This window comes from Xenopus laevis, chromosome 3L (assembly GCF_017654675.1).
Source record: "Xenopus laevis strain J_2021 chromosome 3L, Xenopus_laevis_v10.1, whole genome shotgun sequence".
Lineage (NCBI taxonomy): Eukaryota > Metazoa > Chordata > Amphibia > Anura > Pipidae > Xenopus > Xenopus laevis.
The window spans coordinates 146,128,737-146,200,825 of NC_054375.1; the positions used below are offsets into that span (position 1 = coordinate 146,128,737).

The 72,089-nt window shown below is 40.9% G+C and overlaps 1 long non-coding RNA gene across 1 annotated transcript; it reads right to left on the minus strand.

Moving 5' to 3' along the window:
- Positions 1–8,079: 8,079 nt before the first annotated feature.
- Positions 8,080–45,108, minus strand: LOC121401627. The gene is made up of 4 exons (XR_005966402.1): positions 44,963–45,108; positions 31,745–31,830; positions 10,186–10,288; positions 8,080–8,832 (listed from the first exon to the last, which is right to left on the minus strand). It is a non-coding gene; the product is annotated as an uncharacterized LOC121401627 (long non-coding RNA).
- Positions 45,109–72,089: the final 26,981 nt, after the last annotated feature.

Below are 72,089 nucleotides of genomic sequence, written 5' to 3' on the forward strand. Positions count from 1 at the left end.
CAGCCAAATCCAAATAAAATTTCCAAGAAGCTCACCAGTCCTTTTTCATATGCCAGCCATGTCTGCAGAGCCAACGAGTCCTTGATCTGCTTCTAGCTTAGGAGTCACAATCTGCCACAACCAGTTACTCTCTATTCCTAATCAGTCTCTGTTTTTAATTGGCTGTTTCTGTTCAGAGTTTTTCAGCCACAGTATTGCTTGCCTTTCATATATACTAAATATATTCATTGTTTTAAAGGTGTCTAAGGCTGGAAGTGTATATACCTTTATGAGTGATGGGGAAGCAGATGCCCTTAGGACCCTTAGATTTTTAGAAAAAACTAACATTTCTAAATTCTACTACCAGAATAAAGAACTGCCATATCTGAATATTTGTTGTTTCCCATTGTATTAGTCTCATATGCTTTTCCCTTGCCATGATGATTATTTTAAAGTGTTAGCTTTGCCGAAGCAGCCATTGTTATGCTGGTCACCATTGTCCTATCCTCCCCCCATAGCCCTCCTGATGTGTTTTAAAGCCAGAAGGTAGCAGGGCCATAATGGGGATATATAAATATAATTCTCCAAAACTGGGTTAATTATAACCTCTGTATAAATATGCCAGCATAGGTTTTGCACTGTAAGTACAATTCAGCAGAAACAGCCCCATAAGTTTGTTCCTGTACTGTACCAAGTTTGCCTGTATTGATATTCCTCTGTACTGAGTACAATTCAGCTTGGCAACCTCCCATGTTTGCATTAAACCTACACTATGTGTGTCTCTGTTCTTGGAGTTCACATGTTGGAGTGAACACTGCACCCTTTCTATAGGTTACATATTAAAGTTATTTGAAACCATGACTTGTCTGAACAACCTAGACCTCTGATTCACCAAAGAACCAGCCAACATCTTGAATGCAAAATTAGTAATGGGAGACCAGCAACATGAGAGTTGAGATGAATAACCAACACACATTGGGGCAAATTCACTAAGATCCGTAGTTGCGCCAGGCGTAACTTCGCCGCACTTCGCCACACTTCGCCAGGCGTTGTTTCGCCAGCGCTTCGCAAATTCACTAAAATCGGAAGTTGCGCTCAGGGGTAGCTTAAGGTTGCGAAGTTGCGCTAGCGTTGATTCGCTAAGTAAAGCGAAGTTACGCTAGCGAAGGCTAATTTGCATACGGCGCCAAATTCAAATTTCAATGGAGGAATACGTATCAGCACTACAAATGGCTAGAAAAGCTTCAAAACATCAAATAAAATTTTTATTTTGCCCTACACATGTGCCCACTGTCTAGGTAAGTTGCCATGAGTTAGGAAATGTAGGGGGGAAGGAGGGGAGCCCCAAAAATTTTTTCAATCTTTTTCAGCGTATCACCCATAATGTAGAAAACACGCCAGCGTTTTTTGGAACTTAGAAAAAATGATGACTTTTTTTGAAGCAATCCCTATCTACTCTATTGCGCTTCGCCTGGTCTGAGGTGGCGAAGGAAGTCTAGCGTAAAAGGTAGCGTTCAGTACACTGCGCGCGTTAGTGAATTTGCGTAGTTACGTCGCTAGTGAAACTTCGCCAGGCGTAAGGGTGCGAAGTAACACTAGCGAAACTACGCCAGCGTTCGTTAGTGAATTTGCGCAGTAACGAAAATGCCAAACGCTAGCGAAGTAACGCTAGCGTTCGGCACTTCGGCGCTTAGTGAATTTGCCCTATAGTATATAATAGGACAGTGATCCCCAACCAGTGGCTCTTGATCAACACGTTGTACAGTGAATGGAAATAATAGGGAAGAGCTTTCAGAAGTACAATAAACGAAGACCTGAAGGGTCGAGGACACAATCTAGGAAAATAGGTCACTGCCCCAATCATATAATCCTTGCTTTCCTACTTGCCTCTTTGTTGTATGGTCTCTCTCTTTTTCAGAATTTTACTCACTATCCACAGGGGATAGTAAAGCAACAGGAATAAGGGAGAAGTAAAGGAAGAAAAAAGGAGAGACAATAAGAAATTAATATAATATTGCAGCACAAAAGGGACCCTTATTGTTACATCACTAGGGGAAGAACAGAGGGAAGATACAAAAAATGGTGGAAAAAGAAATGGGTTAGCGGATTCTGCAAAAGAGGAAATTAGTTACAAAAAGAAAAGGATGAATTACTCAGTAGATAAAGCTGGCAGCCAGGACAGGAGATTGAAGTGGAGGAGATGGCAGGGAGTGACAATGGCAGGAGTGAAATGGGAAATGCAGAAGAGAGTAAATATAAGAAAAGGAATTAGAGGCTTGCAAGCAGTTAGACAGCACACCTGCAGACTCGCGGATGCGTAATAGAGTCGGTGGATGGCATTTATCATACGGAATGCATCCCTGGACATTTCACACTGGGAAATGAGAATGTATGGAGAGCTGCAGGCACTGACGTGATTTACATTTACTGGGACTGAGCAACAGCAGGGAGGGAGGGGAGGTCTGAGAGGGAAAACTTGCAGAGGACACCAGGGTAGAAGAGTGATGAAGGGTTTAGAGAAAGAAAGTGGATAAAAGAGAAGTTTGGAGGTTTCGGAGGGGGAGATCAAGGGAGAATAAAAATCAAGAGAAAGATGTTTTTTAAAGGTTCCCCTGAGATGTTTTCATTTAAATCACACTTATATCCTATGTTCTTTTGCTAACAAGAATGAAAATGGCCAATGATAAAAACCAGGGAAAGAATCCTGAGATTTATTTCCAGTTCTTAGACGTGGCACTAGGGTTCCGTGCCTGGGAGGAATGGACATGGAGACACACACATGAATTTCATCTAGTGGGATATTGTCATGGGAAAACGTCTTTTTTTTTAAAAACGCCTTTTTTTTCAAAACGCATCAGTTAATAGTGCTACTCCAGTAGGATTCTGCACTGAAATCTATTTTTTAAAAGAGCAAACAGATTTGTTATATTTAATTTTGAAATGTGGCATGGGGCTAGACATATTGTTGGTTTTCCAGGAGCCTCAGGTCATGTGACTTGTGCTCTAAAAAACATCAGTCACTCTTTACTGCTACACTGCAAGTTGGCGTGACATCACCCCACTCTAGTTATAGGTTAATCTGACCCATTTCGCTTGACTGAAAATTAGCAAAATGGCAAAAATTTGTCAAAATGCATTAGAGTCAATAGGCGACAATTTTTTTGACACGTGACAATTTTTTTCCACCTTTTGGAGTCTATGGACATCAATTTCATGCTCATCACTACGCCCCCTCCCTTCCCTCCCCAATAGCCCACCAGCAGCCTATCAACAGAACAATGGGCAGATAACCAGATAACTGAAATGGCTGCCTCCACGCCAATATTACAGCTAAAAAATATTTTTTTTGGTTCAAGAATAACATTTTAAATAATACAGTAATCAGTGCCATTTAGAAATAAAAAGGCATTCATAAAAATCTGATTCATGACATAATCCCTGGTAGACCTGACAACTAAATCAACATTCATATCACATGGCATTCTATGAAGACCCATCAGGAGTAGATCATATCCACAGCTCTATGTGATCCTCAGTCAATGGGATTTTACAATGCCCCAATAGAAGTCTGTTCAAGCCCAATGATAAAAATCATGGATGACATCCTTTTGACCCATCTTTGGGTCAACAAACTGCTGACTCAAGACTGGCAGTCAATATCAGTCTGTGCATGGCACTTTTAGAGATACCGGTGCCCAAAATCAGAGCCAACTGATTGTTCCATGATCTGCAAAGTTTTTGTGGTGCAGATGTATGTGGGTCGTAGAGCCCCATAGCAAGATATTCTAGGAAAGTAACTGATTTGGATCAGGGATGAAACAGTAGGGAGCAGAATGGCCGCTGCAGTGATAACTAAAGCTGTAGAGTGGACTCTATACAACAGATAACTTAATTGGGCCCTTTGTGTCTTGCTTCTGCCACTGATCCCTGGCTTATGTGCAAGTTAGTGGACAGTAGAGACTAGAATGGAGAACGTATACATGCCACCCCCATCAGACCCTCATAAATACAGAGATGCCAAATGCAGACAGCACTGCATTCATGTGGGTGGCCACAGGTCAAAGTTCTTGGTTTAGCGAATCAACAAGCAGAGAGTTTACAGCAATTCATCTCGGCTTGAAGAAAGGGAGCAGCGAGTAGATTGTGCTAGTCTTTTACACCTGCCTTCCATGTTGTAAAATGACTGCTGCTTAGATTTCCTGGCTGCTGAAACGATCCAATATTTAGTTAGCTCCCCTGCATGAGGCTGTGGGGCACAGAGTTTGTACCTTTAAATGCAATCTAATGGGATGACAGAGCAGAAAGGAACTCTGGGATATGAAGCATTTTCCTCTAAATTCAGGATGATGGAAGAGACAGACAACAGACTAGCGAGTCTCATCTCGCCATTAAAAGTGTTAACAGCTTTGTTATTCCTAACGAACTCCCTCTGGTACCCCTTTCATTTCATATGCAGCCGTGCAATTACCAAAGTTAAATTTAATTATCTTGGGCCACATAAGAATCATTTCTTTGCTCTTGCATAATAAAAGGATTTAACCCTCTCCTGCTGGAAGCAACATGACTGTGCTCCGGAGCCCAGAGGCGCATCGCTCCCCTCCCTCAGCCAAGCAGTCAACGACTGAATCTGAATTGAAAGAGAGGACCTTGAATAATTTAGGAGCTCTCTGATTTTTATTCACAGAGAGACGTACTGGAGGAGCCTGCTCGCGCTCAGCGTGAATGCATTTCACAACGGGAGACATTAAAACTGCTTTATTGTTGTTGTGCAAACTACTGAGTCAACTTAAACAGAAATCCAAGTTGAGCTTAGTTACCCTATTTGCATCAGCAAACTCCATAACACCATTATACCTCCATTCAGCAGATTTAATCAGTAACCACGCCCAGTAGAGTTTGCCCAAGCCTAGGAGAGAGGGCAGAAGCCTTTGGTTTGCAGTGACCTATTTTTTGAATGAAAAACTTTTAGTGGTTCAAGAAATTGAAAAACATGTTCAAGCTTCTAATTGCTTCTGCACTTTTGTTTTAAAGACTTTATTTTGTCTCCGACACTTTTGAATTTTTAAAGGGTAATGTAATAGATTGTGCAAAGTTTGGTCTACTGAACAATAGCAACCGTTTTGCTTCTGCCCAAAAGAGCTGCAAGTTCCATCACAAGTCCTTTAGTGAAGATAATAAGCAATCCATTAAAGGGATCCTGTCATAGGAAAACATGTTTATTTCAAAACACATCAGTTAATAGTGCTACTCCAGCACAATTCTGCACTGAAATCCATTTCTCAAAAGAGCAAACAGATTTTTTTATATTCAATTTTGAATTCTGACATGGGGCTAGACATATTGTCAATTTCCCAGCTGCCCCTGGTCATGTGACTTGTGCCAGCACTTTAGGAGAGAAATGCTTTCTGGCAGGCTGCTGTTTTTCCTTCTCAATGTAACTGAATGTGTCTCAGTGAGACATGGGATTTTACTATTGAGTGTTGTTTTTAGATCTACCAGGCAGCTGTTATCTTGTGTTAGGGAGCTGCTATCTGGTTACCTTCCCATTGTTCTTTTGTTTGGCTGCTGGGGGGGAAAAGGGAGGGGGATGATATCACTCCAACTTGCAGTACAGTAGTAAAGAGTGATTGAAGTTTATCAGAGCACAAGTCACATGACTTGGGGCAGCTGGGAAACTGACAATATGTCTAGCCCCATGTCAGATTTCAAAATTGAATATAAAAAAATCTGTTTGCTCTTTTGAGAAATGGATTTCAGTGCAGAATTCTGCTGGAGCAGCACTATTAACTGATTCATTTTGAAAAAAAAAATTTTCCCATGACAGTATCCCTTTAAGTGGACCTCATCTACCGTATCTGAATCTACAAATGTATCATTGCAAAACCCTGTGCTGATATTCCATGTCCATTCCCTTCCTAACCAGGCAACAACAGTCCACATCCTTGGCATGTCTCTGATAAGTATATAAGAGTAACCATGAGTTTTGTATAAAGAATCCCCACTTTCTTCACATGAACTTCATTAGCTTCACTGTCACTGTAACAAGTCACATGGATACACCACAACAGTGTCTTTATCTTTGTAGGCAAAAAAAATGTGTTTTTTCTCCACCTCTAGCTTTATTTTTCAAAATACGTCACCACTTTTTGGTCATCCAGTAACACCAGTGGCGGAACTACTGGGGGTGCGAGTGGGTGCGAGTGGGCGCATCACGCACTAGGGCCCGCCCCCCTCTAGTTACGGTACTGAGTAACACAGACACACTACAGATCACCACAGCTACAGTCAGCACGGATAATGGTAAATTCCCTGGTCAAATTCTTGTCTGTTTTTAGAATTTATGTGAGGGGTGTCCAAACAGGCATTCAGCAGTTTGCAACCTTCTTCCAAATGCTTTCTGCTAGAGGGCCGCAAATTGAATGAGACAATTTAAAAAAACTTTGAAATAATTGGTCCTACATGGCCCTTTAGAAGTGTTTCTCCTTTTATGACCAGTTATTCCAATCTGACAATTTTATTAGCTACTGGCTGTCCTGAACCGCCTTAAAACAAGAGATCTCTTTGTTGGACCTCTCTTCCACCTAGACAGCCAAACTAAATTCCCAGCTCTTATAACGCTCTTATAACTTCAGCCACTGTAAGAGTTTTACAGCTCAACCTCCTGTCCAATGACAGTATGATGAGCTTCTAAGCCCATTAGCATTCTAGGGTGCTGCACAAGTAAGCTGCAGGGGCTTCTATAAATTACACTATAATATCGCACCAAATGAGCAGATCTTTAATTCATATAAAATGCATGGTCAAATCAGGATATCAAGAATATTGACATGGGGGTTCATGGAGATCTGCCAATGTTGTCCTCACTCAATGGGATGTTCTAACCAGCCCAATAGATATCTGCTTGATTTTCAGCCAGATATTGGTGGAGGGCCTGAGTAAGCAGCTTTTATAAGCCCATGTATGGGAACTTTATTGTATAGATATGAATAGTGCTTTTTGTAGTATTTTACACGTATGCTCCTGAAATCCTCATAGCTGCTGTTTTCCTAAGGTAGTTGCACAATCAAGGCTGGGGGAACCAGAGAAAGGCCAAGTAATATTTGTGCCCAAGGCAACATTCCCCCTCCCAGCATTTGTTCATCACCACAGACTACTCACCTGGGTCCAGTCTTTGCTTCCCTGCTCCCCACCGTTGCACCAGAGGCATGTGCCTCTCCTGCCTATTCTAGTTCTGGTCTTGGGGTGGAACTGTAAAAACAAAGGGATGAGAGACAGAATAATATAGGAGAAGAAAAGATGTTGGAAAGTGACCGGTATTGACGAGATGAAAAATACAGAAGGGAGAGAAAGAAGAAACAACTAGGGGCAAATTCACTAAGCGCCGAAGTGCCTAACGCTAGCGTTACTTCGCTAGCGTTTGGCATTTTCGTTACTGCGCAAATTCACTAACGAACGCTGGCATAGATTCGCTAGTGTTACTTCGCACCCTTACGCCTGGCGAATTTTCGCTACGGACGTAACTACGCAAATTCACTAACGCGAGCAGTGTACTGAACGCTACCTTTTACGCTAGACATCCTTCGCCACCTCAGACCAGGCAAAGCGCAATAGAGTAGATAGGGATTGCTTCAAAAAAAGTCAAAAATTTTTCTAAGTCCCAAAAAACGCTGGCGTGTTTTCTACATTATGGGTGATAGGCTGAAAAAGATCGAAAAAAATTTTTGGGGCTCCCCTCATTCCCCCATACATTTCCTGACTCATGGCAACTTACCTAGACAGTGGGCACATGTGTAGGGCAAAATAAAAATTTTATTTGATGTTTTGAAGGTTTCCCAGGCATTTGTAGTGCTGATACGTATTCCTCCATTGAAATTTGAATTTGGCGCCGTATGCAAATTAACCATCGCTAGCGTAACTTCGCTTCGCTTAGCGAATCAACGCTAGCGCAACTTCGCAACCTTACGCTACCCCTGAGCGCAACTTCGGATTTTAGTGAATTTGCGAAGCGCTGGCGAAACTACGCCTGGCGAAGTGCGGCGAAGTGTGGTGAAGTTGCTCCTGGCGCAACTACGAATCTTAGTGAAAAGCAAAAAGCCACCACCCCAATCCGACACTGCTTTCTGACGTCTTTTACAGTGAGAGAGCCGCAAATACAACCTAGACAAGCAAAGTAGAACAGTTGTTGCCTGGTTGCTTTTAACATGTAGGCCCATCCCAACATGTCCTCCAGTCACCTCTGCATTTAATCCCTCCTGATGATACGTGTGACCTCTTCCTCTCCCTCTTCCCACAGTAACTAACAGCTCCAAGATTGTATCAGTTAAAAAAAGGCTTTTGCAAATAAATAAGGTTTAACCGTGCAGAATGATTAATCACTTTTGCAATCATTTTCAAGGAGTCCGAGCCATAAAATTAATTAAGGCTGCAAACAACGAGCTGTCCAGATGGTTCCCTGTTGCAAGTGTCTATCATGAAATAAATAATGGATTCAAAAATGACTTTTTATTTGGCAAATGTAAGGAGAGAGCAAAATATATAAATATAAATCGGCTTCAAATACGTTTGTTGCCGTGGTTGTAGAGAGATATGTAAACTTTTCATACAATTATTGACAGAACGATTTTAGAGTACATATCGGAATTAAACTCAAAGTGGAACTGAAAGTACAAGACCCAGACAACCCAATATGGCTAAATGCAACTTCATCTTTGCCGACATTGGCCTTTTGATTCTCATTAAAAAGCAATTTATAAAAGCTTTGCCTTCCATTTCTCCATAAGGGGCGTAAAGAACCTCTTATTAAGAGAAAATGAACTTCTGCCAATAATTGGATAATGAGTAACAAAGCTGACGCTGTAATAAAAAAAAATGAAATTAATACAAAAAGTGGAAAAAGCTATTTTGGAGGTTTGCTTTTGTTTAAAGATGTATTTCTTTTTTAATTATTTCGATATTTCTTTCATATTTGTTATTATTTCTTATTTGATACATTTATTATATATTTTTCTTTACTCGTTTCTCATTCATTTCGATTATTTTATCTATTTACGGGCGTGAACTTTTTTTTCACTTTTCTTACATGGCAGGAAAAATAAAATGTATCTCATTGTACTGCTGCTACATGGGGGGGTTATGGAAAGGAAGAGCACAGTTTCATGTTAAAAATTGTGTTTTTCAGTGGCATCCTTTTTCCACAAATCAGATTTTTCAGGTGTAGCTGAACGGCCTTTACTATAGAAAGGATTACTCAAAAAGTTGAGATGAACCAAGGCACATTTTATTAACAGCTTCTTGCAGGGAGTACAGGCCTGGGCACTGGTTACCGAGTCAATGATAGAGTGACGCAATGAAAAATACTCCTGCAGATTTTCTCTATCAGTCTTCCTCACACACTCACATTGCTTCTTTCCTGAAGCCTTCAGGATCAAGGTCATTGTTATGTTTCAGTCATGAAGGGAATGCACAAGTGTTTAGGTGTAGTTTAGAGGAGAACCTACAGGAGATGCTCGAGCACTGTATAATAGGTCACCTCAGAGAATCAGGGGCGGAGTCTTGCAGTGATAGGAGGTCCTATATGGCCAACAGCACCCTGCCTGTGCATTCCCTTCATGACCTCTTATCAGTTATCACTGCAAGCCTCCGGCCCCTGATTCTCTGTGGTGACCTCTTATACAGTGGTCAAGCTTCTCCCATAGGTTCTGCTCTAACTACACCTAAACACTAGATTCCCTACCTGGCGTACAATTGCCTCAAGCATTCTACCCAAATCGAATCACTCCTCCTCACTAGCCTTCCTACCCTCACTCTTGAGGGCAGATTTGCTAAAGGGCAAAGTGGCAAACATTGGCGACAATTCGGTAGCGTTACCACCCGCAGGGACATCGCCGATTTACTAACGGCCGCAGGCCGTTCAACTATTTACACATGAAAAATAAAAGTTATCTCTTATTCCCGTACAAGTATAAGGGTTTTATCCCCAAAATAAGTTGCAACATTGTAGGGACCCATGGGGTTAATGTGCCCCTATGGCTTGAATTCCCTACCCTTCCTCCTTTCCGCCTAGTTGCTGGGCAAAAGTCCATGTATCTAGTTTACTTTCACCTATCCCAGTTATTGGCCAAGAGGTGTAATGACCACTTCCTACCACACTTCAATATAGTGTTTAGAAAGGGGTGGATCTTCCTCTTTGGTTTCTGGTGTTCTTACCTTCTGGAAGTTCCCATTGAGCCTGGGTACACCAAGGCCCAGTAAAGCCCTTTTACTCTAGAGGGACCAGCACCTCTAGTGTCTGAGTTGTGGAGCAGGGACCCTGTGAACGATGTTAGATAGAGACAGGATTAGATCTGTTATAGACTCTCTAGGAGAGTAAGATAGTAAGGAGAGAGAGAAAGAGCAGCTTTGTGCTCCATCAAGGATTAGTAGCAGGGAGTAGCTTCCCAAGGCTCCTATATTGTCTTTAGTGAAGGGACCACAGTGGATAGGACGGCAAACTTCTTCTCCCTGACTCCCTGGTTGGGATCCGGACCACTTCAAGGTACATCTGCCTGGAGGTCTTTCTTACTACTTGATTACATCCTCAGGGGAGTCACATTCCCAGCTGTCTCATCTGCCTGTTCTAGTCTGCTGGTATTTTATACTGCATGTGCCTCCTTATAGTGAGTAAACCTGTGGATCATTTGTCTCTGACAAATAAACTGTTATCATCTGTTTTCACTGCAAGAACCTCCTTGCGTCCATTCTTTCTATTTTTATTGCATAGTAGCCTGTGGGAGTTGTAGTTAAACTACACCACACCTTTATTCTTCCACTTAGCGAAGGCCCTGCCTGAAGAGCCACGTGTAACCCTTGTTCCTATGTTTGTGAAGATTCTCATTCATCCAGGTTATGGTATATCATGATACACCATGATCTGGATGAATGAGAATCTTCACAAACAAAAATAAAAGTTATTTTTACCCTCCTTACATGCGATTTGTTCAGCCAGCAAAAAAATGCAGTCTGTTTAGCCAGAAAAAACAACTTCAAACAAGAACCAATGGGATTGGAAAGCTCTGCCTCTCTGATTTCATTGGTCGATGGAAGGAGCTGTCCAAGCACCTTGGGAAGAAATTGGCAGCATGGAAAGAACAGATGAATCATAATGAAAAGGAGCTTCTACAACAAGATAAGGCAATGTATATGATATTGCAGAGCTAAAAATACCCTAACCGCATTGTAATTACACCTTTCCCTTGATTCCAGTGTTAATTTTGGTGAAATTTCATGGCTTTGTAAAAAATTTTTTGTAAATTTTTACATGCAGGAAAATGCCACAATCTTGCAATTCATACTTCAAGGTTAAAGGAACAGTATATTAATGTAATGAAAATATCATGTAGTGTTGTCCTGCACTGGTAAAACTGACGCGTTTGCTTCAGAAACACTACTATAGTTTATATAAACAAGCTGCTGTGTAGCCATGGGGGCAGCCATTCAAGCACAGGATACACAGTAGATAACAGATAAGTACTACTATAGTTTATATAAACAAGCTGCTGTGTAGCCATGGGGGCAGTCATTGAAGCACAGAATACACAGTAGATAACAGATAAGTACTACTATAGTTTATATAAACAAGCTGCTGTGTAGCCATGGGGGCAGCCATTCAAGCACAGGATACACAGTAGATAACAGATAAGTACTACTATAGTTTATATAAACAAGCTGCTGTGTAGCCATGGGGGCAGCCATTCAAGCACAGGATACACAGTAGATAACAGATAAGTACTACTATAGTTTATATAAACAAGCTGCTGTGTAGCCATGGGGGCAGCCATTCAAGCACAGGATACACAGTAGATAACAGATAAGTACTACTATAGTGTATATAAACAAGCTGCTGTGTAGCCATGGGGGCAGCCATTCAAGCACAGGATACACAGTAGATAACAGATAAGTACTACTATAGTTTATATAAACAAGCTGCTGTGTAGCAATGGTGGAAATTGAAAAACGGCTATATGGCACAGGATAAATAGTGGATAACAGATAACACCATTATGTTCTACAGAGCTTATCTGCTGTGTAACCTGAGCCTTTTCTCCTTTGAATGGCTGCCCCCATTGCTACACAGCAGCTTATTTATATCAACAATAGTAGTGTTTCTGAAGCAAACACATCAGTTTTACCAGTGCAGGGAAACTGCATTATATTTGTATTACTTTAAAACAATTTCATTTTTTGATGTTACTGTTCTTTTAAATAAACTTTGGCCATTCAGCTGTGGTTAAACATAGTAAAGGGGTTAAGCCAAGTGGATTCATATAGATTTCTTTCCCTTGGCCCGGGTTCCTGCATTTCCAGAACCCATTTCTGAAACGTCTGGCCCAAAACCTTATCCTTTATAACGACTCTATTTACACTGTACAAATCATTTCATCTTGGAATTTTTTGATTAGACTTAATTAATGAAACTATTATACCTTCTAATCCTAATTATAGAAACCAATGTATTCATGTTGTGTTCAGTTAAATAATCTAATTACAGTGCTTTACACTGCTTAGAAACCGATTATACACATAGGCTATTACAAGGCATTTATTACTAGCCAGGAGTCACATGGATAATGGCTGGACATGCTGCCCCTATCCAACCGGCAGTTTTTAGCCCACGCCTTCTTGCCAGGCAGTTTGTGCATGCAATGTCAACTATCTGAGAGGAAATTGTTTTCCTGATTCCCTTCTGCCACAGGACTGCCAAATGTCTGTCTGCCTCGTAGCAGTTGCCTAGCAGCTAATCTATGGACTTCAATGGAAGTGCAGCTGAGTCACTCTGCAAATAGAGCCCCAAGGACCCATGGACGTTTCTGTCCAAAAAAAGGAAAGTAAGTGGCCCTCTGGCCAGGAACGGTTGATACAGCTGGCAATGAGAACTGTGCTTTGCCTTAGGAGAGCAAGAAGCGTTGCCAAGGGGTAAAATGAAACGATTTTGAAGCTATTTCTACACTGCCAGACTTATCAGCTAGCTCAGAGGAGCGCCAACAGCAACAGTTACAATAACGCCGATGTTACACTTTGCTTTAAGGACCCCCGCACATATATATGCTCACATATGTACCAGCACTTACACACACACGCATGCTCATTTTCTGCCTCCAAACGGGACCTTTTTAAGGACCTTCTCAAGTTTTAATTTAAAAAAAAAAGTTAGTGATGAGTATGGAGAGGGATTTTGGTCATCTGTTGTGCCATCAGTTGGGTTTGTTGTTTCTATTCTGCTTGAACCATTCCAACACAAATTCAGTTTGTTAAGTCGTGCACAGAGCTAGTTAGTTTGGCTGTTCTCAATCATATGGCTTCACTGCCTGGGCATATATGGCACCCCTCTTCTTTTTTTCTTGGATCCACTTGTCCAAAGGAACAGAAAACAATGAGCCAGATTCAATTCAGTGAGAAAAGTTCAAGTAAAATCTCATCATTTCAGACAATTGTCAGGTTGGATGTCTATGGTCTATGTATGAGGCCATTGTGAATTATTTAATGGCCCACCACAACGAACACTCTTTAATCACCCCTATCCTACAAACACTAAGGGAATATCTCTCTCTTTCTCTCTCTCTCTCTCTCTCTCTACAGGTATGAGGCCTGTTATCCAGACCTGGAATTTTCTGGAAAAGGGATCTTTCCGTGATTTGGATCTCCGTACCGTAAGTCTACTAGAAAAAAATTTAAACATGAATGAAACCCAATAGGCTGGTTTTGCTTCCAATAAGAATTAATTACCATATATCTCAGTTGGGATCAAGTACAAACTACTGTTTTATTATTACAGAGAAAAAGTAAATCATTTTAAAAATGTTTAATTATTTGATTATAAAGGTGTATATGTGTTAATCATTTAGTGCTGACTAGAATAATTGTTTTTGATGGTGAAAAGGGGAAAATTTTTACATTTGCTTTTTTCATTTATTTCTAATTTTTCTAAGAGCTGCAATTTTTCTTCCATGGCAATTACTCTGCCATATAAGTCAAGGCCTGATTATTTTGCACAGAAGGAAATTAACATAAGCAGAACCAGGAACCAGGGTCGGACTGGGGGGCCTGGGGCTGCTGTCGCACAGCCCCCCTCTAGACCCCCTGCCACGGTTTCGCAACTTGCCGCAGGAAGACTATACAGGAAGAAGGGCTGGGCCGGCGGGGCCCACGACAGCCGGGGGCCCACCGGGTTTTTTCCCGGTGCCCCGCCTGCCCAGTCTGACCCTGCCAGGAACATTTTATCAAATATTGTCATATCTATTCCAAAACCATTGGTTGTTGATCCTCTCTGTGCTTCTATAAAAGCCTTTATTCTTCTGGGAAGGGTTTCCACTAGATGTTGGAGCATTGCTGGTGGGATTGTTTCCATTCAGCCACAAGAGCAGGTTGGCACTGATGTTGGGTGATCAGGTCTGACTTGTGGTTAATATTCCAATTCCTTCCTCAGATGCAGTTGGGTTGATTTCAGGGCCATGTGCAGGCCTCTCCCATCTCGTCAAGCCAGTTCTCTAGATGTTTGGCATTGTGCATGGTGCAGTAATGCTTGTGTACAGCTGCTCTCCTATAAACACCCATGCGCTAAACCAACATTATATTTGGCTCTTGAACTTCTTTTAGACTGAGAGATGATGTCGCTTTAGAGCCAGTAAGGAAGATCCAGTGTAAATATATATATATATAGATATATATATATAGAGAGAGAGAGAGAGAGAGAGAGAGAGAGAGAGAGAGAGATATGTAGGTGGTTCTAAGTTACTGGTCTGCATTCATTTACACTGGAGCCTCCTGCCCTATGGTCAGAAAGTCTCCTTCTCTAAACTTTGCCCAATATTTCCCTCTCTCTTCACTTATCTTCTTTATTCTCCTTCTACTATCATTCCTTCCATTTCTCATTAGTTCCCTATCATAAACAAATGAGAATGACCATGGCATAGGCATGCAAGGCCAAATGGCTGGATCAGTAGGAGAAGCAAATATATACTTTTTCCCACCAGCCGTTTTCCTGCTACCCAGGTGAGCCAGTCTGATGCTTCTACATTACATGGGGAATACTGGGTTACACTGGAAGTTCCTCTAATTACATTTAATAAAGGGGTTGTTCACCTTTAAATTAACTGTTAGTATGATATAGAGAGTGATATCCTGAGACAATTTGAAATTGGTTTTCATTTATTATTATTTGTGGTTTTTGCATTATTTAGCTTTTTATTCAATAGCTCTCCAGTTTCAGCAATCTGGTGGCTAGGGTCCAAACGACCCTAGCAACCATGCATTGATTTGAATAAAAGACTGGAAAATCAATAGAAGAGGACTGAATAGAAAGATGAGTTATAAAAAGTAGCAGTAATACAATGGGTTGGATTCGAAGATCAAAATAAAACAGACATCTCCCCTAATTAGTCCTAGTCTCCCACAAACTGAGATTTGTCTGTGATTTATCAGTTTTCTTGAGGTGACTAGAACCTTCGGGGGGGTCACACTTGCAGAAATGAGAGGGAATAAAGAAAAACAGGAATATTGAGGCCAAAACTGACCCCTCTGGCAAGTTTGTTATGATTCCCTTAAATGTCTTTGGTCTGTTACCTTAAAACAAATAAAGAGGTATAATAATAATATTCATTCATTCTCTACCAATAAGTGAGGTTAGGAGTCAGATGTAGGGAAAGGTAATATCATTGACCAGCTTCTATCTTTGATCCTCTCTTGTGGACCATATATATATATATATATATATATATATATATATATATATATATATATATATATATATATATGGACCCATAAGTGTAATGGCCTTTATGGCTTCATTCCCTTGCCAGTGCCTCCTTTCCCTTTTGCTGGGTTAAAACCCATGTAACATTTGGTACCTTATTTGCATTTCATTGGCTGTAGGTTGATGACCATGTCCTGCATCAATGTAACAAAGTGCTTTGCAGTGGGAGGTCATTCCTCTTTGGCCTGTAGCAGTTGATCTGGGTGTAGGTGTCCATTGAGCTTGGAGTCAACAAGGCCCACAAGTGTTAGGCCCTAAAGGGACAACCCCTTTAGTGAAGTTGGGGTACAGGGACCCTGTGAATGAGGTGAAGCCAGTGTGTAGTTTAGCTCCTGTTATAGCACTCTATAGAGACAGTGAGACTTAGCTAGACAGAGCAACTGAAGCTCCAACAAGGAGGATAGAAGGGAGTAGCTCTCCCCCAAGTTCTGCTTTGCCTGTAGTGAAGGGACCACAGTACTGACAAGGGAATCAGGTCATTGTTCTATCCCTGTTCCACGTCTGCTGTAGAGGATCCGGGCCACTTGAGATACTGAAACCCTGGAAAGTGATCCCTACCAACTTCCTATGCTCTTCCAAGTGTGGTGTCTTTATATGCTGTCTCTGCTACACCTGTGAATGTATTTGGAGAATCTACTTTGACTACCTCATGTGTGAGAATGATAACCCTGTGGCACTTTATGCCGGAATAAAACCTGTTCTACTGTTTTGCAAAGAACCCCTGGCGTCCAACTCTGTGTATTTTGTGATCACAGCCTCATTACACTCCCACCTAATGGTTTTAAAAATTAGTGGTGAGCACAACTTTTCCTTGTTTGTTATAGTTTATACAGGAGCATAGACCAGCTCCGCATTGTAGCTCCCACCCATTCCAGGTATAATCAGGTGATCCCAGTGGTGGCCAATAAAAGGGCAACCAAGGTTGGGGGTTTTAACCTTGAAAGCAGCAAATAAGTTGCAGGTAAAACAATAGAATTCTTAATGAATCAGATGCAAGTTGAGTGTAGGACTGGCCATACCAGGGATGACTTTGACGTAGTTGGCCATCTTATATATATTGCAATATATGGACAAGGGTAAGGCATTTTTTAGTAGGCACAAAATGTCTCAAATATGTCTTAAATATATTGATAATGGGTTGAGTGCAGAGGACCTCTTATATTTGTCTATATATATATCTCAACAAAGAGGAGCACTCTCCTCCCTCCAAAAGGAAATGGCTGCAAAAAGTCATCTCAGTCACCATAGCAACCACAGTGTCTACTAGAGAAACCGTGAAATGTATTAAAATCAAGAATAGAGCAGAGTAACTGCCTAGTCTGCTAAAATGTAATGTGTCCAGATCGAAGGCAGATAAAATATATTCACAGATATTGTAAGCAAGATTAAGAACCAAAACCACAAACTGATAGAGATAACGAAGCGCAGCGATTGGGTCATGTGGGGTATTATTACAAAACAGAGCAATGAGGGTGTGGCAATGAACAGTGCAAAGATGATGGAAGAAACAGAGGACTAAGGGGAGATGCCCAAGCACAAATAAATAACACTTTCCTAATTGATTTATGTGCCCCGTATCTCATTTTATCTTTTAATTTTTGAATGAAGAAGGACTCTGCTGCAGCAGCTGATAAAAAAGAATTTGTTAAAGAAAAAAAGACCCCTGACTCACTTTGGGCAATTCTTTTCAAGGGAAGCATAAGAGGGGAGTGATGGGCGAATCTGACCTCTGTCACTGAAAATTTGCCAAACGGCAAAAAAAAGTCGTTTTAAGTGCGACATTTTTCAATCTGCACAAAATTTTTTTTTAACTGTACATTAGAATGTAAGGGGCGTTTTTCCCGCAGCGAGACCAATCAAAATATTTCACTCATCCCTAGAGGAGAGATGTCATACAGGTGGGTGCCTTAAAGAAGAAGTAAAGCTTAACTAAAGAAGTAGCTAGAAATGTTGTACATTATGTTTTGTGCTTCTGTACCAGCCCAAGGCAACCACAACCCTTTAGCAGTAAAGATCTGTGTTTCTAAAGATGCCCCAGTAGCTCCCCATCTTCTTTTCTGCTGATTCACTGCACATGCTCTGTGCTGCTGTCACTTACTGAGCTTAGGGACCCACTCACAATATACAGTACACATAGAATAGAAATGTCACAATAAAAGGCTGAGAACAGAACCGCAGAATCTTCTTTTATCTTCCTTAGCTCTAGACACTTCGCATTTAAACTCTGCTCTGTTATTGTTTTTATTACATACAGTATTACTCTAGAATACACAGTGGTTAATGAGCTCACTTTTTCCCAAAAATGCCATTTAGAGGGAGGGTAATTATTCTGTTGCACCAAACAGTTTGTTTTCCATAAAGAAGGTCACAATGGAGTGATATCTATATATATTAAGCATAGGACTGGCCAGATATGGGATGAGTGTGACGTAGTTGTTCAGCTTAAATATATTGCAATATATGGACAAACAATCCCTGTTTTGTTTAAAGGGTAAGGCATTTTTCAGTAGCAGTATGCACAAAATGTCTCTGTCTTAAATATATTGATAATGGGTTGAGTGCAGAGGACTCTTGTATTTGTCTATATGTATTTTGTGGTCACACCCTCATTGCACCCCCGCCTAATGGTTTTAAAAACTAGTGGTGAGCACAACTTTCCCTTGTTTGTTATATATATATATATATATAAAAGACAAGTATTTAGCAGCACTCACTGTATCCTCAGCTTAACAGGTGTGGTTGGTGCAGCGCCTTTAGGGAAACTTCCGTGGGCTTCCCATACATATACAAAGTAGACAAGGAAAAAGGCAGCACTCGTTGTATAAAAAAGTGAAAAAAGTGTATTAAAGATCAGAGTTCATTACATAACCTGTTGGTGGCAGAACATCTCTCCGCCTCACTATTCAGTGATATTGAAGTCATTAAAAAATCATGAAAATCGGATGAAAATTTGAATTGGGCCCCAGTCTACTGCAAAACAAACCTAACTGAAGAAAAGGAACAGTGTGTTTATGGTTGGCATCACTTTGGTCTCATACACTGGCGAATACAATAATGATTACGTTGGGAAAGCCACACCTACACTTTACTGTGCCATACTAGATTTTGGCCAAATGGGATTCTTTGTCTACCCATTATAAGAGGACCACATCCATGTCCCAATCTGACTAGTGAATTCCTGCGATTCACCCCCGGCAAATAAATTTGCGAAATTGCCACGAATTCACCCATCACTAAATCTGACCAATTTCCATTGGGATTTTCCAACTGTCATAATGGATATCTGGAGGAAACCTTGCCTATATATCAGAAAAGTTCATTGTTATTTATTTATGGAGCACCAGAGCTATAATAATAATTTATAACAAAAAAGGGAGTCTTATAATAATGTAACAAACAAGCGCTACAGGATTAAAACAGGCCCCACTGCTCACAAGAGCTTCTGCTGCCATTTTGGCCCTATCCATTTGCCCAATAAATCTCCAGCTTGGAGTGGCAGAGAGAGACAATCTGACAGGCAAAGCATTACTATAATGTATAATATATACCTATATACTGTAAGAAATAAAAATGCCAATGAAGGTATTTATGTTTTACAGGCAGTAGGTTAATTGCAACTGCAAAATGGAACGTTTAGATTTATGTGCATACCTTTTAATTTTCAAAACCTCAAGATAAGTAATTGCATATGATGGCATCCACAATACTAGACACTTTAGAACACTAATTGACTGATCTAAAATAAATTATACCCTGGGCCAAGACGAGTCTATCAGCTTTTGCTGTCCCTTTATGCCATTTATGATGTAGAAAACTGTATAGGAGCAAAGGATCCGTTTCCGGAGTTTTTTTAGCAAGCGATAAGGTGCTTGATGGTTATTTCTGTTGGCTGGTGGCTGCTATAGCAATTAGGGTTTCGAATGTTTGCAGTTAGGGGGAAAAAAGACAAGTCTCCCAAGTGACAGCTTCCCATGTGCCCGGGCTGAACGGCATCAAAAATGGGAAACTAAAGAAAGAGATGGTGAATAGATATTTAGGAATTAGAGAATCCCTAGGGCAACCGTTTATAGACTTGGATCGTGACTGTGCATGTTAAAAAATGCTGAAGGAGGGGCCGCGGCAGAGCTGAGTTGCTGGGAATCAAGTCTGGCACCTATAAGGCAGGTTGGATGACTTTAGCAGAGGAGAGGAATGCAGCAAGGAGGATTAAGCAATATTCAAAACTTGCAGGGGTGTTTCATTAAAGAGATTCTGTTGTGATTTTTATGGTATAATTTTTATTAATAAATTAAAGTTTGTGCATTACACATAATTAATTCTACCATTTAAAATGTTATTCTTGAACCATTAAATTTATTTTTTTAGTTGTAGGTGTGTAGGCAGCCATTTTGCCTGACCCTTAGCTTTCAGGAACAGCCAGAACTTCACAATGGAACTGCTTTTAGATGAGCTATTATTTCTCCTACTCAGTGTAAGATGAAGGAGTGGCAACTTGGGTTAGCAGGACTTGGACTTTTACTATTGAGTGCTGTTCTCATATCTACCACTAGGTGTGGTATGGGTGTATATTTAGGAATGCAGGTGTCAGGGAGCTGTTATCTGGTTACTTTCACATTGTTTTGTTGTTAAGCTGCTGGGGGGAAATGGAGGGAGGTGATATCACTCCAACTTGCAGTACAGCAGTAAAGAGTGACCTAGTGGCAGATATGAGAACAGCACTCAATAGTAAAAATCCAAGGGGCAAATTCACTAAGCCGGGAAAATGCGTTAGCAACTGCTTCACCGCACTTTGCCACACTTCGCAAGGCGTAGTTTCGACAGGGCTGCGCAAATTCAAGAAGATCCAAAGTTGCGCACAGGTTACCGAACGCTTGCCGAGTTGCGCTTGCGATAATACAATAAGCAGTCCGAAGTTACGCTAGCGATGCCTAATTAGCATACAGCCTGCAGTTAAAGTACAATGGACGTATATGTTGCAGCAACTAAATTACACTACACAAGGCCAGGGAACCTTAATAAAATAAAATAGAGGTCTTATATTGCCCTACACATGTGCCCACTGTAAAGTTTAGGTGCCAAATGTAAGGGGGAAGGAGAGTACTCCAAAAAACATTCAGCCATGGGCTTCTGTATCAGACTTCCTGTTTTCAGCTTAAACCACCAAGGCAGGGCTTGAGCATGCTCAGTTTGCTCCTCTCCCCCTCCCTCTTCCCATCCCTGCTGTAATCTGAGCTCAGAGCTGTAAGTGAGCAGGGAGAGACTCAGGCAGGAAGTGATGTCACACAAAGGTTATATGGCAGCTTCTATCCTAAACAAACAGAGACAGTGTCTAGAGCTGTTTACTCAGGTATAGTAAAACATTCTGCAGAATAAATATAGTATTCTAGCTTGCACTATTGTGGCTAGTCTCTTGGCAGCTTTCCTTCTCCTTTAAAAGACAAAACTAGGGATGTAGCGAACTGCCGATTTGGTGTTCGCGAACGCCGTTCGCGAACACCGGCAAAAAATGCGAACGTTCGCGAACAGTTCGCTAACTTCGAACACCCGCTAAAATCGTTCTATTCGAACGATCGAAGGATTTTAATCGTTCGATCGAACGATTTTCATTCGAATCGAACGATCGAAGCATTCGATCAAATGCTTTTCATTCGATCGAATGCTTACAATCGTTCGAACGAATGGAAATCGTTCGATTTTTAGCGGTCGAAGGAATTCGAATGGTCGAATGGTCGAACGATTTGTATTCGAATCGAACGCGAATGCAAAATGCGAACATCGCGCGACGTTCGCGAACATTTGGCGGACGCGAACGGTCGAAGTTCGCGCGAACAGTTCGCTACATCCCTAGACAAAACATCAAAGGGAATCTAATAATAAAAAAACGGTGGTAACTGTTTCCATATCTCAGTTGACAAGAAAGTGCAAAGAACTGAGGAGCAAAATTGTAGCTGAATGAAGAACGTTAAGTATTTGTATATGTGCACTTCTGTATGAGATCTTTTCAAGCACAACCAATATACCCACCCAGCTCCTGCAAGGTTAGCCATTCACAAGCGCCTACCAATGTAGTGCCCCTTTCACAAGAAAAGGATTCTGGGTAATGCTTCTCCTTTACAGGTTCAGTTGTCCCGGTACACCTGGGGGCACATTTACTAAGCTCGAGTGAAGGATTAGAATGAAAAAAACTTCGAATTTCAACAGGTTTTGGCTACTTCGACCATCGAATTGGCTACTTCGACCTGCGACTTCGACTTCAAATCGAACGATTCAAACTAAAAATCGTTCGACTATTTGACCATTCGATAGTCGAAGTACTGTCTCTTTAAAAAAAACTTTGACTACCTACTTCGCCACCTAAAACCTACCGAGCACCAATTTTAGCCTATGGGGACCTTCCCCATAGGCTTTCTACGTAATTTCTGATCAAAGGAAAATCGTTCGATCGATGGATTAAAATCCTTTCGATTCGAAGGATTTAATCGCTTTCGAAGTCGAAGGATTTTACTTCAATGGTCGAATATCGAGGGTTAATTAACCCTCGATATTCCCTTAGTAAATGTGCCCCCAACTGTGGTGCCTATTAGTGTATACAGCTCCGCTAGTGATATAACATATTATGTGAGTTAATGTTAATATGATGGTACCGAGGATCTTTTCCTCGCCAGTAATGAATATTTCACTGCACCCTCTCTTTTTAATTCTGGGACTGAAGAGGTTGTAATTATTTTGTTGTTCCAAAGGTAATTAGATGCACTGGAGGGGAAAGAGAACAGTGTGTGATATCTTCCTGCTATGGTGGATGTATTTTCTGCTCTCTGCTTTTGTCTCTGGCCTTGGAGGAATGTGATGTCTTGTATTTTTATCTACTGCTCATGAATAATCATATGTGTCCTTAGGTGATGAAACTGCATTAAACGTGTTGTTCACCTTTGCGTTAACTCTTAGGTGGCAGATTTATCAAGGGTCGAAGTGAATTCGAGGGAATTTTCGAAGTAAAAAGATTCGAAACTCAAAGTAATTTTTTGGATACTTTGACCATGGAATAGGATACTACGACTTCGAATTTACTTCGACTGCGATTCAAAGTAAAAATAGTTCGAATATTCCATAATCGAAGTACTATCTCTTTAAAAAAACTTCGACTTCAATATTTCGCCAAATTAAACCTGCCGAAGTGCTATGTTAGCCTATGGGGACCTTCTACAGCATTATACGAAGTAAAATCGATTTAATCGTACGATCGAACGATTTTACTTCGATCATTCGGTGAAAAATACTTTGATTTCGATATTTCTTCGATCATTCGGTGAAAAATACTTTGATTTCGATATTCAACCCTTGACAAATCTGCCCCCTAGTATGATGTAGAGAGAGATATTCTGAGACAATTTGCAATTGGTTTTCATTTTTTATTATTTGTTTTATTTAGTTTTTTATTCAGCAGCTCTCCAGTTTGCAGTTTCAGCAGTCTAGTTGCTAGGGTAATTTGGACCCTGAAGCCTGAATAGAAAGTTGAGTAATAAAAAGTAGCAATGACAATACATTTGTAGTTTTAGAGAGCATTGGGTTTTTTTAGATGGGGTCAGTGACCCCCATTTGAAAGTTGGAAAGAGTTAGAAGAAGAGGGCAAATAATTAAACTATAAAAAAAATAATGAAGACCGATTGGAAACATAAAACATACTAATAGTTAATTTAAAGGTGAACCGTCCCTTTCTATTGGCTAATTTAATCCCTATATTAATAGGCGTTCACCTTTAAAGGAGACATATTGTGGAAAAAATAAGAATGTACCAGTGCGTTATACACATTTAGATATAGAAGAATTGTGCTTATAAAGTAGTGTTTCAAGCTGATTTATTGAATATTTCTGCAAAACCCCTAATAATCCCTCCCTTCTAGTGATGGGCGAATTTATTTGCCAAGCGCAAATTTTCGACGAATTTGCGTGAAAGTTTGCCAGCGTCAAAAAAATTGTCGCCGGCGTCAAAAACGGGCAGCGGCGTCAAAAAACGGACGCCAGCGTCAAAAAATGGACGCCAGCGTCAAAAACAAGACGCCGATGCAGTTTTGCGAATTTTTCGCCGTTTCACGAATTTCTCTGGAAATTCGCACATTTTTCGGCGAAATGCCGCAAATTCGCCCATCACTACTCCCTTCTCTTCCACCTCCTGCTCCCTGAATTCCCAGGCTGTGCAGGGGAGTCGGTGGCTCTCAGCTCACTGCACTGTAGGACAGGAACCAATCAGCAGCTAGCAGGACCTGATTGGGAACTGTCTGTGCTTGTGTGACTGCAGGGCTGTGATTGGCTGTCCCCCTCCTACTTTGCTTCTGGCAGGGCAAGCCCACCCCTCATTTGAAACACGGAGACAGAGACCAGTGAACATCTATAGGGAGCTCCAATAAAGGGTGATTTGTAAAGATAATATTAATTTTTAGCACCATGTAAAAGCAACACCATATATTACTTCTAATTGCCTACAAAACGAGGGTGTTTTCATTTATCCTATATGTGTCCTTTAAGTTAACTTTTAGTATGGCGTAGAGAGTGATATTTTGAGACAATTTGCAATTGGTTTTAATTTTTTATTATTTGTGGTTTTTGAGTAATTAAGCTTTTTTCAGCAGCTCTCCAGCTTGTAATTTCAGCAATCTGGTTGCTAGGATTCAAATTATCCTAGCAACCATACATTGATTTGAATAAGAGACTGGAAAATGAATAGGAGAGGCCCTGAATAGAAAGATCAGTAATAAAAAGTAGCAATAATAATAAATGTGTAGCCTTACAGAGCATTTGTTTTTTAGATGTGGTCAGTGACCCCTATTTGAAAGGTGGGTCAGAAGATGAACGTAAATAATTTTAAAACTAGGGATGCACCGAATCCACTATTTTAGATTCACTTTTTATTCATCATAAATATTAAAAAAAGTAGGCATATAGACCAATTCGCCTTACGCGTTTCGCACCCACAGGCACTTATTCATAGGCAGTAACCTTATCAATGTCATCCTTATGAACAATGAAAAGACAATGGTAATATTTCATACTACATGTATTTGTAATAGTAAAACTGCATTGAGTCTAACGAACTTGTATCCAAATCAGGGGTAATTCTATAGGAATGGCAGAATGGTATTTAGGAGCTAGAGATCACATTTCAAAGCAATTGTTCCCCCAGTTACAAGAGTTATACAGTGTGTGTGTGTCTGGGCCTAGTGGCTTTAGAAGGTTGGAGTTGGGATTAAGGAGAAAGCTGTGTACAGGCAAAGATCAGGGCAGGCAGCGATTAGCAGAGTCAAAATCCAAGTAGGAGGTCAGGGACTGGAACATGAAGGCAAAACAGCAATTTAGAAGCACCCAGGAAATTTAACAAGAAAGACCTATATTTGAGCATTGAACCCGGGTCTCCGGTGCTGAAAAATACGCGATATGGAGAAAAATTCACAAAACTTTTTTGCCGCACACTATTTTTGTAGCAAATTACATTAGAGTATGACCGTTTTTTTTTTCATGGCACCTTGTTCCTGCTTTGTTAGAGCAAAATCCCATGCATTTGTTGTTCAGTACACTGCTACACACAAGCCCTGCATTGTTACTGGACTCCTTTCAGCAAATTCATTCAGTCGCCTTCACCTGGGTATTGTGCTCACCAGTGTCGTACTGGGACACCAGGGGCCCACACAAAAACCTTACACCACCAGGGGCCCACCAAGAAATTTTAGACCAGGGGCCCACTCCCAATACTATTATTATTCCTCTCCTCACTCAACCTCTATTCTCCTAGTCTCTTTAGTTATACATACTATAACCTATTATTCCATCTATTTAGCCTCTTTGTTCTCATAGAAACAGGGAATGGGCATGAAATACGTCAAATGTTTAGGAGTAGTGATGGGCGAATTTGCGCCGTTTTGCCGAAAAATGCGCAAATTTTGAGCGAAATTTGCGAAACGGCTCCGACGTCTCGTTTTTGACGCCGGCGTCCGTTTTTCCGAAAAAAATATATTGGACGCCTGTGAATTTTTCCGCGAATTTTCAGGGCCTTTCGCGAATTTATTCGCTGGCGGCTAATTGCGCAAATTTGCCGCGAATTCGCCCATCACTATTTAGGAGCACTAGGGCCCACTGACACCTGGGTCCACCGGGAGTTTTCCTGGTCACCCAGTGGGCCAGTCCGACACTGGTGCTCACTCTCCAGTCAGGCCACACCAGAAGACCCACAGACAATTTCAGCAAATGTAGGTATGGATGGAGCACATAACTCGCAGACTCTGCCGCAAATAAATATTTATTGAATCACAACATGTTTCGGATCACAAGGATCCTTTTTCAAGTGAAGGTACGAAATTACAAACTCTGTAAATTATGTAGTATATATTTAATAAATAATTAATTAATTATTGGAGTACAATAACTTCAATTCATTGAGGTTTTTTTGTTTCATCATAGAAAAAGTAATAAATGTTAAATATTAGACGATAATAATTCATCATTTCAACAAAATTCATGTGTAAAAATCAATGTCATGTTAGCACCAACAGTTTAAATTAATTATAGCAGCGGTGTTCTGCAATCAGCTCTTAAAGGGCATGTAAAGGCAAAAAACTAAAATCCAATTTTTACTTTCTTTAATGAAAAAGAAACCTATCTCCAATATACTTTAATTAAAAAATGTGTACTGTTCTTATAAGAAACCAGACTGTATGCAGTGAAATTCTCCCTTCATTTACTGCTGTGGATAGGAATTGTCAGATGGTCCCTAACTGCTGAGCAGGGAAACAATCATACTTATGAACAGCAGGGGGAGCCCCCGCCTTACTTCCCAGCCATGCAGAACTCAAGCAGCTTTGTTTATGACGATCCCTAAGCAGCCCAGACCACACTGAGCATGTGCACAGTCTTAGTCTTGCAAAGATGTATAACAAAGTCACAAGATGGTGACCCCCTGTAGCCAACTTTGAAAGCAAAAATCATTTGTTTGATTAGACTTGTGGTGCAGTAAGTTCATGTTTATATTTAGTATACAAAATACAGCATTTCTAGCCTTATTCTATTTTAGACTTTACATGCCTTTTAAGCTGTCAGCCTGGATGGAGTCGCCAGCGATGAAACCGCTACATGAACTGCATTGAAATGATGCCGTGGTGGTAAAGTATACCTGACTCGTGGATGAATGTATGGCGATTGACAATATATTTAAATTGCATCTATCTGAGCCGGTTGCGCTACAAATATTCCGGAACATTAGCGCTCATTTAACAGGAATGTTAAGCGCTTCATAGAATAAATTTGAAGCGGCCACATTATCTACCTGCATATTGAAACAATGTATCGCATTAGTGGCAACTAAGTAGAAACGAATTTTTTACTTCGATACAGTGTCATCTCCTTGCAACAAATAATTGGTTTATTGTGACTCTGATAAGAACTGTTGAGTACTGGACTAATAACTGCTTAAAAATAAGGAATGCTGGACCAGGAATATGAGAATATTCACCTCCCTAATGCCTCATTTTTAATTTAATCAATCATTTAAGAACGCTGCTATAATTAATTTAAACTGTTGGTGCTAACATGAAATTGATTTTTACGCATGAATTTTGTTGAATTGATTATAAATTGATGAATTATTATTGTATAATATTTAATATGTATTACTTTGTGTTTGATGAAATAAAAAAAAACCTCAATTAATTGAATTTATTGTACTCCCATAATTAATTAATTGTTTATTAAAGATATACCGCACAAAGTAATTTACAGAGTGCGAAAAATAAGATCTTTAAATTGTTAACTCTATTGACCCGTATCCATCTTACGCACCGCCATACAAGGCTTAGTAAACTTCAACAATAAAAAATAGTAGTGTGCGCTGCCAATGCACCATGTAACAAAATTACAAACACACCCTATAAAACCAACCCCACCTTACAGCTCCACCCCTGTAAATTAGTGTAATAAATTCGTAAGTGCTTCCAAGTAATTCCTTCTTCCGCTCGTTAAGTACTCCAAAGTTAATGTCCAAACAATAGAGTGTCCAAAAAACTGTGAATAATCATAGCTGCCCAAATAAAAACATTATCCACTTTTTAATTTAAATGAGTGATACACAACTTGACACACTGTAACATAAAATGTTGCACATTAAAATAGCCAATTTTATGAGCCTCAAGAAAGGCGAAACCGGTCTGTAGTTGGGAATCTGATCAGCTATTATCCTGGCTTCTGCTTTAAAAACCCAGTGGGTGAGATTTAGCCTATAGGATAAACCCATGTAAATGGGATTTTCTTGGAGCTTGTTTGGAATTCATTCCCAGGATTCCTTTTGTGTATCTAAATCTGTATGAGGCAGTCTCCTTAAAGGGGAAGGAAACCTAGTTGGCGCAAAAACCCTCCCCCCCTCCCTCCTCCCCCTGGCCTACCCGTCCCGCTGGGCAAATGCCCCTAACTTGTTACTTACCCTTCTGCGCAGTTCCAGTCCAGGGAGTTCACAGACGACATCTTCTTCCACGCGATCTTTTTCCTGCTTTGATCGGCGTTTTGGCGCATGCGCAGTAGGAGCATTTCGCCGGTACGGATCTACTGCGCATGCGCCAGAAATCACAATGGACTTTTGGCACATGCGCAGTAGATCGTACCGGCGGAATGCTCCTAGGAAGATCGCTTGGAAGAAGATGTCGTCGGTGAACTCCGTAGACTGGACCTGCGCAGAAGGGTAAGTAACAAGTTAGGGGAATTCGCCCAGCGGGACAGGTAGGCCAGGGGGGAGGAGGGAGGGTGGGCAACACACGGGAGGGGGGGGGAGGGTTTTTGTGCCAACTAGGTTTCCTTCCCCTTTAACCCTGGTAACTTGTATGACATTTAGCAACAAATGTTGCAATACTAAAACAAACTGCATAAAACAGCTGCAAAGATAAACTTAGGTACTACTCACATTAAAGTCTACCTACCATTGTAATCCATAAACATGGCATTTAAAATTAGGAATTATACCTAATCAAATGGGAATTATACCCAAATTCAGTGTAAAGACACTGTAAATTACAACCAAAAAAAATTTTTGTCGGAAAAATTCAACCTAACAAATTATATACACTGTAATTTAGGGTCAGTAGAAAAAACACACCTTACCGTGCCCCAACTTTTAGATCAATAAGGTATGTGGGCCGGTATCAAAGGACTCAACGTTTTTAATATCAGACACTATTTACAAAAAACATTTTATGCTCCAGGTTTCATTTAAACCTTTCGGAGCTAACGAATTTAGTTTTAAGATCCAATTCACCTCTCTTTGTAACATCTTTTATTTAAAGTTGCCTCCTCTACTCAGTGGTTGGACTACCTCCAATATAGCCCATTTTAATTGCCCATGTGAATGCTTTGCTGTATTGAAATACCTTTGTGTTCCTTAATCCTAGTTTTGATGCTCCTTGCTGTCTGTCCCACATATATTAGCCCACATGGGCATTTGAGCATATAAATGACACCTTTGGAGTCACAGGCAGCATAGTCATGTCATTTAACCTTTGTACCTTGTGTTGGATGGTCAATACTATCACCTTTTATAATGGAGACACAGCATACACAATTTAAGCACGGGAATGTGCCTTTTTTTGGAATCCCAAAAAAACCTTTGTTTATTTCCTTTTTGATGCACTGCTGGACACAAAACATCCCTGATACTTTTCCCCTTCTTATAGCTGAAAAGGATAGGTTCCATAAATAGCTTTCCAAACTTATTATCATCTTGCAGAATAGGCCAATGACAGATGATAATAAGTTTGGAAAGCTATTTATGGAACCTATCCTTTTCAGCTACAGGGGTGGAGCTGTAAGGTGGGGTTGGTTTTATAAGGTGTGTTTGTAATTTTGTACCTTCACTTGAAAAAGGATCCTTGTGATCTGAACATGTTGTGATTCAATGAATATTTATTTGCAAGTTATATGCTCCATCCATACCTAAGTTTGCTGAAATTGTTACAGGACTCCTATCCCCTAGGCTACAACTGCTTTTTCAATAGAAAATAAGGCTCCTGTGTTGCCAATTTCTTGTAAACTTTTCTGTGATTTTTGACATTATCTCTGGTCGACTGGTAATGGTAACTACTACTACACTATAACTAGCAACTAATAATAAATCTTACCACCAACAGATAATATCTGGGTGCTTTGTATCCCACATTAAAATGAATAAACTACATATTTATGTGTATGTCACAGACAGTGGGACGGCTCAGATCCCTTTGGTTGATGTGGAAGGAGAGGGGAAAGATAAGTCGCTCATCATTTTTGTTTTGTCGTAACAAGCCGGTTTCACACTTCCACTGCTGGCGAAATGTGGACAGTTACGGTGAATCTGTACATGGCAAAATTTTTCACTCATCATTTTGGGGGGAATATAACTGTACATGTTTGGGATTCGTTATCCGGAAACCCATTATCCAGAATGCACCAAATTACGGAAAGGCTGTCTTACATAGACTCTATTTTATCCAAATAATCCAAATTTTTTTAAATGATTTCCTTTTTCTCTGTAATAATAAAACTAAGATATAATTAATCCTTATTGGAGGCAAAACCCGCCTATTGGGTTTATTTAATATTTACATGATTTTCTAGTACAGGTATTGGACCTATTATCCAGAATCATCGGGACCTGGGGCTTTCTGGATAACGGGTCTTTCCGTAATTTGGATCTTCACACCTTAAGACTACTAGAAAATCATGTAAACATTAAATAAACCAAATTCTTCCAATAAGGATTAATTATATCTTAGTTGGGATCAAGTACAAGCAACTGTTTTCTTACTACAGAGAAAAAGGAAATCATTTTTAAAATTTTGGATTATTTGATTATAATGGAGTCTATGGGAGACGGCCTTTCCGTAATTCGGAACTTTCTGGATAATGGGTTTCCGGATAATGGATCCCATACCTGTAGTAGTATGAAGATCCAAATTATGGAAAGATCCATTATCCAGAAAACCCCTGGCCCCGAGCGTTCTGGATAACAGGTCCCATACCTATATATATATGCAAATAACACCTTGGCACCGTTGTGCTTTAGAAAGACCAATCCATTCAAGTTTTGAGTTTTAAGGCATACGCCCAAAATAGAACACTATTCTTCATAAAGGAAACCTCCAAAATGAATGCTTAGTCCATAAAAATGTAAAATTATTCTTTTCCATGCCAGATAGCAGGTACTTTTATAATGGCGCGAATAATACGGCTGGTGGTTAAACTCCCCATGGCCCTGACACGAGGCATCCCTCGAGAGTAGAAGAAGTTTCATCCAAAGATCTGGAGAATGATCAATCTGATTTTTTTCTGTGCCTAAATCACTTGTACACAAGTTATGGCTTGGGTAGAAATGCATAAAAGTTGCTCTACATAAAAATAAAATAATAGTGCAATTAATAAAAGTGATTGTGAGCCTTAAATGCAGGAATCTAAGAAATGTGGATCAAACCACCAACTGAATGTAACAATATTAGGGATATTTCTGATAAGTAGGGATGTACTGAATCCAGGATTCGGTTCGGGACTCGGCCAGGTTTTGGCCTTTTTCAGCAGGAGACGGCCGAATCCTTCTGCCTGGCTGAACCAATATGAAAATTAGGGGAGGGACTTTTTGTCACAAAGCAAGGAAGTTAAAAAGTTTTCCCCTTCCCACCCCTAATTTGCATATGCAAATTAGGATTTGGATTCGGTTTGGTATTCGGGTGAATCTTTCTCAAGGATTCGGTGGTTTCGACCAAATCCAAAGTAGTTGATTCAGTGCATCCCTACTGATAAGCTGGTGTGATCCAAGGATGCTTTAGAAATATCTATTCCTGACTTAAAATCCGTTTGGTCTATCAATAAGGTGTAGGTAATTGTAACTTAGCAGGACCCATTGTCACCATGAATTCTTCCTTAAAGGAGAAGGAAAGTCATTTTACACTTGTGTGTAACCAAGTGATTGTATTTACTTACCTGACACTCCAGGCTGGTGCTCCTATCAGCAGAAAACTGCACCAGCAAGTACCACGGAGCGGTCCTCTTCCTGCTTCTTCCTTCTCCTTTAAATTATTTAAATGAATTAACTGTTAGTATGATGTAGAGAGTGATATTCTGAGACATTTTGCAATTGGTTTTCATTTTTTATTATTTGTGTTTTTTGAGTTATTTAGCTTTTTATTCATCAGTTCTCCGGTTTGCAATTTCAGCAATCAGGTTGCTAGGGTCTAAATTCCCCTAGCAACCATGCATTGATTTGAATAAGAGACTGGTGAATGAATAGGAGAGGCCTGAATAGAAAGATGGGTAACAAAAAGTAAAAATAACATATAGGGAGTTATTTATGAAAATCCGAATTTTTAAATAAAAAAAGTTCAGTGCCAAAGTGGATTATCGTATAAAACCCAGTGCATGTTGAAGATTATTTTTGGATTCTGACTTTTTGCAGCCTCGGGGTATAATAAGTATCGAAAAATTCAAGGGTTTTTTTCCACTAAAAATTTGAATTTTATAGTAAAAAAACTCAAATTTTTTGCGTTTTTAGCATTCGAATTCTAATAAATTACTCCCTAAATGTGTAGCCTTACGGAGCATTTGTTTTTTTTAAATGGGGTCAGTGACCCCCATTTGAAAGCTGGAAAGAGTCAGAAGAAGAAGGCAAATAATTCAAAAACTATAAAAAATAAATAATGAAGACCAATCGATAAGTTGCTTGCAATTGGCGATTCTTTAATGAAAGGTCGAATTTCGAGTTTTTTAAAACTCCCAAGAACTCGAAATTCGACCAATTAAAATTTATTTAAAAAAATCAAATTTTTCAAAGTCGGGTGAATAGGATCGACCCGAAAACTCTAATTGAATTCACGTTTTTCAAATTTGATTCAAGTTTTTACGGCGCAAAAAACTCGAATATCAGGAAGGCTGAAAACAACTTCAAATGGATCCCAGGACATTTCCATAGTCTAATACAGCTATTCGGCAGGTTTTAGGTGGCGAATAGTCAAATTTGAGTTCTTAAAGGGCCAGTGTATGATAAATCTCGAAAATCGAATTCAAATTTTTTAAAACACTCAAATCAAATTTTAACAATTCCCTAGTCTAATTTGATAGTTTGACATAAAAAAAACCTTGACAATTAGAATTTTCACTTTGACCCTTGAAAAATCTGCCCATTGAAAGGTTTTACCACGATCCTCAACTCACTTGTGGCTTGGATCGGGCAAAAGGGAGCAGCAGGGGAGAATCTGTAGTGTCATGGGGAGCAGACCTGGTTCAGAGGGATCCACTGGGTTTTTTCCTGGTGTTCCCCTGGACCAGTCCAAGCCTAATGCTGTTAAGAGTTTCCTAATGAGGTTCCAAGACTGAGTTAGCTTCTACTAAGCTGACCCGCCTCAAAGATACATTGTAGAACTTGAATAATCAGGTCTAGAAAATGCATTCTCGGAGACCTTAGCCTGCCAATCCATCATGTAGCTTCACGTATAAAAACCTAGACATACGTTTGAACCAGCTGTGATGCTATGGAGAACTGAACGAGACAACAACACAATGATGAGTGCATGAGTGCAGATCTCTTTTGAAATATAGATGAGAATAAGGTGAGGTGAACGGTGTACATTTCATGAAAAAAAAACGGAGTATTTTGCTTTATGATATATTATTTATATGGAATGATTGTGGAGCAAGTTCAGTCAGTAAAAACCTTCGTGTGCTGAAGAAATGAACCATATGAAAAATAAATCATTTTATACTGAGAGATGGATGCACAGATTACATTAAAGACGAGAGGGTGTGAGTAACGCAGGAGAACTAGTGACACCCACTATCACCACCACCTCGGCGAAGAGGAAGGAGGTCCAATCTGTTACTCTCCACATGTTCTTGGACTACAACTCCCACCAAACCTACGACCCTTCACCCGTTGAGCATTGGATATCACTGGTGTAAATGCAAAATATGAATAATAAATAGAAAATATCAAATGCAATGCAATGGAATGTTATCTGTAAGTAAAATGATGATTCAGGAGAGGGATCGGTGAAGGCTGTAGCTGCTGATGACAGCAGGACAACTTGGTGCACCAAGCTCTTTAGAAAATGATATAGGGTTATCCATTGTTTGAAATGTTGGTTTGGAGACGAAAATACGTGGGTGGAGAATGGGGACCTTGCTCATATCCTCTGATGGAATTTCTTGATCAAGAGAACCTCAAAAGCTTGGGGCCTGAAGCAAAACATCTCCTGCCTTGACCTAAAACTAGATCTTGAAACATAATTAGACAATAAACAGAGGGAAATGATGTTTGAATTTTGATATTTGAGCCTTGCTTAGAGCAGGGGACCCCAATCGTGACCCCAAACCTGTGAGCCAAAATATTAAAAGAACTGGGGAGAAACACATGCATGAAAAATGTTCCAGGGGGGTGCCAAATAAAGGATTTGATCAGGGTTGGACTGGGGGGCTGGAGGCCCACCAAGGCTGCAGACTCAGGGCCCCTGCCTCTGCTCCGTGCTGTGCATGTGCTTGCATGAGCATGTAAAGGTGCATGCGCGCACTGTGTTCTGCGGACCTCGGGCCAGTTGCATCAAGAATAGGAACCACAGGGTGCCGGCCCAGTACAACCCTACATGCAGACCCATCACACGCCACAAGAGCCAGCCGGCCGTGGTGACCAGGTCCCCTCCACTATCTCAGTGCCTGGCTCTGGCACAGCACCACCAATGTAATTAGAGGGCCTAGGGCCCACCAGGTTCTTACTCGGTCCCCCGGCAGGCCAGTCCAACCCTGGATGTGATTGGTTATTCGGTAAACCCTATGTGGACTGGCAGCCTACAGGAGACTCTGTTTGGCAGTACATCTGGTTTTTATGCAACCAAAACTTGCCTTGAATTCAAAAATAAGTTCGTTGGGCGCAAAATCCAGGGGGTTGAGGAGCAACATGTTGCTTGTGGGCCACTAATTGGGGATCACTGGCTTAGAGAATATATAAATACCTGTATTGTTTATCTAGGAAACAATGCCTGTGGGTAATGTAACATTGCAGGATGCAATACAGTGAGAACATATAAATATATATATTTATCTATCCTGTGCTCCATGTTATGAATAACAAAGTCTAACTTAATGTGAAAGGTTTTGCTGTAAAAAATAGGATGTTATCATAGTGAAGTGCTGAAATGTCTAATTGCTCAAATACTCAGCATGTAGCTGACAATCAATGCTAATTAACAGCTCTTCAATCAAGCATATTTTAATAGGGATGTTTGCAAGATGTTATTTATATACATATATTTATTTAAATATATTACTGAAATATATTTATCAGCCTGTAAAACAGCAGACAAGTGATGGGGAAAACAAGTTGTATTTTCCTATTTCCCAAAGTTTCTCTGGTGCAGCCACAGATTTATACGAGCTGGACTCTATTCTTGCTGATATACGTAGTCTGGATGGTGCCAGCATTACTTGGTATAAGTTAATTACACTGATTGTGTCGAATGCATTCTTTTCATGATTTGGACTATAATTTGCTTTAGTGGTCTTGTTACAATAAGATCTATTATTACAATAATTAGAAAGACTGAAAAGAGGTCTGAAGATGCCCTAGGAATCTTCTTTTCTGCTAATTCCAAGCACATGCATCGGGCTGCTGTCACTTACCTGAGCTTAGAGACCCACTCACCATATACAAAATACATATTATATAAATGTGATAATGCAAGGCTGTTTAGTAATCAATGCAGATTCACATTACATGGCAGCTCAGAAACCAGTGCATTCTGCATCAGAATGTGTAGCATCAGCTTCATTTAAAGATCTTGATGATTTCCAACATCTAAGCTTATCTTCTCAACAGCAGCCCAGAGCTCATTGATTTAGAGTCCTGCATCGGGTCGGGTACCTACAGGTACCCATGGAATACCCGCAAAGTGGTCAGGTTTCAGGCAAAAAGTCCCCAATTCCTTGGCCGTACCCAACAAAGATGCAGGCTTGATACCTCCCACCCACCCTTGTGGTTCTTCCAGCTTTTAATTTTTTTGGGAGATTCGGCACCGGAGTGACGTAACTTCTAGTCAAATCTGACGTAATTTATGGTTTTGCATGTCCCCCAGGTCGGAAGGTTAGTTGGCCTATTGCGGGTCGGGTAGCAGGAATATGTGGGTCAAATTGCGGGTTGTGCGTACAGGTCAGGTAAGGGTTTCAAAAAATGGACCCACGCAGGACTCTACACTGAGCATGTGCAGTGCCACTGACTCCCATAAAATGGCCTAACAAGATCCAAGATGGGGAGTTACTGGGGACAGCTTCGAAGTCCTGGATTCCTTTACTCCATTAAGATGGCCATACACGGGCCGAGAAAAGCTAGCAACAGTCAAGTCGGCAGCTTATTGGCCAGTATATGGAGCCCTCCAATGGTCTTACGCGAGCGATCTGAAAATTGACCAGACATAGCAGGCTTAAAATTCCTGTCAGATAGAGATTGATGCTGTCCTCGATCCCACCACCTGCATTCCTGGCCTTGTGGCCTTAGGGCCCAACGATCGGATCCGCCCGATATCGCCCACTCAAGATGAACATATAGATGCAAAATACACTCAATTGGCAACCTCTGCCAACGAGCGGATTTGCCCCTTTGTCCCACCCCATGGCACTCCAAAGGAGATTCCCCAAAAAACAATGTTTTTCCTTTACGTATATATTTTAAAGGGTATAGGTGCATATCTGACACTTGTCCGCCAAAAGGCTTTGTCCAGCTGCCTCTTACTATAAATGACTCTTGTTACCTGGGAAATGTAACAACAAAGAGCAACAAAATAATCAGTACCATATTTAGCATTTACTCCTCCGAGCTTTAATTCCAGCTGAATACTCTTATATGGCTGCTCGCAAAACACTAAGTAAAAGGAAAATTTATTCGGTTTGCAGCTGGTAATGCAGGGCTTAGATCCAAAGATGGAGGCATGCAATTCCAATAACTTGGAATAAAATCAACTGTATCAGTAAAAACAGAACTAGGAGGACAAAAGGAACACAGATGGACCATTTTTTAAAGGGCAAGTAAAGGCAAAAAAATAAAATCCCATTTTTACTTTCTTTAATGAAAAAGAAACATATCTTCAATATACTTTAATTAAAAAATGTGTACTGTTTTTATAAGAAACCTGACTGTATGCAGTGAAATTTTCCCTTCATTTACTGCTGTGGATAGGAATTGTCAGACGGTCCCTAACTGCTGAGCAGGGAAACAATCATACTTATGAACAGCAGGGGGAGCCCCCGCCTTACTTCCCAGCCATGCAGAACTCAAGCAGCTTTGTTTATGATGATCCCTAAGCAGCCCAGACCACACTGAGCATGTGCACAGTCTTAGTCTTGCAAAGATGTATAACAAAGTTACAAGATGGTGACCCCCTGTAGCCAACTTTGAAAGCATAAATTATTTGTTTGATTAGGCTTGTGGTGCAGTAAGTTCATGTTTATATTTAGTATACAAAATACAGCATTTCTAGCCTTATTCTATTTTACACTTTACATGCCCTTTAAGGCATTTCATGGTTCATCAAGAACCTTCTTAAAAGTTATTTTTGAGGATGACGCCACTGCAGTGCTAGGTATTTGTGACTCTATCAAATCTATGTATATTTATATAGCTATAGAAATATTACCAAAAATAAATGGATCACGCATGAGACTTTCCATTCAGCTGTGAATGTGAATGTGAGACAGATTTGCCTTCATTCAAACAAAGGAGAATTCTGAGGACCTCCAAAAACAGTTATTGATGCTAGAAAGTCTCAAAAACTATTTCTAAAGAGTTTTGCACTCCACCAGTCCATTGTCAGTGAGGTTGTGTAAAAGTAGAGGAAATTTAACACCATTGTTACTCTCCACAGTAGTTGTCAACCAACCAAGATCACAACATGATTTAAGCTGGCCATAGACGCAAAGATCCGATCGTACGAATCGAGGTCGGGAGATGGGGAAGTCCGATCGTTTGAGGATTCGAACATCGGATCTTTGCATCTATAGCCAGCTTAAGGGATGTTATACTCCAGGAGATATCAAAAAACCTCATGCTAATGTATAACCAACCATGAGTCCACCATCAGTATAACACTGAAAAACTCTGGCAAGGTTGCAAGGAGAAAGTCATTACTATCCAAACAGAGCATTGTTGCCATTTACAGTTTGCTGAAGCCCATGTGGTTAAGAAAGAAGTCAATGAGTCCAAAGGCTTGAGATTATGTTTGGTGGGAGGTAAACGTTGCATTGTAGCATAAGAACCTTCATCCACCTGTGAAACATGGTGGTGGTATTGTCATGGTTTGGTCATGCTTGGACCTGTTTAGTTGCCTCTGGACCAGGACAGCTTGTCGTCATGGTGATGGAAGTATGAATTCTAAATTATACCAGTAAATTCTTGAGGCAAATGTCAGGGCACCTGTCTGTCAACTGGAGCTCAACAGAAAGTGGAGTCTTGCACAGATAAGCCCATCTTCCAAAGAATGGTGAAAGCATATGAAAGTTTATGCTTTGAAACATCCAATAAAGTCTTGACATTAATCCAACAGAAATGTGGAAGGATATATATAAATAAATATATTATTGAGGTCTAATGACCCTCCAGCTATGGTTGATCCACATCTCTGAATTAGAGATGTCGCGAACTGTTCGCCGGCGAACTTGTTCGCGCGAACATCGGGTGTTCGCGCTCGCCGGAAGTTCGCGAACGTCGCGCGACGTTCGCCATTTTGGGTTCGCCATTGTTGGCGCTTTTTTTTGCCCTCTCACCCCAGACCAGCAGGTACATGGCAGCCAATCAGGAAGCTCTCCCCTGGACCACTCCCCTTCCCTATAAAAACCGAAGCCCTGCAGCGTTTTTTCACTCTGCCTGTGTGTGCTGAAGAGATAGTGTAGGGAGAGAGCTGCTGCCTGTTAGTGATTTCAGGGACAGTTGAAAGTTTGCTGGCTAGTAATCGTTTTGATACTGCTCTGTTATTGGAGGGACAGAAGTCTGCAGGGGTTTGAGGGACATTTAAGCTTAGGTAGCTTTGCTGGCTAGTAATCTACCTTCTACTGCAGTGCTCTGTATGTAGCTGCAGTGGGCAGCTGTCCTGCTTCTGATCTCATCTGCTGACTGCTGCAATAACAGTAGTCCTTGTAAGGACTGCTTTTATTTATTTTTTTGTTGTTTTACTACTACTACTACTACTACTACTATAAGAGCCCAGTGCTATTAGTCTAGCAGTGTTGGGGAGTGGGACTGGTGTGCTAATCTGCTGCTCCTAGTAGTTCAGCAGCACCAACTTTAATTTTTTTTTTTTAATATTCTTTTTTTTTTATTTTACTTTTTTTTATTTTACTACCGCTGTAGTAGTGTATAAGTTGACCTTTTAGGCATTATTTGCCCTGTAGGCATTATTTGCACACTGTTTTCTTCAACCCGCCATCGAGCTGTGTGACCTTGTTCACATTCTGTCTAAATATCCATAATATTACCGTCTCCAGAAAAAACACCGGAGTCACTTTTTTCAAGCAGCCATAATATATTTTACGTAATCCGTATCCACCGCTGTAGTAGTGTATACGTTGGCCTTGTAGGCATTATTTGCACACTGTTTTCTTCAACCCGCCATCGAGCTGTGTGACCTTGTTCCCATTCTGTCTAAATATCCATAATATTACCGTCTCCAGAAAAAACACCGGAGTCACTTTTTTCAAGCAGCCATAATATATTTTACGTAATGGCGAAAAATGACTATTTTCAGCATTTATATGGCATATTTTTTCTGGCAACTGTGCTTCAGTGGCTGCGTCCAAAAAAACTGGGCAAACAATGCCTACAAGGTCAACGTATGGCAGTTGTTTAAAGAGAACAGTAGATTACTAGCCAGCAAAGCTACCTAAGCTAAAATGTCCCTCAAATCCCTGCAGACTTCTGTCCCTCCAATACAGAGCAGTATCAAGCAGATTACTAGCCAGCAAACTTGCTATCATCTGTCCCTGAAATCACTAACAGCTCTCCCCCTACACTATCTCTTCCAAGCACACACAGGCAGATTTTTCAGATACATTTTTGCCCTTGATCCCCCTCTGGCATGCCACTGTCCAGGTCGTTGCACCCTTTAAACAACTTTAAAATCATTTTTCTGGCCAGAAATGTCTTTTCTAGATGTTAAAGTTCGCCTTCCCATTGAAGTCTATGGGGTTCGCGAACCGTTCGCGAACCGCTCGCATTTTTGCGCAAGTTCGCGAATATGTTCGCGAACTTTTTTTCCGACGTTCGCTACATCCCTACTCTGAATCCACTCAATGATGGAAGTTGGTTGAAGGCTTGTACATTGCATTATAATTCCTAATTGTAAATCTAGTTAAATTACTCACACCAGATATGATTAAATTCCAAACCTTGCCTTGAAAAGTTTTTGAATAAAACGGAAAATATTTTTATCCGTTGCGTTATTTCGGCGCAGTGGGTTATTGGCTGTGAGACAAGCTCATGTCATTGGCAGCGGCTGGAAGCAGTAAGTCTGACAACCCTGAAATAAATCCCAATAAGAGCACAATGAATCCATAAAAACGGAGGGACGGGGAACAATTACCCGTAAATAACTCTGAAGGTTACAGCATTTGGTTAATTAATTGCAAGTTGTATTTATTATTCGAACTGCCTTAATGTGTAGGTGTGAGAGATTAAAATTTTATTGCAGCACACAGGGAGGCTCTGGAACTCACATTGTTACTAGGGATGATCTCTAAGTGATTCAGGTTTGCATTTATTTGCTCAGCCTCTTACACTAAGGTCCAAATAACCATGGGGCAGATTTACTAAAGGGCAAAGTGGTTAATGCTAGTGACTTTTCGGCAGAAATCACATCCACAGGGACATCGCCAATTCACTAACAGGTGCGACAATTCGCTAGTGAAAGAGACCATCGATAGCGTTTGTTCGCACTCTATCGCCAGGCGACTTTCCGCTCGAATGGTCGTTGCTCTGACTTTACTGAACGTTAACTCTTTCAGTAGAGTTGACTTCGCCCTAAAGGAACAGGGAGTCTGGGGCACATGTATACAGTGCATATAATTAGTGTAGGCTTCATGGAATTGTACTTTAAACACTTCCCAGTGGCTATAACCTAGTTCCTACTATAGGCACCATCTCTCCCTACTATACCTGCTATCCCACAGTCACACTCCCTTCCCAGAGACTATTATCCACTGTTACTATAGGCACCATCTCTCCCTACTATACCTGCTATCCCACAGTCACACTCCCTTCCCAGAGACTATTATCCACTGTTACTATAGGCACCATCTCTCCCTACTATACCTGCTATCCCACAGTCACACTCCCTTCCCAGAGACTATTATCCCACTGTTACTATAGGCACCATCTCTCCCTACTATACCTGCTATCCCACATGACACTCCCTTCCCAGAGACTATTATCCACTGTTGCTATAGGTACCATCTCTACCTACTATACCTGCTATCCCACAGTCACACTCCCTTCCCAGAGACTATTATCCCACTGTTACTATAGGCACCATCTCTCCCTACTATACCTGCTATCCCACAGCCACAGTCCCTTCCCAGAGACTATTATCCCACTGTTACTATAGGCACCATCTCTCCCTGCTATACCTGCTATCCCACAGTCACACTCCCTTCCCAGAGACTATTATCCCACTGTTACTATAGGCACCATCTCTCCCTACTATACCTGCTATCCCACAGTCACACTCCCTTCCCAGAGACTATTATCCCACTGTTACTATAGGTACCATCTCTCCCTACTATACCTGCTATCCCACAGTCACACTCCCTTCCCAGAGACTATTATCCCACTGTTACTATAGGCACCATCTCTCCCTACTATACCTGCTATCCCACAGTCACACTCCCTTCCCAGAGACTATTATCCCGCTGTTACTATAGGTACCATCTCTCCCTACTATACCTGCTATCCCACAGTCACACTCCCTTCCCAGAGACTATTATCCCACTGTTACTATAGGCACCATCTCTTCCTACTATACCTGCTATCCCACAGTCACACTCCCTTCTCAGAGACTATTATCCACTGTTGCTATAGGCACCATCTCTTCCTACTATACCTGCTATCCCACAGCCACAGTCCCTTCCCAGAGACTATTATCCCACTGTTACTATAGGCACCATCTCTCCCTACTATACCTGCTATCCCACATGACACTCCCTTCCCAGAGACTATTATCCACTGTTGCTATAGGTACCATCTCTCCCTACTATACCTGCTATCCCACAGTCACACTCCCTTCCCAGAGACTATTATCCCACTGTTACTATAGGCACCATCTCTCCCTACTATACCTGCTATCCCACAGTCACAGTCCCTTCCCAGAGACTATTATCCACTGTTACTATAGGTACCATCTCTCCCTACTATACCTGCTATCCCACAGTCACACTCCCTTCCCAGAGACTATTATCCCACTGTTACTATAGACACCATCTCTCCCTACTATACCTGCTATCCCACAGTCACACTCCCTTCCCAGAGACTATTATCCCACTGTTACTATAGGCACCATCTCTCCCTACTATACCTGCTATCCCACAGTCACAGTCCCTTCCCAGAGACTATTATCCACTGTTACTATAGGTACCATCTCTCCCTACTATACCTGCTATCCCACAGTCACACTCCCTTCCCAGAGACTATTATCCCACTGTTACTATAGACACCATCTCTCCCTACTATACCTGCTATCCCACAGTCACACTCCCTTCCCAGAGACTATTATCCCACTGTTACTATAGGCACCATCTCTCCCTACTATACCTGCTATCCCACAGTCACAGTCCCTTCCCAGAGACTATTATCCACTGTTACTATAGGTACCATCTCTCCCTACTATACCTGCTATCCCACAGTCACACTCCCTTCCCAGAGACTATTATCCCACTGTTACTATAGACACCATCTCTCCCTACTATACCTGCTATCCCACAGTCACACTCCCTTCCCAGAGACTATTATCCCACTGTTACTATAGGCACCATCTCTCCCTACTATACCTGCTATCCCACAGTCACACTCCCTTCCCAGAGACTATTATCCACTGTTACTATAGGCACCATCTCTCCCTGCTATACCTGCTATCCCACAGTCACACTCCCTTCTCAGAGACTATTATCCACTGTTGCTATAGGCACCATCTCTCCCTACTATACCTGCTATCCCACAGTCACACTCCCTTCCCAGAGACTATTATCCACTGTTACTATAGACAACATCTCTCCCTACTATACCTGCTATCCCACAGTCACACTCCCTTCCCAGAGACTATTATCCACTGTTACTATAGGCACCATCTCTCCCTACTATACCTGCTATCCCACAGTCACACTCCCTTCCCAGAGACTATTATCCACTGTTACTCTAGGCACCATCTCTCCCTACTATACCTGCTATCCCACAGTCACACTCCCTTCCCAGAGACTATTATCCACTGTTACTATAGACACCATCTCTCCCTACTATACCTGCTATCCCACAGTCACACTCCCTTCCCAGAGACTATTATCCCACTGTTACTATAGGCACCATCTCTCCCTACTATACCTGCTATCCCACAGTCACAGTCCCTTCCCAGAGACTATTATCCACTGTTACTATAGGTACCATCTCTCCCTACTATACCTGCTATCCTACAGTCACACTCCCTTCCCAGAGACTATTATCCACTGTTACTATAGGCACCATCTCTCCCTACTATACCTGCTATCCCACAGTCACACTCCCTTCCCAGAGACTATTATCCACTGTTACTATAGGCACCATCTCTCCCTACTATACCTGCTATCCCACAGTCACACTCCCTTCCCAGAGACTATTATCCCACTGTTACTATAGACACCATCTCTCCCTACTATACCTGCTATCCCACAGTCACACTCCCATCCCAGAGACTATTATCCCCACTGTTAATATAGGCACCATCTCTCCCTACTGTACCTTCAGCAGGGGAAATGCAGTAAAAAAAAAGATATGTTTAGCACACAAATAATGAAAGGATATTTCTGGGCCCCTCAATACCCCCTGCATTCTGTAGCATTCCCTGCATCTCCTAAGCATGCTCCTGTGCTTACTGAATCCTGTGCCCACATAACCTAACACCTGCTGGGTAAACAGCGACAGGGCAGGAGGGAAGGCAATTTAGGTCAGACTACTCCTCTCATTATCAATGACAAATGTAATATTAAAGAAACATATTTAATTATAAGTAGGAACTTTTTAAAATAAAAATAAAATCACTTGCTAGGTAGATTGCTGTTTGTTATAATAAGCAGTCATAGGGGCCAAAAAGTTCATGATTAATGTTGGATAAACTTGGCAATAAGAGCTTGAAAAAATGTATTGAAAAAACAGTGAGACAATTTCATATGCAGCAAAATAATCAATCGGCAATAAAATTAATAAGCGTAACAAGAAAATGCTGCGATTCCAATGTCTCTCCTGAGCAATCCTGCATTTAGTAATATAATTCTGACCTTCACATGGGTAGAAGTGCTGCTGTAAATCCTTATGCGCCTATAAACTGAAAAGGGTTGCTTGTTTAAGGGATACATTTTTCCCTTTTTTTGTTTGTTATGTTTATTTTTTATTTTCAGAAGAGCCAGACAAGTCCAATACGCTGTACACAGAGGGTTTAGAAGATCAAGGTCAAAGTCCAGGCAAGAAGTCCAGGCAGCAACTTAGCATTATCAGAATCAAGGGTCAGGAACCAGGAATCAGTCAGTAAGATAATTATAGCGCGTCCAGGAACTCACAGAAGTAAGGCATTGGGCATTGAACCCAGGTCTTTGGTGTTGTTTTATGTTGAATTTGGCTAAAACGGTGGCACAATGCCATTACGCACAGACGCCATGATGTCACTGCACTGCAACACATGTTATAAGTTTCTATATATATATATTATATCAATATTAATATAAATTAATAATAATATTAATAATACCTCAACCCACTTACTAGGGTTTCTGGTTCTTTTGAGCAAGCAGACAATGAATCCACACCAATGAGCGTATAGTAAAGTGATGTATTGTAAAATAAATGAATTGATTGTTCTACATAAATGATTACACTTAGACTAAACAATAATTACGATATTTACAGTTACCCATTACACAAGTCTACATTGTTGTTACCAAAAAAGTAGGGGAATAGAGTTCAGCATCATCTCTGCCTCTGGTCTTCATTCCTCACATGTTGTCTTGTCCCAGGCTCCTCTGGCTTCTCCAGCTCTCTAGCTGCCTCCTCTCAGCTGCCCAGCTCCCTCTCTGCTGCTCAGCCCTCTCTCTTTTGTCCAGCGTTCTTTTATCCTGGGATCTCACCTGCCCCCACAGAAACCCTCCCAACTGCCAAGATGCTGTGATAAACCCCCAACTTGCCTACATCCTGTTGAGCAAGTTTTCTCACATACACAATCAGTTTTATGGTCCCCACAGCAGACATAGGCCTTAGTAGTCACAGGAAAACCTTTGTTATGATAATCAGGGCTTCGTGTAAATTCCCTGAACAACAGCTTTCATATTAAATAACAAAATCAAGATGGCAATTTCTTACAATTGGAAGCATGGACGCTGCCATCTTGGCTGCAGCTCCGAAAATGAGAGGTGTTCCTCACAGCAGCACTCTATTCAAGCGGCTATCCACAGTTCCCTCCGGTCCATTTGGGAGTACAGAATCCTGCAGCCATTATGCAACAGATGTGTAAGGTGCAAACAAGTGGTCGACTGTACCCACTGCATTACCCAATGTAAACTACCCCAATAATCTACTCTGGGTTTCTCATTTCAGTAAGGGCTGGGGAGCTTTATGTTCTGATCTCTCATAGGCAGAAGCTCCCAGACTAAATGGCTGACCCTTAGAATGTTTCTGCTTTGAGGTGGTACTACCCATAGCCAGCTGCAGAAGAAGTCAACATGCTTCCAACAAGTGCATCTTCTGAGCATAAATACTAATCTGATTTGCTGTCTCATTAGCCCAGATTTGCCCCTTGGCTTAACCATGTATAAAAGGATTAGCCTTAAAGGACATGTAAAGTCTAAAATAGAATAAGGCTAGAAATGCTGTATTTTGTATACTAAATATAAACATGAACTTACTGCACCACAAGCCTAATCAAACAAATGATTTATGCTTTCAAAGTTGGCTACAGGGGGTCACCATCTTGTAACTTTGTTAAACATCTTTGCAAGACTAAGACTGTGCACATGCTCAGTGTGGTCTGGGCTGCTTAGGGATCGTCATAAACAAAGCTGCTTGAATTCTGCATGGCTGGGAAGTAAGGCGGGGGCTCCCCCTGCTGTTCATAAGTATGATTGTTTCCCTGCAGAGCAGTTAGGGACCGTCTGACAATTCCTATCCACAGCAGTAAATGAAGGGAAAATTTCACTGCATACAGTCAGGTTTCTTATAAAAACGGTACACATTTTTTAATTAAAGTATATTGGAGACAGGTTTCTTTTTCATTATAGAAAGTAAAAATGGGATTTTATATTTTTGCCTTTACATGCCCTTTAAAGAAGAACTAACCCCTAAAAATGACTATGGCTAAAAATGCCATATTTTATATACTGAACTTATTGCACGAGGCTAAAGTTTCAGCTTGTCAATAGCAGCAATGATCCAGGACTTCAAACTTGTCACAGGGGGTCACCATCTTGGAAAGTGTCTGTGACACTCACATGCTCAGTGGGCTCTGATTGGCTGTTGAGAAGCTAAGCTTAGGGCTCGTCACTAATTATCCAGCAGAAAATCAGCTTCCCCTGTAATATAAGCTGATGCTACAGGTTTGCTGATTATTCAATTCTGATGCTAATTGCACTGGTTTCTGTGCTGCCATGTAGTAATTATCTGTATTAATTACTAATCAGCCTTATACATTGTGACATTTCTATTCTATGTGTACTGTATATTGTGAGTGGGTCCCTAAACTCAGTAAGTGACAGCAGCACAGAGCATGTGCAGTGAATCAGCAGAAAAGAAGATGGGGAGCTACTGGGGCATCTTTGGAGACACAGATCTTTACTGCTAAAGGGCTGTGGTTGCCTTGGGCTGGTACAGAAGCACACAACATAATGTATAACATTTCTAGCTACTTCTTTAGTTAGGCTTTACTTCTCCTTTAAGGACAATTAGGTATCTGGGTTGAGTGCTAGTTACTACAAATTCCTGGAGTTCCAGCCTGCTGCCTAATTAAGTTGAGTGTAAACATTTATTTGTAGTGTTCTATCAATACATATGGCTGTATATGTCAAGGTTTTGATTAGGTGGTATTGGGCTAAATGTCAAAGAACACTCACTTAAAACACTCACTTGAAATTAATTATTTCCTATTTTTTTGGTGTGTTTATGAACTTGCAAAGAAGTAACATTGACTGTGTCTTTGAAAGTAAAAGTATTTTGAAAAGCATCTTCGACGTGTGTCTCTCTCAGCATCCCCTGACGATCAATATTCCGCGAGTTCTATTCATGTTGACTCTATCGGAATACAGTTTCTACTAAAAACATCAGATTCCCGGATAACTGCAGGGTCTCTGTATGTCGCTCAACCATAGGTTTGAAAATAGAGGGACTGCCATTCCACTCCACATTCGAAAGGGGCTACAAAAATAAGTGCAAGGAGCCTACCTTCAGTTCCAAGGATAAGATTAAATAATCCTAATTTAGGAGGTGATTGAGAGAGAAGATTCCACCCAGCCTGCCTTCAGTTACCTTCCTGTTTCTGCAGGGTAGAGTCATAGTACATGTATGTCAAGTCTCCGGTATGTCCATAAAGCCTGGGATATGGTAGAAAAGAGTCATCCCAGAGGATGGACATGAAATGTAAAGGTGGCCATACACGGGCCGATAAAAGCTGCCGACAGATCGAGTCGACAGCTTATTGGCCCGTATATAGGGGCCCCCGATGGGCTTCCCCGATCGACATCTGGCCGATCTGTTCGTTGATTCGGTCCCGTGATCCGACCGCCCGTTCCCATTCGTTAGGATCCGATCGTTGGGCCCTAGGGCCCACGATCAGATCAGCCTGATATTGCCCACCCATATTGGAGGGAGATACGCTCGTTTGGCGACATCGCCAAACGAGCGGATCTCTCCGTGTATGGCCACCATAAGAATGGATGACCTCTCACAGCCAAGGAGCAACACTAAAATTATTGCTAAAAAAATTGTGTAAACTACACAATGTAGCCAAAATATCTGGACAACTGCCTTTCCAACATCTAATTCCCAGAACAAGAGCATTAATATGAAGTTTCTTCTCTCTTTGATGCTGAACTACTACTGGAATGTTGTTGGGTGAGACTTTTCCCCATTGATGTATAAAAGCTCTGGTGATGTTGGGCACCAATATTGTGGATCAGGCCTGTCTCACATTTGGGGTTCCAATTTGTCCCACAGTTGGGTTGAGGCCAGGGGCAGATTTACTAAAGGGCGAAGTGACTAACGTTAGGGAAAATTAGCCAGCGTGACATCATTTCGTTACTTCGCCGATTTACTAACAGGTGCAGGCGTAACTTCGCTAGCGAAGAAGATAGACTCTAGTTGTAATTCGGTCCCTTACACCTGGAGAAGTTGCGCTCCTGTGAAGGGACGTAACTACGCAAATTCACTAAGATGCAGATTTTTCTGAGCGTTACCTCTTGCGCCAGACTTGTCTTCGCCACCTCAGACCAAGCGAAGGGTAATAGAGTAGATAGGAGTTCCTTTAAAAAATAGTTGAAAATTTTTCTAAGTTTCCCAAAAAACGCTGGCGAATTTTCATTTTTCAGGGTGATAGGCTGCAAAAGATCATACATTTTTTATGGGTACCCGGCTTCCCCCCTAAATTTCCTAACATATGGCACATAAACTATACACTGGGCTCATGTGTAGGGCAATATAACAATTTTATTTTATTTTATTAAGGTTCCCTGGGCTTGTGTAATGTAATGTATTTGCTGCAACATATACGTCCATTCAAACTTTAAGTTCCCGCTGTATGCAAATTCCTCTTCGCTAGCCCAACTTCGCTACCTTTCACTTCACTAAGTAAAACTTCGCATTTTAGTGAATTTACGGAGCGCTGGCGAAAATTCACCTGGCGAAGTGCGGCTGGTGCAACTCCGCCGGTTAGTGAATTTGCCCCTATGGGTGACTTTTTTTCTCATTCCAATTGCATTAAAGGGGTGGTTCACCTTTAGGTTAACTTTTAGTATATAGTTATAGCATGGCCATTTCTAATCAACTTTTCCATTGGTCTTCATTATTTTTTTTTATAGTCTTTTAATTATTTTCCTTCTTTTTCTCAAACTTTCCAGCTCTCAAATGTGAGTCACTGACCCCATCTAAAAACAAATGTTCTTTAAGGCTACAAATGTATTGTTATTGTTACTTTTTATTACTCATCTTTCTATTCAGTCCCTCTCCTATTCATATTCCAGTCCAGAATTTTGCAAATGCAAACTGGAGAGCTGATGGATAAAAAGCTAAATAACTCAAAAACCACAAATAATAAAAAATTAAAACCAATTGCAAATTGCCTCAGAATATCACTCTCTATGGCATACTAAAAGTTAACTCAAAGGTGCACAACCCCTTTAAAGAAGAAGGAAAGATACAAAGACAGTTTATTACCAATAGATTAGACACAATAGTGCAAGCTATAACACTATATTTATTCTGTAGAATGCTTTACCATACTTGAGTAAACAGCTCTAGACACTGTCTGTGTTTGTTTAGGATAGCAGCTGCCATATTAGCTTGGTGTGAGATCACTTCCTGCCTGAATCTCTCCCTGCTCACTCATAGCTCTGGGCTCAGATTACAGCAGGGAGGGGAGGAGGGAGGGGGAGAGCAGCAAACTGAGCATGCTCAAGCCCTAGCCCTGGAGGTTTAAGCTGAAAACAGGAAGTCTGATACAGAAGCCCATGAGTACACAATAGAAGGAAAGTAATTCTATGTTTCTTTTGACAAAGGACTCAGAGCAGCATTACTTGAGGGTTTACTGGTGTATTCATATAGACCTTTCTGATAAAGCTTACTTAATTTTAACCCTTTAGGCAAGGGATGTTTTTTCTCACTCCTGGGGGCAGATTCATACCTCCCAACTGTTTTCAGAAGGACAGCCCCACTTTTGACAGCTCACGAAAGTCTAGATTTTATCTGCGATGAACAGCCAGAAAAAGAAACAAAGTTTCTAACTTAATTGGCTTTTGGCAGAGAGCCCAGAGCAGCCACAGCTGCAGATAAGATACTTTTGTAACAATTTTGAAATAAGCAAATAAGTAATTGTAACAATATAAGATAACAGGTCCCTTGGGAAATGTTAGACTCACAGCTTAAAGGGCAATTCAGCAATTCAGTTTAGCAAAACTGTAATAACTGAAAAAAAACACAGAAATATGCTCAAACTTTCATGACCTGCCAAATTTTGTAAAATTAACATGGTAATTAGGGGGTGTGGCTACAAAAACTTTTTTGTCTTTTAATTTACAAAATGTTGGGAGGTATGCAGATTCACTAACGGGCGAATCTTCTCTAGCGTCAGCTATGAATACGCTAATTCATTAAAGTTTCATCCCGGGCGTCGAACGCTGTCACTTTTCGCTAGCATTTCTTCGACTGTGCAAACATTTCATAGAGAAGATGCGCTAGCGTTCATTTGTGCCTATTGAAAATTCGCTAGTGATCTTGCACTTAGGTCAATTTGCACACGGCGGGAAATTGTTTATCACTATTTGCTTTTAATGGAACTAGGAGACTTAGCCCAAACCATGCTAAACAGATCCAGAGCACTACAGTATTCCTGCAGCAATTTTTACTGTCAGCATTTTGCATTCAGGGAGTTAGTGCTCTCCAGGCATCTGCCAAATGCAGACTTTTATACCAGACTGTCATTTATTATTTAAGAATACCAATCAGTGGCTAGTGTGCAAAATGTTCCTCTCTGACCCCTTGGATGTTACTCCCAGTGGCCTCAAAGCAGTTTCTTATTTTTGAATTACTGGTTTAAAGGACAAGGAAAGTTAAACTAAAGAAGTAGGTAGTAATGTTGTACATTGTGTTTTGGGTTTCTGTACCAGCCCAAGGCAACCACAGCCCTTTAGCAGTAAAGATCTGTGTCTCCAAAGATGCCCCAGTAGCTCCCCATCTTCTTTTCTGCTGATTCACTGCACATGCTCTGTGCTGCTGTCACTTACTGAGCTTAGGGACCCACTCACAATATACAGTACACATAGAATAGAAATGTCACAATATAAGGCTGATTAGTAATTAATACAGATAATTACTACATGGCAGCACAGAAACCAGTACAATTAGCATCAGAATTGAATAATCAGCAAACCTGTAGCATCAGCTTATATTACAGGGGAAGCTCATTTTCTGCTGGATAATTAGTGACGAGCCCTAAGCTTAGCTTCTCAACAGCCAATCAGAGCCCACTGAGCATGTGAGTGTCACAGACACTTTCCAAGATGGTGACCCCCTGTGACAAGTTTGAAGTCCTGGATCATTGCTGCTATTGACAAGCTGAAACTTTAGGTTGGTGCAAGAAGTGCAGTATAGAAAACATGGCATTTTTAGCCCTATTCAATTTTAGAGTTTAGTTCTCCTTTAAAGACAAGCTTTTAGTTACATTAAACCCAGGTATATTATACTGCAAAACAGAGTCTTCTGTAGGCTACAAGTCCACACTATCAATAGCCAATCACAGCCCATATTTGGCACCCCCACAAACTTTTTGCATGCTTTCGTTGCGCTCCAACTTTATTTTTAAATTTAAATGTGGCTCACGGGTAAAAAAAAGTTGAGGACCCCTGTTCAAGAGAATTCTGCAGAATCCAATGGCCTTTAAATCAGTCCAGCCAAGAAACACGGGGATGTCAGGTTTGTTTATCTCTAATCACCCATACAACCACCCTATGGGTCATTTTAGATGGTGGGTCCGAAGGTTGCCACCTTTTTTTGTGAAAACAGGCAGGGGGGGCGGGCCAGTGACATCGGGGGGTGGACCAGTGATGTCGGGGGCAGGCCAATGATGTTGGGGGCGGGTGACGCCAGGGGCGGGACTGATGACATGCCGATCAGCAATTGGCTGATCTCCATGTCATTCAATTCAATGTCCTGTCCGGATTTCCTAATTTGGAAATCCGGACAGGATTCACCTGGGCAACCCTTCCAAAAACCGGGATGTCCGGGTGAAATCCGAACAGGTGGCAACCCTAGTGAGTCCCAAAGAGCAAAAAATTGTCTACAGTTCCTCACCAGTGATGGGCGAATTTATTTGCCAAGCACGAATTCGTGGCGAATCTCCGTGTTTCTCTGCCGGCGAATAAATTCATGAATTGCTGCCAGCGACAATTCAGACGTCTGCAACAATTTTAGCGCACGCCCAGTGACTTTAATACGCATCAAATTGTTTAGTTTCATTAATTTTTCACAGTTTTTGCCAATTTCTCAGGAAGTTTGTGCTTTTTTCGGCGAAACGGGACAAATTCACCATCACTATTCCTTACAGTTGACCACACTGGGACTAGCTATGCTCCCAAGACTCTAAACCTTGGATTCCATTCATCTCAGCTTTGTACATAAATGTATTATTATATGTAACTGCCCGGTTATATTTATATTTATCTTGACTGTGAAAATATTTGATTCATAATAAGAGTAGAAAGTGATTTTTAGAGACTCGGAAACAAATTGGATCCTTCCATCAGGCGGTCTTTCGGAGGCAACAGGAAACGCAAAATAAATACCTGTCAGAGAAGGCTTGTGTCTGGCTGCTCAGTGTGAGCCCCCCAGCACCCCTCTGCCTTCCTCGCTTCATTGTATTGATCCAAACCTTCACACACAGAGCGCTGAGATTCCTGCATCCAAATTGCAAACGGCATTAAACTAATTCTGCCTGCTCTGGCCTTTCCAGGGCAATAATATAGGATAAATAGAAGATGAGACATTTATCCATCTCTACCTTTCAGCTGTCGGGTGGAATTAAATTAGTGATGTTTTTGCTCAGAACAAAGCAGGATATTCATTAAATAGGCTTAGATGGTGATACTCACCACTGATGTGCAGCACCTCATAGCCTTTACATAGCGCTGTGCAGTGACTATTAATGCAATTTATACTGAATTCTTCTGTTTATTTGATTTAAGTTAGATGGTTTCATTTTAGCCTCCTTGTGTCCTCCAACCACTTTGTTCCCTTCAGTGGAGCTTTATAATAATAGCACAGCAGCTGAGGTTTCCAACAAGGTAAACTTACATCAAGTTCAATATTTTGCCCAAATAAATTCAATTCTAGTTTCTCCGCGGTACAATGCCCGAGGAACCAAATGATGCTGAGAAAAGAAGATTTTGTTCCGTAGTAGCCATTGTTATAAAAAGAGTCGACTGGATTTTGGTTCTTAACCTTAATTTTTTGGTTAATATATATATTATGTTGTTTTAAATTATACATATATCTTACAAAGTCAGATGTAGTCCGTTGGCTGAATGCTTCCCTCCGGGTTAATGTTATGGCCCTCAAGATACTTCAAGGAGAAGGAAAGGCAGAATCACTTGAGCAGGTGCAAGTTGTCAGGTATCCTCAACTAATTCTATTTGCGTTGTAATCTTCCCAAATTCACCTACCCAGAGTGCTTTTCTTTATATTGTCAAACTGCTATACACCAAAGGCCGATTAGGGTTAGATTTGGGAATAATGGCCATTGTCTCTAGAAAATACCACTGAAAGCCAAGCTGAAAGGACAGTTAGGGTGGGATATAAAGATAATGGTCATTCTCTATCCAAATACCACTGAAAGCTCAGCTAGAAGGCCCATTAGGGTAAGATGTGGGGATAATGACAATTCTCTCCCCGAGATAACACTGAAACCCAAGCTAAAAGTCAGTTAGGGTGGGATATGGGGATAATGGCCATTGACTCTCTGAGATACCCTTGAAAGCTGAACTAGAAGGCCAGTTAGGGTGATATTTGGGGATAATGGGCATTCACTTTCCAAGATACCACTGAAAGCCAAGCTAAAAGGGCATTTAGGGTGGGATATGAGGATAATGGCCATTGTCTTCCCGAGATACCCCTGAGAGCTGAGCTAGAAGGCCAGTTACAGTTAGATTTGGGAATAATGGCTATTCTCTCTCAATGATACCACTGAAAGCCAAGCTAAAAGGTCAGTTAGGGTGGGATATGAGGATAATGGCCATTGTCTTTTTAAGATACCCCTGAAAGCTGAGCTAAAAGGCCAGTTAGCATGAGATTTGGTCTTGAACACACATTTTCTGCCCAAGATATCCTTGGTATTATGGTTGACTAGCTGATACACCAATTATTTCTTATATTTGTGACTTTTGCTATGAACTAAGGGGGGCCCTGTAAAAATGATTAGTCCTCCAATGGGGGGGAATAGGGTCCGACAGAAAAAATGTGCAACAACTAGTTTTACCAAGGTCTGAGGTGTTCATTAAAATACTATTCCTGGAGATTTTTATAAGCATCTGGAGGGCTGAATGTTGTCCACCCCTGTCTGGGATGATGACACTTGAGGACATTACAAAAGAGACTGTTTTCGAAACCCGAGCTTTCTATTGCCACTCTCACTCTCTCAACTCCATGGCCCAAATGTAAGGGCCCATCAGGTTGCCCCCACTAGGGTTCTAAAAAAATGAAATCTCTCAACTGAAAAAAAAATATTTTTGGCAATGGAAAATGAAATGAATCGTTATATCACAACCAGCTGCTTCGTATTACTACTGGAAATCCATACAGGCACTGAGACACTGACACAATGTTATGATTGATTGTCAAAGCAGTCACTCAGCTGTGAGCTGATCCAATCCCTAAACAGGTTCCACAGCAGGGGTTCGACCAGCTGTCATTGGCAGAAAATACTTGTTGGCACAGACTTTGTTCTTATATATATATATTTCTGTATATTTAGGTATAGATATTAATCATTCTCTTATAATCAAGTTTATTAGCATGCACATGTTAGTTTCCATGTCGGTACCTGAGAAGGATACCCAGAGTGCCCTAGTAATTACTTTCCTTTCCTAGCAGGAGATGTGGCTTTGCCTACAGTAAATACAAGAGAGCAAATGAAACCTTCACAAAGATATATAGAGAGGAAGGGTTGGAGATAAGATTGCTAAAAATAAAACATGGCCTTAGCAGGGGAAGGAAGGCAGAACTGTGCAGGCTTTAAAGGGATACTGTCATGGGAAAAAAATTTTTTTTCAAAATGAATCAGTTAATAGTGCTGCTCCAGCAGAATTCTGCACTGAAATCCATTTCTCAAAAGAGCAAACAGATTTTTTTATATTCAATTTTGAAATCTGACATGGGGCTAGACATTTTGTCAATTTCCCAGCTGCCCCTGGTCATGTGCCTGCACTTTAGGAGAGAAATGCTTTCTGGCAGGCTGCTGTTTTTCCTTCTCAATGTAACTGAATGTGTCTCAGTGAGACATGGGTTTTTACTATTGAGTGCTGTTCTTAGATCTACCAGGCAGCTGTTATCTTGTGTTAGGGAGCTGCTATCTGGTTACCTTCCCATTGTTCTTTTGTTAGGCTGCTGGGGGGAAAGGGAGGGGGTGATATCACTCCAACTTGCAGTACAGCAGTAAAGAGTGATTGAAGTTTATCAGAGCACAAGTCACATGACTTGGGGCAGCTGGGAAATTGACAAAATGTCTAGCCCCATGTCAGATTTCAAAACTGAATATAAAAAAATCTGTTTGCTCTTTTGAGAAATGGATTTCAGTGCAGAATTCTGAGCAGCACTATTAACTGATTCATTCTGAAATTTTTTTTTTTCCCATGACATGAAGGATAATTACTTTGGGTTATAAGCTTGTAATGTGAACACAAAAAGCACTTTCCCATAACTTTATCTACAAGCAAGAAAGGGCATCCTAAGAGTTCCAGACCTGCACTTTCCTAGAATTCCTCCCAGAATCCCTGCAATAATTGTGCTGCTACAAGAATGCTAAAATAATAAGGGTTTCCTCCCCCCAAGCATATCCAAAAGGGTGAACTACAAGTCCTCCTAGAATCCCTTTAATACTTGTGCTGTTAGAGGAATGATAAGGGTTGCATCACCCAAGCACAGCCACAAGGGTCCTCTTCCATGAAACCTTTTCTGCAGCAACTCAATAATGGGTTATATTTATCAAAAATTGAAGTTAGAGACAGCCACAGTCCTCTAAAATGAAATGCTGCCACTCTCCATTCATTTCTATGGCATTTTTTAAAAGACTATTATGTATCAATGGGTAACAGTGAAAGTTCATACTTTGATAAATACGCCTTTCAAAATCCCATAGAAATGAATGGAGAGTGGCGGAATTTCACTCTAGAGCACTGCGCCAATCTCTAACTTTTTGATAAATATACCCCAAGGTATCAGACTGGCCTAAAGTGCATTATCAACCCCAAGAAGCCAAATGCACAGATGCACATCTGTTGCACAACTTTATGCACTAAAAAATTCATTTTCCCCATTGATAATGTTCGGTTTGTAAGCACTAGCCAACGTATGTAATGGCTGGTGATGGGTGAATAAATTCTCCAGGCACTAATTTGCGGCGTATTTCTGCGTTTTGCTGCCAGTGAATAAATTCGAAAAAGCATCAAAAATTTGCTGAGAAAAAACTGCCACGTCAAAAAAATTTGGGTCAGAGCATCAAAATTATTCGGACGCCTATTGACTTAAATGCATTTGGACAAAATGGGAGATTGTGTATAAAAACTGTCGCAGGCCTCGAAATTGTCGCAGGCATTGACATTTCTTGAAATTATTTTGATGCCCATTGACTCCAATGCGTTTCACAAATTTTTCACCCATCACTAACAATGGCCTACACCAGAGGTCCTTACACTGTAGAAATGTAAAAAGAGTTGGGAAGCATGGAAAACTCCAGGGGGTGCCAAATATGTGCTGTGATTGACTACTTAGTGGTCCCCATGTGGACTGACAGTCTACAGGAGACTCTGTTTGGCAGTACACCTGGTTTTTATGCAACCAAAACTTGCCTCCAAGTCTGAAATTCAAAAATAAGCAGCTGCTTTGAGGCCACTGGGAGCAACATCCAAGGGGTTGGGGTGAAACAAGTTGCTCAAGAACCACTAGTTGGGGATCACTGGCTTACACAAGGGTAGCTTTTTGCTTCCACCATCAAACATCAGTAAATGGTGCTAGCAGTTTCAGCAATGAAAACCTTCCTTAGTTTACTGGATCCTAAGTTACTATTATTATTTATTGGGCTGTGGAGGGCTGTTTTCTCTGTGAACATGAAACTCTACTGCCTTTTTTGATTCCCAATCTGGACCTGGTTACAGTTGTCATACTCAGAACTTTTAAAGTGGTTAAACCACCCCATTCATAAGCTCACTTCCCTGAGGGTACCATATGACCCAAGTCTCGTATGCAGTCCAATGGTTCTCCAAGCACTGGTTATGCTTCCTTTGGCTAGAGACACACTTCTAGGCCTTCATACTACCATGTTCAGCTTCTCTTAACCCTAACTGGTGGCATAACTAGAATACAGCTCCCCATAACTCCCTGGTGGGACACCACCAAGTCTATCCCAGTTCACACCAACTACAGTGTGGCACTTCCCACATCTCGTCTGCATTGTCATCTGTTTCAGTTGGTTCCTTGATGGCCTCTCCATCGCATAGACTGCTCTCAATCAACTCACGCGCCTTCCTTTCTTAAAGGGGCAGTTCACCTTTAAGAGAATATTTAGTATGTTACAGAATGACCAAACTTAAAAAACTTTTCAGTTGTTCTTCATGATTTTCTTTTTCTCTGTAATAATAAAACAGTAGCTTGTACTTGATGCCAACTAATATTTAATTAATCCTTATTGGAAGCAAAACCAACCTTTTGGGTTTATTTAATGTTTACATGATTTTCTAGTAGACTTAAGGTATGAAGATCCAAATTATGGAAAGATCCGTTATCAGGAAAACCCCAGGTTCTGAGCATTCTGGATAACTGGTCCCATACCTGTATTATGATTTGCAATGAAGTCAACTATTTTATCCCATAATACCCCTTTGAAAGCTTTCCTACCACTGATGTCAGACTAACCGGCCTATAATTCTGAGGCTGAGAATGCAATTCCTTTTTCTGCGTAACAGGTCTCATGTACCTATATAATTTACTTATTAAGCTGGCTTTTTACAAACAAGTTGAACACATCAAAACCCTTGGAAATAAAATTGAGAACAATATTAAACACTAATTACGACGGCATTGTAAAATAGTCACCCTACCATTCAGCCCATTGACAATACGTGTTGTGGGAATTTTTTTTACAAATGCCCAGGATTTTCCATCAATAACCCCATTAAAGGAGGATTTTTCAAAGCTGGCCATGCTGATTGCATGAAAGAGGGAAATCGAACAAAACAGATCAAACAAAATTTACTCTGCCGATGGGATTGGGAATTTAACTTTTCAAAAAATAACTGCACCATTAAAGGGAACCATCTCTATGGGAAAAAAGAGATGTTTTGTGAAATTGAAATGCAGTTTTCCTTTTTTTTTGTGCTTATAAGGCTTTGCGGTTTTCTTTCAGTTCAATGGTTTTTCTTCATCTATATTTTTTCTGCTTGTTCATTAGAGTCTGGGAGCTACGTTCTGTGCAAACTGCATCTTAAATATTGATTTCTGGTGTGTGTTTTATATTAGTTCTCTATCACTGCAGCAAATTAGTATTCAGCGGCACGGGGATTTTGCCTAGAACAGTCGCTGTTCACATTTCCCAATGGAAATAGCCATAACTGTGGACTTTAAATTGATGCCTGTAGTCATATATATATTTTTTTTTAAGGTACAGTTCAACATAACAGCAAAATACCAATAAGGGTAAGAACAGAGGCGGCAATTGAATATTTTTTACGAGCTGCGCCCAATAAAAAACTCAAACAAACAAAAAACCAAGAATGACATTTTAATGGACAATACAATGATTCCCCCCCATCCACTAAGGCACCGTTAACTGGGTAATTGCGCCTGACCCACCAGCAGCCAGTCGCCTGTGAAAAAACGAGCGGTCTAATTGGTTTACGCTAAACAAATGTGGCTGGAATGAAAGGAAAAAAATTGGTCGTTCCAAGTCTTTGCTTTAGAAACGGAACGCAAGTCTTCCAAGAAACATAAAATTTAATGGCAGATAATGACTGCATTTCCTATCTAGTACTTTCCCTACCTACATAAAACACCTGACCTTACTTAATCCGTCTCCTTATATTTAATGGCTTCCAAATCTCCAGCCGTGGTTACGCTTGTTTTTCTACTAAATAACTATTCTATCCTCCGGCTGAAATGCAGTAACAGTGGATGTAAAAGTAGAGAAATGTAGGCTGTTCCCATTATGGAAGGTACGGAGGTAATGGGAGACCAAACTGCAGCCATTTATGGGGGGAAAAAAATCACACGTTTTTTATATTTTCAGCACAAAATGCACTCAATCTTTGTAACTGACGACACCCTAACATCGTTGGACTGGGGGGGTCAGGGCCCACCAGGGCTGCCACATCAGGGGCCCACACCCTCCCCGGGCTCCTGACCAACCCCTGCCACCCCCATGGGCTCCCAGAAGGAGCGATGTGGGGAGCAGGTTACACGAGGGATGGGGGCCCACCAGGTTTTTTTCCTGGTGGACCAGTTGGACCCTGCCCCCACCCAAAATATTATTGGTTCCTGCCTGCCTGCTCCCCTCTTACCAGTGATGTATCTGTAGAGTTGAGCATTGAGGTTGGTGGCCACCAACTTCATACATGGCCTATGTGGGTTGTGGCCAAGTCGGTGGCCAGCAAACTCACCATTTGAGATCTAGTTTCTTTCTTTCTGACCAGGATCATACACAGTAGAACCCCGGACCATCTGCACCTGGTTGCCGATTGCTGTCCAGCAGCCAGAAACTGATCTGGCATGGCCAGAGATGGTGCTACTGGAAGACTAGTGATGGGCAAATAAATTCAGCAAGCGTTTTGCCGCCGACAAATTAATTGGCCAAACTGTTCCGAAAATTCACCAGCGAAAAATCTGTCGCGACAAAAAAAAAAAATTGACGCACGTCAAAATTATTCAGAGGCCCATTGACTTTAATGCTTTTCGACAAAATAGTCGCGCGTATGGAAATTGTCACTCGTGTCAAAATTGACTCCTGCCAAGATTATTTTGACGCCCATTGACTTCAATACGTTTCACAAATTGTTTTGCAGTTTCGAGAATTTTTCTGTAAATTCCAGTGACCACTAACGGTCAGTTTGCAAGAATTATTGCTTCCCATAGCCTTCCTGAAGTGTCACATACTTCTTAGAAGAAATCTACGAAGATCATAGCCACCAGACCATCATATGAAATAACGGGTTTGCAGTGAGTGGAGTCCATCATTCGATCATAGTGTCAGATTGGTTGGTTATATGGATTGTTTTTTTGGTAACCAATGGACACACCAATCCGGTAACCTTATGGTTGGTTTAAAATCAATACTATCTTAATTACTCCACTGTGTAATTCAGCAAGTTGTGGAACACGCTTCCATTTTAAAGCGGACTTTATCAATCATTGGTCCAGGATAAATTGTCGATTTTTTCATTAATCTCATTAAAACGTCTAACAAGTTATAGCATTTATTATAGAAAATGAATTTTGGTGCCATTCCTAGCCAAATGATTTAGACTGTTATGACATTATCCAAACCCACTTCTAAGAGTTTCCTCAAACCTGCAGAACATCCCTAAGGATGCGCTAAGCCTAGACCCCACCTCACTGCTGGAATCCCTCGGAACGACGTTTGCATTTTCCAAAACACTGGCTTATTGATCCAGTTCTCTTGAGTGAAACGCATAGAATTTGACAGAAGATGGATACTAAATTGACTTTTCTGGTCTGTTTTTTTTTTATTATTTTATTGTTTATTTCATGTTGAACAAACAAAGAAGAGATATTCCAATAGAAGAAAAGTAGAAGAAAACATTTATGGAAGAAAAACAGATAAGAGAGACCAAACTGGGGTCTGCGTTGTATAGGCACAGAAGTAGGAACAGTTACAGTATGAGGATGTAGCGAACAAAATGAGTATGTTGTAATATCAGTAACACAACCCAGTCATTGCAGATGCGCAGGAAGGTTCCAAACAATAAACATGTCACAGCACAGTGAACCCCCTTCCATTGAGGTGCGATCTGACACCACTATATAGGTTGTACCCCAAGGAAAAATCAGCCCATTGCTCTGGGAACCCAAACCCTTCCTTCCTACACCAAGGAGTAGATTAACTTAAGGGCGAATTGTAGCCAGAGACCACTTCACACACATCACCAGGTGAAAATTCGCTACCACTACGATAATTCACTAATATGCGAACAATGACGACTTTTCGCTAGTGTTACTTCGGCAGTGCGAGTATTTCATAGCGAAGATGCACAAACGTTTTTTTGTGCCTAGCGAAAATTCACTACTGACCTTGCGCTTGGATCAATTTTCATACAGCGGGTAATTTAAAGTTGTATGAAGATCTTTATTATAAATATTGCTGCAAATGCTTGAAGTTACCACTTTTTATTAAAAATGTCCAGAGAACCTTAAAGGGATACTGTCATGGGAAAAAAAATTTTTTTCAAAATGAATCAGTTAATAGTGCTGCTCCAGCAGAATTCTGCACTGAAATCCATTTCTCAAAAGAGCAAACAGATTTTTTTATATTCAATTTTGAAATCTGACATGGGGCTAGACATATTGTCAATTTCCCAGCTGCCCCAAGTCATGTGACTTGTGCTCTGATAAACTTCAATTACTCTTTACTGCTGTACTGCAAGTTGGAGTGATATCACCCCCCTCCCTTTCCCCCCCCAGCAGCCAAACAAAAGAACAATGGGAAGGTAACCAGATAACAGCTCCCTAACACAAGATAACAGCTGCCTGGTAGATCTAAGAACAACACTCAATAGTAAAAGCCCATGTACCACTGAGACACATTCAGTTACATTGAGAAGGAAAAACAGTAGCCTGCCACAAAGCATTTCTCTCCTAAAGTGCAGGTACAAGTCACATGACCAAGGGCAGCTGGGAAATTGACAATATGTCAAGCCCCATGTCAGATTTCAAAATTAAATATAAAAAAATCTGTTTGCTCTTTTGAGAAATGGATTTCAGTGCAGAATTCTGCTGGAGCAGCACTATTAACTGATTCATTTTGAAAAAAATGTTTTTTTCCCATGACAGTATCCCTTTAATAAAGACAAGACAATATAATGCCCTACACATGAGCCCACTGTAAAATGAATGTTCCATATGTTAGGAAATGTCTGGAGAAAACCGGTTAACCAAAAAAAAGCAAAAGGACTTTTGCAGGCAATTCCGCTTCAAAAAAGAAAAATGTTGTGTTTTTGGAACTATAATGCATTTTCGGCTCACAGGATATGATGTAAGTGACAGAAGATTGAGGAAGATCCAGCTGCTTTTTAGCACTTCGCCTGGTCTGAGGTGGCGAAGTCAACTCTGGTGAAAAAGGTAACGTTCAGTAAAATCCACAGTGAATTTGCAGAGTAGCGCCCGTTCACCGGAGCGAAAATACACCTGGAGATAGGGTCCGAAACTGTGCTAGCGACAATTTGGTTCACTAGCGAATTGGCACTTGCGCCTATTAGTGAATTGGCGTCCCTGCGGGTGGCAACGCTAGGGACCTAGCTTTTATAAATCTTCCTAAACTTGCATGTGGCTCAGGCAAAATTTCCTAAAAAATTACTTTGGAAATCTTTATCCAAAATAACAGTTCATATTAAATACTTATCCTTTTTGTTGATTTGATTGCTCAGTTGCTTTCCCCAGTCACATGCCTGTTAGTAAGCTTAGTAATCAGCTTAGATCTTGAGAGTTCCACCCGTGGTGTCTGTCATGTTCCATCTATGCCTCCCCAAATATTCTCAATGTTTCATCCTGCATTGCATTAAAAGTGTTACTTAATAGTTGTGTTGATATGCTACAAGTCTGCTTCAACCTACTCTATGGCCCCTCATGACTTTCCATTTAGCAACCCTTCAGATCACATGTGCAGCACGTTTGGTGTAGTCTCCATGGTTATTGAGTAGTTTCTTGGATATAGACAGTGGGTTCCTGGAGGAAATGGCTAAAATATTGCCCTTTGCATCAGCTTGGTTGATTCACCACTTTAACTAAGTAAAGTTCCCAGCATGAACACCTTAAAGGGATTCTGTCCTGATTTTTAAGGTGCTGTTTTTATTTTTAAATTACACTGTTTACACTGCAAATAATTCACTCTACCATTCAAAATTGCATTCCTGAACCAGAAAGTGTATTTTATTTAGTTGTAATATTGGTGTGTAGGTGCATCTCAGGTCATTTTGCCTGGTCATGTGATTTCAGAAAGAGCCAGCACTTTAGGATGGAACTGCTTTCTGGCAGGCTGTTGTTTCTCCTACTCAACTGAATGTGTCGAAGTGGGACTTGGATTTTACTATTGAGTGTTGTTCTTAGATCAGCTGTTCTTAGATCTACCAGGCAGCTGTTATCTTGTGTCAGGGATCTGCTATCTGGTTACCTTCCCATTGTTCTGCCGATGGGCTGCTTCCAACTTGCAGTACAGCAGTAAAGAGTGACTGAAGTTTATCAGAGCACAAGTCACATGACTGGGGGCAACTGGGAAACTGACAATATATCTAGCCCCATGTCAGATTTCAAAATTAAATATTAAAAAATCAGTTTGCTCTTTTGAAAAACAGATTTCAGTGCAGAAGTCGGCTGGATCAGCTCTATTAACTTGTGCATTTTGAAAAAATGTCAGTATCCCTTTAAGCTTTCCACAATCTAGTTTTGCAGTTATGCATAAAACAGATAATTATCAGAACCTTTCTTCTGTGCTGGCGCTAAAAGATTAAATGATTTCAGAGGGCAATATAGTCTGTTCTGGCTTAAAATTCTGTAACAAGGCATTCAGGAGACTAGCAATGCAAATATAACATTCAGATATAATATGTCATATTGAGCCCCAGTTCTTTTCTATGATTAACGGATCTCGATTGGTTGCCCGTAAGCAAACGAGAACTTTTGGTGAGTGCCAATGCCTCCATAGTTGTGCTAGTTATTTGCATGTATATGCAGGCTGGAAAACAATTTGCTCTTTATACAAAGAATTCTCACATTTATCGGAAGACAAGGTTGCCTTTTATAGCACCCACTGTCTCTGCTTTGCTTACAGACCCATTAGAACAAATACAGCTCAGTCTCTTTGATTGGGTTTTCTGTATACATCTAGACATCTGCATCATGTACAAAGGTCATAATAAGCCGTGAGTCAGATAAAGAGAAGTATACTTGGAACAGTCGCTGTGAATGCTGTCTATTGTTTTCTGCTTAGAAACCAAGGATAGCACAGGCAAACTATATCACTCTGTATTCATGGTTTTCTGCTGTACAGAATTTCATGGCTTTATAAGGAAGGGGCAGATTAATGAGCTCCAGGACCTTGGGAACAAAGATAAGTCTATGAAGAGTCAAAAGTGCCTGTTATTTTCTAGTACAGAAAGTGAATTTCTATAATGATAAAGAGGTACATTTATTAGGCAGCCTTGCCGAATGCCTGGTTCCCATAAGTAGATGGGAAATGTTTGTAGAAAAGTAAGGCCTTGCTGATCAGTTGACTTGCGTGTTAATATTTCTGTCTAGACAGGGGGTATCATTGGCAATTGGAGAATATACGTGGAACCATGTACCTCCATGATGTTATTGCTCAAGAAATGTTAGGCAGATCACATGATTTCAACACGCAATGTGGAAGGAAGAGACCAAGACATGAAAACTTTCAATAGCCACACCCATAGGTTCCTAAGATGGACATCCTCCAGAAGAATTCAGAGATGTTGAAAAACCCCAAACACTTGGGACCTCCATGAAGTTATTTCTCAAGAAATGTTAGGCAGATCACATGATTTCAACACCCAATGCAGCAAGAGGAGACCAAGACATGAAAACTTTAAATAGCCCCGCCCATGTACCTTCATGATGTTCTTCCTCAAGAAATGTTAGGCAGATCACATGATTTCAACACCCAATGCAGAAGGTGGAGACCAAGACATGAAAACATTTTAATAGCCCCACCAATGTACCTTTATGATATCCAGTAGCGTAACTAGATAGGGGCGGGCCCTGGTGCGTGACGCGCAGCCAGCCCCCCCCCCCTCCATATCGCCCGCATTTTCAGTGCCGTGCGGGCTGCCGGGGGGCCCTGAGGGGGTGCGGGCCCTGGTCTGCTCGCACCCCCTGTTCCCCCGGTAGTTCCGCCACTGATGATGTCCTTCCTCAAGAAATGTGAGACAGATCACATGATTTCAACACCCAATGCGGAAGGAGGAGACCAAGACATGAAAACTTTCAATAGCCCCACCCATAGGTTCCTAAGATGGACATCCTTCTGAAGGATTCAGAGTTGATATACTTTTTTGGGGAAAACCCCCAAACACTTGGGACCTCCATGAAGTTATTTCTCAAAAAATGTTAGGTACATCACATGATTTCAGCACCCAATGCGGAAGAAGGAGACCAAGACATGAAAACTTTCAATAGCCCCACCCATGTACCTTCATGATGTTCTTCCTCAAGAAATGTTAGGCAGATCACATGATTTCAACACCCAATGTGGAAGGTGGAGACCAAGACATGAAAACTTTCAATTGCCCCACCCATGTACCTTTGTGATGTTTTACCTGAAGAAATGTTAGGCAGATCACATGATTTCAACACCCAATGCAGCAGGAGGAGACCAAGACATGAAAACTTTCAATAGCCCCACCCATGTACCTTTGTGATGTTCTTCCTCAAGATATGTTAGGCAGATCACATGATTTCAACACCCAATGCAGAAGGAGGAGACCAAGACATGAAAACTTTCAGTAGCCCCGCCCATGTACCTTCATGATGTTCTTCCTCATGAAATCTTAGGCAGATCACATGATTTCAACACGCAATGCGGAAGGAGGAGAACAAGACATGAAAACTTGCAATAGCCCTACCCATAGGTTCCTAAGACGGACATCCTCCTTAGGGATTCAGAGTTGATATACCTTTTTTGGGGAAAAAAACCCAAACACTTAGTCTATAATCTAATAGTAAGGAGTAGTAGGCTGGGAAACATTTGCCTCTAGTTGTCCGTATCACACTTGGAATTATAACACTATCTCGGCATAAATATGCCTTTTTAACAAGTTGAACATGGGTCACACTGGATTTAGCTTTATGGTCCCTCTCTAAGTAAAGGAGGAAGACAAAGATAGTACTTGTACATGTAGATACATTCATGGATAGATTGGTTTGGAAGGTAAAGATGCACTTTTATGTTACCAGCTACTGGTGTGCATTCCCTCCAGTGGAAGGGAGTACAGGTATGGGACCTGTTATCCAGAATGCTCAGGACCTGGGGTTTTCCGGATAATGGATCATTCCGTAATTTGGGTCTTCATGCCTTAAGTCTACTAGAAATTCATTTAAACATTAAATAAACCCAATAGGCTGGTTTTGCTTCCAATAAGGATTAATTATATCTTAGTTAGGATCAAGTACAAGCTACTGTTTTATTATTACAGAGAAAAAGGAAATCATTTTTAAAAATTTGGATTATTTGGATAAAATGGAGTCTATGGCCATTCCGTAATTCGGAGCTTTCTGGATATCGGGTTTCCGGATAAGGGATCTTATACCTGTACTACCTTAGGTTTCTTTTGATGTCTTATGTTTCTAGACCATCTTCCTGGCAAAGCTAGTCCTGACTTGTCTCTCTAGGGCAGAACTTTTTATTGGGCCTTGTTGACACCAGATTACCCACACATATCATCCTGGGTCAAAAGATGGACGCCAAAGAGGAATAACCAGGCCTTTCCAAACCCTATATTAAGGGTGGTGGCAGAAGGGGAGATTAGTTGCCCAGCGACAAATCTTTTCTACTGTGGGTAACTAATCTATCCGAAATGCCTTACCGCCGGCAAGAATACTAATCACCAGCGGGATGGCAAACAAATCACTAAGGATTTCCGAAGTCTCCTGAAGTTGCCTCAAGAGGAAAATTCAGGCAATTTCAGAAATCTGAAGCAATTAGTCGCCAGTAGTAGAGAAGATTTGTGGCTGGGTGACTTATCTCCCCATCTGGCACCACCTTAAAGTGTTATAGGAAGTGATCATTATCTCTAAGAGCCAATAACAAAGGTATGGAAACAAGATAACTTAAACACCATGGCTCCTGTCTAGCACCTAGGGAACTTGTAGGGGAAATACATCCAGAGAGACTGTTCATCTTATGGGTCCCTGTCTATTATGTATGTACTTAACACATTAAGATATGTTTCTGAAATATTCTACAGATCTATGAGTTATTTCCTGGGAGCCTTTAAACTATTTTATACAGTGCTGTTATTACTAAACTTGATGTGCAGAAAGCAACAATTAAGAATCATTCAGCAGCCAAAGCAGCTTCTGTATCATATTGCTACGGTTTTGATTGACATGAACGTGCGAAATTCGAAACGTGGAGATACAACGTGCAGCCATAATCAGAAGCCCCAGAGATCGGCTCCAGCCGCACAGAGGCAGAGACATAATCACACATCTCAATTAGATCTTTACAAAGATTATGATTTCCCTGCAATTTTCTGGTTGCATAGTCCTATAATCAAGGACCTTTTAGTGGAATAAATTCTCGCCACCTGCTTGTCCACATTTGGGTTGTGATGATATGATAGAAATGCGGCCGCTGCAAATGGTAATATACTGTTTTCAAATAATGACAGTACTCAGGGACACGTTTCAATTAAGCATTTCAAAATACCAGTGACCCTTCTCCACATCCACGATTCTTCACAGTTTTCAAAGCTTTTGGGTTCAGTTTTACTCTTTGCATCATCCAGTAAAAAATTTCAAGATGGCTGTGTGTTCCACAGAGGAGTTTTTTCTTGCACAGTGTGCAACAGGCACCGGTCCCCATAGATTTACAGGCAGAAAGCCCAGCAGATGATGGCAAAGGTGGCTGGCAAAGTGATGAGTAGTGATGGGCGAATTTGCGACGTTTCGTTTCGCCGAAAAATTCACGAATTTCGTGCAAAATTCGCGAAACGGCGAAAAATTCGCGAAACGGCGCCGGCGTCTCGTTTTTTACGCCGGCGCCCGTTTTTGACGCTGGCGCCCGTTTTTTCGAAGCCGGCGCCCGTTTTTGGCGCCGGCGCCCGTTTATAAACACCGGCGCCCGTTTTTGACGCCAGCGCCCGTTTTTCGAAAAAAAAAATTCGCCGCCGAATTATACCAACAATTTTCGTGGGCATTTCGCGAATTTATTCGCTCGGCGCGAATTGCGCAAATTCGCCACGAATTCGCGCCTGGCGAATAAATTCGCCCATCACTAGTGATGAGTGGGTGGTGAGATGGGCCAGTGGGGTGATGGCCAGGTGGTTAAGAAGGGTGATGGGCCGTGCGTTCCACATTGGAATGCACTCCCATGTTTAACGTGGTTTATCTCCTAAAGGTGTTCTCCATCCCACAATGAGCAGCCAGCAAAGGGCCCAGAAGGATGAGTGGGTGGCAGGGGGCCCCTCAGGGTGATGTTTGAAGGGACGGCAAGGCCAGAATGAAAGTTGTATCCCATTTGGCCAGTCCGGCCCTGAGTACATGTTTAAATGTAGGGGTGGCAGGAATCACAGGCCACATTTGGGAGTGGGTGGAATGAATAGTGTTCTTACCAGACCCCCTCTTTCTCTGTGGACCCTCCCCCTAGCAGCTATAGGGTCGGCTCCTTCTAGCTTGAGATGGTAGTCTGTCTAAAACTCTTTTGGGGGAATGTAATAAAAATCGCTAACGGAAAAACTATTCGCAATGCGAAAAGTTATGCCTTTGCGCGAACAAATTTTGCTTTGTGCGAATTTAATATAGCTTTTGCGAGCCCGGAAACTGTTTAGCAACCACTTCCGACAGTGAAAGACCATTTGCGAATTTTATAGTTTGCGCCAATGCGCAGTTAATGTAATAAAACTTCTTACTGAAAAAGTCGTTATGTTTGCTCCAAAAGATTACGACACTTCAAGCACTTCTTATGAGTGCGCAATTAAAATTCCCAATGCGCAATTAAAATTCCCAATGCAATAACACTTTAAGGAACAATATTACATTGCGAGATGTGGATTTTTAGTCTTATTGGTGCGAATTGTTTTGCTCTTTGCGACTTTTATTACATTCCCCTGTTTATGTTGAACAGATATTACATTAGTGGGGCTCATTTATAAACATTGGACAAATTTGTGCAGGGCAGTAACCCATCGCAACCAATCAGTGATTACTAAAGTTCTGATTGGTTGCCATGGATTACCCAGGTGCAAATTTGCCCAGTGTTTAACATGATCCCCAGTACGTTATGTTCATGTTCATGTTAACTTCTAATTGTTTCTGTATAGTTGAGATACATTATTCTCTCTCTCTCTGACCAGACAACTTTTTTTCACAAATCAAATGCTTAAAGCCAAACAAGGTCCCCTTGCAAATGTCAACATTATTTGCTTTCAGACTCAAGTGGGTGCAGTCTAAAGGTTAACTTTTCAGCCAAGTATTTGTCATATGACGCCATGCCAATTTTCCCAGAAAGCTACCCCCCATCTCCTGCTACTTATTACCCTAGAACGTGCCCATTTGAGAAATCCATATTTGAGGGTTCAAAATTATTGGACCCTACTGCCTATTCCCCTTTTGCACCCACGAGGGCAACACCCCAGGCATATTCATCCAGACCACTTTTTATATTATTAGGTACAGTACATATAATATATATCATATTCCACAACTCCAACCACCTTGAACATAATACGCCTTCCAATAACTCTGGGATCTTGGCAACAACATCTCATTAAGCCAGACCTGAGTTTTCTATGATTCCGCAACAGGGGCACACATTCAAACACAGCCTTGAAAACATGTGAAAAGAGAAACGGTTACATGGTGTATAACACAGAACATTGGGGCTCATTTATCATAAATAAATAAACAGACCTCAGGTTAGATAATAGATTGATAGTTAGATAATGGCACAGGTGAATCTGCTCAACAATTCAAGGAACCCATGTCATTCAATATTGATTGAACAAGACATTGAAATTATTCGATGTTACAATTACCTTGAACAACTTATATACTGTATCTACATATCTACAGTCAACCATTACAGACTTTGAATGAAGGAATTTTACGGCTGAATTATTTTAATTGTTGATGGCCTTGTTGGTGCCAGTTGATAATAAGGCTTTCCTTCAGATTCCCTGTACTGACTTTGAATGGTTTCTCATATTTTCATGGTATATTTTTATACTAATGAAAAAGAAACTTAATTTTGCCAGTTATGTAGCCTTAATCACCAAAAAACGATTTGATCTTGAGATCTGTTTACTCAGTATCGGTTAGCACCACAAGATCCTTTTTTTCCTTCTCAGGTCTCATACGCTTTGGCTATTTCACCTCTACTATATAAAGACCAGTTTAATCCTTCATCTCCATAACAATGTATATTATATTATATTATATTATATCTGAAGATTGATGTTTTGCTTTCAGAACCTACTTCCATAAATAAATATAGTAAGCAGATCTATACAGCTGTGTAAAAGCTCAATAACATGTTCAGTGGAAGCCAAGATTAAATCAGATTCCATTGTGCATGCCCCTGATTGGCGTTCAGTAGCCAGATCTGAAACAACCAGGTGCCCCTCTCAGGTGGGGGAACCCAGGGACTTTTAATGCCAGACACAGTTGCAGTTCAATTATTGCTTCTCCTTTAGACCTCTCAAACATGGTTTAATATAATGTGTATATGCAAGTCTCTGCCAAACTCTAAATCATATTCTCCCAAACCCATTTTCTGTAAGGTTCTGCTGGGATTCAAACCAGGAACCTTTAGGTTTCTGCCTCTGTGTCCTTTCCACTGGGTCAGGTGAGCAGCTAGCATGCTAGCTCGCTATCTTTCATCTGGCATATACTATCCCTTCCCAGAAACCTTATTGATTGGGTGGAGTCAGACTGTCTTTTGGACCTGGTAATAACTAATAATACTGAATTCATCTCTAGCATTGACGTGGTGAGCATTTAGGGAATAGTGATCATAATTGTTATCCCCTATTATCTCCTTGTAAGCAAGGAACATCATCACAAAGCAAAACCTTTGTGATTTGACAGAATAGTTGGTGTTGAGGTTGGTAAGAAAATACATCCTTTAAGGCTTTCAAGTTGAAAAAAAAGCTGAAACATTTGTCAGGTATAGGACGCCAATAAATCATTGATCAGACAAGCTAAAATCAATATGGAAAAGGGCATTGCAGCAAGGAGTAAAATGCTAATGTTTTAAATATGTAAATAGTGCAAAAAAAATAAAGCAGGATGGGGTGGGATCATTGTTGTCGAAGGGGGGGGTCAGCTGATTTGATGAGAACAGAGATAAAGCAGAGATTCTGAACTGTTATTTTTCATCTGTCTACACAAATGAGAAACCAAGTAATGAAGGCTTCCTTTTAATAGTCCAAATTCTATTATCAATAAAAATATTAATAATAATGGTTCACGCAACTGGAAATTCAAAATAGACTAGAACATATAAAGATAAATAAAGGTCCAGAACCAGATGGTATTCAAACCAGGGTAGTAAACAAGCTTAGCACTGTGATTGTGTGTGCTCTTTACTTAATTTTTCAGGATTCATTGTGGTCTGGCATGGTGCAGAGAGACTGGCGCATTGCTAATGTGGTACCGCAATTCCAGGGGTGGCCAAACTTTTTACAATGAGGGCCAGATTTGGTGAGGTGAAAATGTGTGGGGGCCAACCATTCAGCCCGACATTGTTTGAACCATTAACATCATTTAACTCATTTAAACAAGGAATCGCGTAGACATAGCAGTAATATTAAGGCACATTAATGAAATGATCTGCCACTTGGTCTATACTGCTGCCTTTGTGCTGAAGGTGTTAGTAATAGACACGTACTGGAACGTAGCGCCGATTCACATACTTCTTTACTTCACTGTACTGGCAGGTCAGTACATCTCTAACTTATTACTAACACCTTCAGCACACAGGCAGCAGTATAGACCAAGTGGCAGATCATTTCACTAATGTGCCCAAATAGTACTGCTACGGCTATGCGATTCCTGATTGCACCGTGCTGGCGGGCCGCATTATTATTCATTTCATGATGGAGGCGAAGGGCCAGTGTAAATTTGAAAACGGCCCACATTTGGCCCCCA